Raw genomic sequence first — 68752 nt, 5'->3', positions numbered from 1 at the left:
CTCTGGGGGTTTGGTGCCCGGCTGCTGCCGAGCACATCTGGGTGCCAGAACCTCCCGTGGGAGCCTGGCCTGAGCAGCGGTTTGACTTATTGCCTGGGAATTGATCGGGTTACGGGTGAGAATTTTTTATTAGTTAATTTTAATAGCTAGGTCAGAACAGTTTCTCTGTGGGAAGCTGTTCTCTCAGCAATAAAAGCATCTTCAGCTGATGGTGCTGACCCTAAATTTCCGGGTGCGGTGCTGCCGAGCACCCTGCAAGGGCTGCGGCTTCACCTGCTGTCGCTTCAGCAAAACCACGGCAGCGGCTCGTGCTGAGCTGATGCAAGCAAAGGAGAAAAGCGGTGCCGTGGGGAGGCCGCGCTGCGCTCCCCGGCCGCTGCCAGGCTGGGCGCTGGAGCCAGTGAGAGGTGATGCCGCACTGTGCCACGAGTGGGGTCCTGGGCTGGGGACAAGGACCCTCGCTGCCCTGAAATGCTGCGCAGAAGTGAGGTCCTTCACGTCCCGCTGCTCCCTCTGAAGCACGGCCTCCCCATCCCACACCCTCCTGGGCTCTTGTGACCAGAACTTGTGGTGCTGCCTGTGCTGGAAAAGAGAAAAAGCAAGCAAAAATAATAATAATAAAGGGTTTAAATATTGTGCAGCTGAACAGGGCCGGGGCTCCCCACCAAACTCTGCAAATAGAGCAAAATACGAAGGAGCTCTTAATTAGTTGACCAGCATCCAAATTGTGAGCAGAAAGAGGCAGGAGGGGGCTGGGGGGGTGCTGTCGGCAGGCAGGCAATTACAGGCACGTTGGGCTGAGTGTGGGAGGGGTGGGGGGCACAGCTGGGATGGGGCTGGATCGGGTCCGGGCTGGTGCTGGGGGAGATGGCCCCTTCTGGGGTGTCTTTGCTGGTGCAAAAAGATGCAGCCGTGGGGATGGGGAATCTCTTGGGATGCCACTGCCCAGTGCAGCATCCATCCCACCTCTTCCCAAGCCCTTTTATGCCTCTTCCGAAAGCCACTTTCTTGCATAGGGGACACACACCGATACCGGCCGGGGGGCCCTTCCTGGCACAGCCCCTCTCATTGCAGCAGCTGACCGATGAAGAACATAATTACTCTTGCAAAGGCAAATCCGTGCCGGCCTTGACTGCTTGGTCGTGTTCCAAGGAAGGCAGTGTTTCCTTGCAAAGTATGAGGCCATGAATATTTTATGCCCGAGGAGGATATTTCTTTCAGGAGGTTGTTGCATGAATTATGGAAAAGTTGGAAGGAGAAGACGGGTGTTATTTCAACGGGGTCGGCTCCGTGGTGGAGGCTGCCCTGGCGCCACGGGGCTTTGCTTGCCCGGGGTCCCTTTCCCTGGGTGGGGGGCACGGTCTGTCCCTCGCCCCCCATGCAGCAGCAGGCAGGGGGTGCTGGAGGAGCCCTCAGTGCAAATCCATCCCAATTTGGGGCAGTTTGCTTTCCAGCAGAGCAGGTTGGTGCATGCACAGTGAACGGGACAATTTTTGCACGGGGTCAGATGTGGAAGGAGTGCCTTAACTGCCGGCTTCGAGGCCTTGGAGAGGGGTACAGCAGCTTCCCTGGGTGCTTGGAGGGGAGAAGCAAGGCGGTGACAGCCTCGCTGGCACACTTCATGCTCTCCCCCTTGCTTTCCCCTGTCTCCTGCGTATCCTCGTGCCTGGCTGGGGGCTCGAGATGCCGATGCTTGGTGGTGGGCCGCTCCAGCATCCCGCGGCTTTCCAGCACTGGTCCCTCCCTGACGGCTCAGGGGTTGTTTCTGGCTGGGAGCTGGCAATACGCTGCTCTCGGTCAGCCCTGTCCTGCATCCTGGGCGCTGCTGCCACTCTGCTCCGGCACAGCCAGTCGGGAAGGACGAGGGGATTAACTCTCTGCACCATCAGTGGCTTTTGCATTAGTTAATATGTAAAGATTTTCCTCTAATTGTCCTGTTGGTGCAGAGGGAGTATGTGCTGTCTGGCCATCACAGTTAATTTTACCACCAAATGTGCTCTCTCCTTCCTTTTTCTTCTTTTTTTTTTCTTTAAAGAAAGCATTTCCAGCTGCCCGTGATCCCTGTGGGTGGAAAAACCCTTCTGGCATCCAAATGGAAACCCAGCTGGAGCTGTCTGCCCACCTCTCCCTGGGAACCCGCCCCATGCCGGGGTTGGGGGACAGGGCCATGTCCCTGGGATGGGGGGGGCAGGGGGACAGAGGGGACAGGGGGACATCTCTGGCTTTAAAGAGAAAACTGTGGGGGGAAGAAAAGGAAGGTTGGTCCAGGGGAGCTGGGCAGCATCGCTGGGACCTCCGGCACCTCCAAGGCTACGTGTGGGGGGGTGACTTCTGCGCTGTGCCAGGCTCTTGCTGCAAGATGAGGCTTTAAAAATAGGATGGGAATAAAAGCCCCCAGCCCTGTTTCAAATGCAGGTGGAAGTGGCTTCTGCTTGGCGCAATATTTAGCCTAAATTACATGGCTGTGCTAATGACACTAGCGTGGCCAGCACTGCCGGCTTGTTTAGGCAGCTCCATGTCTCGGGTCCTGCCCTGCAGCCCTCCAGGGCTTAACAACCCTCGTTGGCCGTGCATCTTTGCCGGGCAGCAGGACAGCAGCTTTGGCCAAAGCTGCATCACCAGCATCCCCAAACCTGTGCTCCTGCAGGAATGTGGGGTGATCTGAGCACAGGTGTGATGAGTTTGAGCTGTCTCTGCACCGGTTCAGGCGTAGGTCCTGTGCTTTCCAGAGCACCAGCAAAAAAAGGTGCTGAAGGTGCACAATGAGAGATTTCCAAAGTAACATTGTGCCTTGGCTCTTCACATTTCTGTATTGTTTAGACCCAAAATCCGGAGTAATCGCTTGCCCAAAATAGCCTCTGACTGCTCAGTCGCATCCCTGGGCCAGCGCCACGTGAGCCCGCGCTCTCCAACACAGAGCAACTCCTCCGAAACCATTAAATCTCTCACCGCTATTTCATTTTTAAGGACTGTTTAAAGGGTTTTAGCATTGAGGAGGGACGGCTGGATGTCAGCGGGAGGTGAGAGCAGGAAGGTGCTGCGGGGCATTTGCTGCCGCTCAGCGTTAGCTGGCAAAGCATTGACGACACTTTGTGCCGGGGCTGGATCCTGCCCCAGAGAGCTGCTCGTGGGACAGGAAACCTGTCTTCTCCCTTTTCCTTTCTTTTCCGCATCAGCTTTCTCAGGAGTGGGAGCAACTTGGGAGGGGAGGAGGGTTGGATCCGGTTTCCAGTGTTCTTTGCCTCCGGGTGAGGTCTGGCATCTCGCTCAGCCGCGGATCCCAGCAGGGAGGGGGAAAAAATTAAATCAATGTGTTTTGTCAAAGCGCTTGTGTGCGTGCCCATGGACAACTCTGACACTTTCTGTCTGGAGATGTCCCGGCCTGTCCCATGCTCGTAGCGGGTAAAATAACTTGGTGCTTTTTCTGCCACCAGCTCGGCTGCTGAGCACTCGGGTTGGCAGCTCAGATTCGGGGGAGCCCCGGTGAATTAGGCAACGTCTCCTTTTCATCCTCATTTATAAACAACAGCTTCTAACTGGGATGGGACCAATTCACCAGTTACATTGAGTGGGTCAAACTGGAGAGCGCGGCCGACGGCAGCCCTCGTGCTCTCCAGCAAGCAGCAAAGCGGGGTCCAAGCCTGGGGTGCAAGGCTCCCAAATCCCCTCTCCCTTCTCGGCACGGCCGTGCCGGAGCAGCAGCCACAAGAGGGAGGCAGGACATCGCCCAGAGGATGGAGCCGGCTGAGGGCCAAAGCAGCGGGGTGGAAAAACCCCATTTGTGCAGGTTATGGCTTTGCTGCGGCTCCCCGGGGAAGGGCTGCGAGTGCAGGGCTTGGGCCCAGATGGGTATAACATGGGGACACAAGTTAGGGGTTGTGAGGGGAATAAATGCAGCCCAGGTGATGCTGGGAGTGCCAAATGGTTGCAAAGCGTGTGGTGAAGTGTCCCGGCATCCAGGCAACGTGTGCCGGATTAGTGCATTTCTATCACAAAACTGGCTTGCTTATTTAATGGAGCAAAACCCTCCCTGTCGCTGGAGCCTCCGGTACCTGCTCACAAGGTCGGTCCTGGGGGCAAAGCCGGCAGCTTTTCCTTGACTGAGGTCTGAGCCCAGCCGGATCCACCAGTGCACTGAGCTGTGCCAGCCTCTGCTGAGTGCCTGGGGGTGCGATGTGGGTACCGTGGGGTGGGTGGCTCTGGTGCCGAGAGCCGTCTCCTTGCCGGTACTCTTGCCATTAGGTGGAAGTGTTGCAGAGGAGAAGAGCGCTGGTGCTGCTCAACTCCGGGCTCAGAGAGCAGCGAAAGCCAGGCACGGGTCCTTTGTCCTCCTGAAATACGGAGGCAGTGAGGTACAAAGGGGAATTTCGGATACATTCAGGAGAGAGGAATAAATCCCCGACAAGAGACTCTAACATTGCGGCTGGAGGAGGTTTGGCCGGGGATGGGTATCGCCACGAAGCAGCGGTGCCTGCTGCTGCCCTCGGCCGCTCACAGAGGAGCGGGACGGGATCCCAGCACTTGCTCCATCCCCTTGGTGCTGGCATGGGTTTTTTTTGGGAAAAGCCCACAAGCCCAGGGAAAATCACTCTTTGGTGGCTTCCAGCAAAAAGGCAGGTTGGGATCTGGCTACTTGACCTCCAACAGGGTTTTGCCGGGGGTCCTGCATCAGCTGGGTGGGATGCAGGCACCGGGCAGGACCCCGAGCTGCAGGAAAGCTGCTGGTGGGGGCTTGGCAGCCCCCAGTGTGGGGAAGGGGCAGCCGGAGGGGCTGCCAGGGGGCTGGCACGGCCGCAGCAGCCTTCCTCGTGAGGAAGAGGAGCTGTCGCTCACAGCCTGCAGCCGAATCATCCCTCTTTCATTGCTAATTCCTCCCCGCAAGCCCGGATGGGCTTTTTTTTCCTCCCCGTTTCTTTAAAATGCAACTATTTCCATCGAAATCTGGTTAGTCATGAAGCGTATAATGAGTTTTATATATATTTAAAATGGTCTGACATTCGGCATCCCATTATCCTTACTCCTCAAGAGAAACATGGACTCGATGTGTGAATGTTGATCCAATAAGAGCGCAGTCAGTACCATTTTCGCTCTCTGAAATATCCATATCTATTACCCATATTCATGTGCTGTTTGTGTGTAGGAGTCTCTTTCTTGTGGAAAGAAATCCAAGGCTATTTTTTTTTTCTTGGGCCTGTTATTTAGGTATTTTTGGGGGGCAAGCCGAATTATTTTGTCGCTTGGTTTTATTTTGCAATTTTGTTTATTCCTTCTTCCTTCAGTAAATCCCATCTCCAGCTCTCATTGCCCAATGCAGGAAAGCTCGGTGGCTTTTTGCAAGCAGCTCGTGTGATTCTGCTGGCGAACAGCTGCGGGGGGCTGAGCCCAGGTCACCCCGCTCAATACCCAGCCCGAAACACCCTACAAACTCCCAGCAGAGACTTTTCCCATTCCCCGTCCTCTCGCTGAGGCTCTTCTCCGCCTGACATCAGTGAAAACTTCCCCTTGGCTGCAAACCTCCCCCCAGGGAGGAGGGCAAAAGTGTCGACGTGTTCTTCTTTCTTTCTTTTTCCCTCTTAAATCCTTCTCCTTCTCTTTTCTTTTCTTGCAAACCAGCCTTTTGCTTCCTCCTGCGTCACCAGCACCGAGCAGGAGCCCTTGACCTGCCGGAGCCTGTGTCCCTTCGCTGCTGCTCCTCCCAGCCACGTTTCTCCCCCAGACAAGTGGGACACCAGAAAAACATCTTCAGCTCCCCCCAGTTACCCTGCAAACATATTTTTCTTTAAATACACATGAAAATAGCTCTTGCTGTGACTCCTGCTTTTTAATTGTGTAGATATTACAGCTAATTACAGTTCTATTAATATTTCACTTTGAATTAAAGATTTATTTTCCCCACCCTTCTATCCAGGAGGGAATTAATCCACACTCAAGGCAGTTGCAGGTGCTGGAAATGCAACCCACAGATAAAAAGGACCATGCGTGGTTCCTGCGCCTGTGTCTCTTTGACGTGAGTGACCCGTGAAGAGGAAGGAGGTGGTGGTGGCTTGACCATAAATTATTCAAAGCCCTTCTGCACAGCCGAGCCGGAGAGTCCAGTCCATAAGATGTGGTTTCATGTTTTCCTATATTAAAAAAAAAATTAAAAATTGCAAGCAGCATGTCTCCCTGGTGGTGCTCGGTGGCTTTAGCAGTGGACACGGTGACCTTCCTCCCTGGAGAGGGGCCAGGGCATTGGGAGGCTGGATGCTACGCGGCCGGAGCTGTGCCCGGCTGGGGGACAGCCATGGGCTGAGCAGGCCTGGGGCATGGCAGAGCCTTGTGCCTGGGGATCTGCAGGTCCTGGAGGTTCAGGGAAAGTCTGCCAGTGGCCCTGGAGATGCTGGAGTACCCTGCAATCCCTGGACGAACATGAACACGGAGCTGGGAATTGGCTCGGGGTGTACCCCTCCGACACTGCCTCCAGGACGGGAGCGGCAGCGACTTGTTTAGTTCATCTTGTTTTGAGCCTGATGAAGCTGTATTGATCCTGCGGAGGATGGTACTGCATCCATTTGCTGACGGTATCGAACTCTCCCAGAGTGTTTGATCGTGTTTTGACCCACACGCCAAGGAGGAGCCCTGGCTGCAGCAGCAGCGATCTTTGCAGGATTTGCTGAAACGCTCTTGGGGTAACCCCGTGCATGGGCTGCTTCCCTGCTATCGCTGGGGCATCTCCTGCCCCTTCCCGTGCCCTCCTACCCGTCCCCATCAGCCGCCACATCATGACCTTTCCCGTTGTGCCGGGCAAAGCTCGGCAGCATCGGCCTGAGCCGGGTTTCCAAATGTTAATTGTGTTTTGACATTCTCGATGGTGACACGAGTACTGATGATGTTTTGGCTTCTGGCTAATGGCAGGGAGAGGCGTGTGAGAAGGGGAGACGTGTGGTCCATGAGCCTCGGAGAAAGGAGGCAAGATGCTGCCAGCTGCAGCCACGGCAGCAAGAGCATCCCCCCAAACCTCAGGACTCTTCTCCCTTCTCCTCAAGGCTGGGTGGGGGGGCTGGATGACGATTATTTTCCATCAGAGCCAGGGGAGCAGGTTGCTGGAGCAGTTCAGGGGATGCTTCAGCCCAAACTTCTGCATAATTTAGCCCAGACACCTTCCCCCAGCGATTCCTTGGGACCTGGGCAAAGCAGAGCAGGCTGGCCTGGTGTCCTCGTGCTCAGCGGCACAGCCCTGCCCCGGTGCTGCGAGACCCCAGGCTGTGAGCGGGATGCCCTCATTTCTCCTTGAAGGCAGAGCATATGTCTTAGAAATCCCCTGGGAGCTGAGGGCTTCACCCACCCCGAAGCAGAGAGCTTGACCTCAGGGTGCCTCTGAGAGCTGCTTTTGGCAAAGGAATTTGTGCCTGGATTATCCCACAGTGGCCGGAGCCCCCTCGGCCCTGGCTCCTGTGTGACCCATGAGTGTGAGCCACTGGCTGGTGCCTCTGGTGTGCCCCAAGGCTCTTCGGGGCTTGGGGCAGGCAAGGGGCTCCTCTCCTCCCAGGGGCCTGGTGGCCCTGGGCACTGACGGCCACAGACGCCCCTCCTGCCCGTGAATCTCTGCCCTCCATCACGCCGGTTCAAATAGCCCGCACGGGTCTCCAGGTGATCCCAGATGTGGGTCCTTGGTTGGGTCCCGGGGGGCTCTCCCAACCCACTGCAGTGTTTCAGCTGCTGCCCGTGGTGGGGACAATGTGGCTTCTCGACGTTCGGACCCTCCACCGGCTGCTCTCCGCCCCGCACAGAAGGGCCTGGGCCAGTCCTCGCCCCTCTGAGAGCCTTTTGGAAATAAGTCTTGGACCCCCAAGACAGGCAGATACTGGGTGAAAGCCGCTGCCCTGAAGCCCTGCTCCGGGACGGGAGGTTGCTCCTGGTGGGGCAGATCGCAGCTAAGAGCTGGGCTGTCACCATCATCCATCCCTGTGTCCCCTCCCCATCAGCCACAGTGCAGAGGTCCTTTCACTTTGATTCCTGGCATCGGTGCTGGCGTGGATGAGGGTTGCACACTGTGTATGCATGCGGGGGGGGCTGGATGGGGCTGTCCCCCTCCCGGGGCTGCCCTCCTTGCATCAGAGCAGAATAACGACGAGAACTGCTCCGGCTCTCACTGTAAACGAAATCACTGCAACAGCCTGCTCTCTCCGCAGGAGACAGCGCTCTGGGCATGATCCCGTGAGCATCTGAATCCATGGGAATATCGCCACTTATTTTAATGGCAGGAGGGCGGCTGGCCAGCTCTTCAGGCGAGTGCATCTCGCTGGAGAGCACGTAGCTCCTTCAAAGGCCTGGCCGGGGCGTTGCGCTGGGAGCCGGGCTGCCCTGAGTGCTTCTGAAAAATCAGCTCGTCTCCAGCCTCCTAAACAGGATCTGGGCGACAGGGCTGCGATCGCCAGCGCCGAGCCATTTGCAGCGGCACCTTTCCTGCCTGGGACCTGGCTGACCCCGCATCAGGGCTGGTATTTTGCTATTCCAAGCAAGCAACACAAATCAACCCTTAGGGAAGATGAGGCTGGAAACGCGTGTTGGAAGGGCTGTGCTTTGCTTTTTGGTGCTCGGAAGGGCAGGTGGAGCTGCAGAGAGCCCTCCCCGCAGCCAGACCCCCATTTCGTGTGCAGGGACTGGGGTCCCCACATGGGCTGGGTGCTCTCGCAGCCCCGGTGTGCAGGCAGGTGTGCTCCCTCGTCGCTCCGGTGACCGATTATCTCGCAGTCATTACCATGATGGATTGGAGCAGTTAATGTGTCGATGGCCATTACTAGGGGGCTGTGTTTTCTCTGGATTAATGAATTGACACACCATGACGGGCTCCTCGGAGCTGCCGGGGCCTGGGGGGTGGTTTAATAGCAAAAGGAGGCGATGCACGAGCTGTGCGCCGTGGGCATATGTGCGGAGTGGGGTGTTTGCGTCGTTTTGTGGAAGGCTGAAGAAATGGGCAACGGCTTGGGGCGACGAGCCTCATCGCTGCCCTGGGGAGCTGCTTCCACCATGGGGAGGGGAAATTTGGGGATGGCTGTTAGAGCACACAGCGGGAGCCGGAGCCTCTCAGCAGCCTGGCACGGGGGACCCTTCCTGTGCTCACACCATGCACCGCGCTCCTTGCAGGGTCTTGCAGGGCTTGGCAAAGGCTGGTGCGTTTGCACCCGTGGGAGCTGTCGTGGGCCTTCGCTTCTGCAAACGCTGAAATTAGAGGATGTGACCTGTGGGAAGCTCTTTGGCACCGTGGGGTCTGGATGCCCGGACGCCTGTCAGTCCTGCTGCTGCGTTCATGGCCGCGATGATGGCTGTAGGTGAGGGGCAGGGATAGAAGGAAAGGACAAGTACAAGCAAAATACTTCTCCGTGCTGAGGACCAGGAGGGGAGAGGTTCTGGGGAGAGCAGGGCATGAGAGGGGCCAGGTCCATCCCTCCTCCCGCCGGCCGGGGCTTTCGCAGCCCTTCGTGCCCGGTGCTGCTCGGCGGAGGGGGCTTGCGGGGCTGCTGCCGTTTTCCCCCCGCCGGGAGCCGGGGGGCAGCGGGGGGGGGGGTGCGGGGGTCCCCCGCCACCTCCCCGCCGCGGTGCGCTAGTGCTTTAAAAGGCTGTCAAAGCCGGCGGCGGGCTTCCCAGCGCCTCTTCATGCAAAACTTCCCCGGTCCCGGCCCTCCTCCTCCTCCTCTTCCTCCTCCTTCTCCTCCTCCTCCTCCTCCTCCTCGTCGCGGCTGCGGTGCGCGGAGCGCGGCGGGTCCCGCCCGGCTGCGGCTCGCTCGGCTCCCCGGGCCGGGGCCGGGGCTGGGGGGGCCGCGGGCCGCCCCCGCCGCATGCCGCAGGGCCCCCCCGGGCTGCCCGCGCCCCGCCGGGGCCGGAGCCGGATCCGGATCGCGGCACCGGGCAGCGCCCGCGGGCGGAGACGGGGTCGGCGGCGCCGGCAACTTCGCGCTGCCCGCGGGTAAGTGCGGGGCGGCGCGGGAGGGGCGCGGAGCATCCCCGGGACGCCCGGTCCCCCCAAACCTTCCCGGAGGGGCTGGGGTGCCCCCTCGTCCCCCTCCCTGCAGCCCCGCTGCTCCCCCCCGCCCCCCTCCCGCAACGCTCCAGCAAATTTTCCGCTTTTCCTTCTTATTTTTTTTTTGTTGGGGGGGGGGAGGGCTGCGACAGCGGGGGCTGCAGCAGGGTCCCCCCCCGAGCCCCAGCCCGTCCCCCCCCGGTTGCCCCCCCCTCCCGCGGCAGCTCCTCGGCTCCCCCCTCTCCCGCTCATTGCACTGGGGGGCCGCGGAGCGCTGCCCCTCGCCTCCCCGCAGCCCCGCTGCATCCCGCCGTGGGGGGCGTGGGGGGCACGGGGGGGACCCCCCCCGCCTCAGCCCCCAACCTTTGTCCCCAGAGGTGTGCCCGTGGCCCCGGCGTGGGCTGCGGGAGGGGAGCTGGGGGGCTCGTCCGGCTGGAGGGGGCTGGGAAGGGGCGTGGGGCAGGAGGCAGCGGGCAGGGGCTGGCGGCTGGGGCCGAGCCGCAGGCGGGTGGCTGCCCTCGCCTCGCCTCGCCGCAGCGGGCAGGGCCCGCAGAGCCCGCCGCAGGGCAGGGCAGGGGGAGAGACAGCCGATGCTTTGCCCAGGTCAGCGGGGAAGGGGCTGCCCCTTCGAGCCTGGAGGGGCTTTGGGGGGTAAGACCCTTCCCCGGAGCTGTGGAGGCATCCCCGGTTCGGGGCAGGGAGCCCCAGACACACGCTCCCCGGGTTGTTTTCCTCTCCGGAGTGCGCTCCCGCTCCTCTGCGCTTTTTGGGAGAGCGGATCTGCGTGGCTTCGGGAGCTGCTGGGGAAGTTGGCAGCCGTGGGAAAAAAACGGAGAACTCTCCCACCGCCTGCCTGGGTGCAGCCCCGCCGCCCTCCTCCTCCTCCTCCTCCTCCTCCTCCTCCTCCTCCTCCTTGTGTGATGAGTTTGCCGTGCTCTGCCAGCCGGGTTATTTTTCTGTGGACTGCTTCGGGTTTTGGGGGGATGCCCGCTGCCTTCAGCGGCGGCTGTGACAGAGAGGCTGCGGAGTGAGTCATTGCCATCGCTGCGCTGGGTGACCTGTGGACCGAGGCTTGACAGGGGAATGGCACAAAGCAGGGCTGGGGTGACCGGAGAAGCTCACCGGCTCTGGCCGCTCGCCCGAGGCAGGGCCCGGGGAGGGAGGGAACTGAGCCGATCTGTTGAATGCAGCGAGGAGCTCGGGAAAATGCCAAGAGAAGTGCCAAAAGAAAAAAAGCTCATTTCCTTCCCTGCCTTTGCTCTCTGTAAGCAGGGATTTATCCGCACCAGGGCAGCGGGTGGAGGGTGCGGGGGGACGTGCTGGGCAAGGGTCCGGCCGGGACGAGAGCCGGGGCGAGACCCTCCTCCCTGTGACTTGCTGCCTCCGTGCTGAGAGCCGCGGTCCGATGGGATGTGCAGAGATCCCGGCTGCTTTTGGCCAGCCTGGCTGAGCCGGGGGGATGCAGCAGCGGGGGCCGCAGCGAGGGTGGTCCATCTTTGCGAGGGTGGTGGGTCCCCACGTGCAGCAGCGGGCTCCAGCTGCCCCAGGCTGGGGGGGCACAGGCAAGCCCATTCTGGGGAGGCAGCAGGTGCTGGGCTGGTGGTGCTGAGCTGCACCTCGGGGTGTCGGGGCAGCGGAGGGGGAGCTTCAAGGGGATTTTACAGCAGGAACCGAAGCTTGGGTGCAGCCGTGGTCCGGTCCCGCATCTCGGGGGCCAGCATCGCCCTGCGGAGGAGCCTGCCGGCTCCCCAAAAAAGGGTGTCATGTGCTTCAACTTTGGCATCAGGCAGGAGGAGGATGGATTTGTCAGCTCAGCCACCCCCTTCCAGCTCTTCCCAGAAAGGCAACGGCTTGAAGATGTGGCAGGTCCTAATTATAACATACGCGAACCCGCTCCCGCCGCCCTCCCCGGTTTCGCGCCCGCTGCGGGCACCGTCTCTTCTTGGGCTTCGCGTCTAATGGAGAGGTTTCCTCTGCGAGGTGGTCGGGTTCCCTGTGCTCCTGTGCTGTGGATGGCCCTGCGCAAAGCCCGGCTCAGGACAGGGGTCTCTGCCCCCACTGGGGCTTTCCCAGGCTGGGTACGGACAGGGGCTCATGCTGCCCGACCGCGGTCTTGGGGCATAGGCGTGATGGGGAGCAGAAACGCCAGGCAGTGCCGCGGGCACCGCTGGGGACCGGCAGTCAGGCTGTGCTCTTGCTCCGAGCCAGCACTGTCCCAATTTGCAGAAGGTGATCAAAAATTAATTGCTGGATTTTGCTGCACATGGCAGGAGCAGGGATGAGCGCCAGCTCCTTCCCTCCCTCCAGCCTCTCCCGGCTGGAGCTCTGTGCGTTGGCTGCCGGCAGAGACCCCGCGCCGCCTCCCGCAAGGTGAGCCGCTGCGATCTCTGCTTGCTCCGCGGCCGGATCCTGCTCGCCTTCCCCTCGCCGCGCCATCCGATCCTTCAAAGTGAGGGATTAGCCCTGGCCTGCTTGGCAGTGGGGAGGGAGGCGGAAGGAGAGAGCTTGCCTGTAGTTAAGGAGATATAAATATATATATATAACACACGATAAATATTCCCTGGGTCTGATCCGCGCCCAGTGTGAGCCTTTTTCTTCGGGCTTCAGCATCTTTCAGGGGATGCTCCGGGGCAGCGAGGAAGGTGGCGATACCTGGCTTTTCCCCCCGTGGGGTTCTGAGCTGGGCGCTGGCAGGACCCGGTTGCAGAGGGGTCGAGTCGGCACCCTGGCGATGGGCTTGGGCTTATGCAAGTGTTGCGATACCGGTTTGTGCGTCGATTGAGGGATTGCTGGTGGGGGGCTGCATCTTGGAGCGTGTCGGGTGGGTTTTGATGGTAAAATCTGGGGTCTCTGCTCGCCGCTGCCTGCTGAGCCGTGGCCTTGCTTTTCCTCCAAGCAAACGCTGGGGTACTTGACCTGAATACTTAAGGTTTTGCCTGTCAAGAGAGAACTTAACCTGGCATCCCCTCCCTCCATGTCTAAATTCTGCTGTACTTCACGGAGCTTTTGCAATTAAAAAAACCAGGAGCCAAAGCAAAGTTCCCTGTAATCGCTTGCAAGCGGGGAAGAGCGAGTGTGCGCTAATTGGGATATTGTGCTGCGTGCCGGCTGGCCCTGCTTGCCGAAGGAATAGCAGGTGGGGAAAGAAACGGCCTTGATTTTCAAAAAGATGCCGGCGAGCTTGCGGCAGTCAGTGCGGCAGAAGCCGTCACAGCCCTCCCAGTGCCAGGGCTGGGCCGGGCTGGGGAGGTCTTCTTGGTGGTGGGCTGATGAGCGGTCGGCTCCTTGGCAGCCGGGGATGGGGTCGTGCAGGTGAGTGTTGGACATGGCCTCTTGGCTGCTTATTCCTGCACCTCCTGGACCACGTCACCGGCTCAGCCTTTGCCTGGTTTAACAAGCCCCGATGCGACTGGGTGGGCTCAGTGCAAAACCAGTAAGTGCCTTGGCTCTGAACTGGAAGCCAACAAGTCCTGCACAGCCAAAGGAGCCCAGTCCTGCTGCAGGCGGAGCTCTGCGGTCCGTGGGAGCGGGGTCTGCTCAGAGAGGGGTGGGATGCTCGGGCTGCCCTGCCATAAGCCCTGGCTGCGATCCGAATAACTCGCCTCTCAGCTTTGTCCGCTGCTGGCAGCGATAAAGCTGCGGTGATTAGTGCTTAGCCGGCGCTTGGGTTGATGGCACATGAGACATGAACTCGCCTGCCTGCAGCGGCATGGGCTCCACGGAGCTAATGGCAGTAAAATGACTTGGTTTTGACTGGGAGTCCCACAGGGAGAGGAGCGAGGGAGAGAAATGGGCCGTTTCCTTCCTTATTTATCTATTTCCCGCCCAAAGGAGGTTTTTCATTGCTGCAAAATCCCTGTGTTGAGGGGCAGGTCTGAGGGGCTCCACCAAAGAGCCCCCTGTGCTGCGCAGTCGCCATGGGCCAGGTCTCCTCTGGCCCCAGGGCTTGGGGGTCAGGCTGGGAGGCCGCTCCCTCAGGAGCGGTCGGTGCGATTTGGGGGTCCCTCTGGGCTGTTTGTTCCCGGGGCCGCGGCAGCACCAGGCTGGGGAAGGGAAATTTTGCAAACAAAATCCAGGCGATGCGTCCAGGGGCGGCTCCAGCTGCCTCTCCTGGAGATGCACCAGCCCCGGGGAGCGACCACGAGCACTTGCCTTGGCTTTTGGAGCCAAGGGGTGCAGACCCCCGTGGCAGGACAGGCTGCCCGGCTCCGGGGCCACGTGCCTGGGGGCAACCGGTGGCGGTGCAGCCAGGGGATGTGTCCCAGCACCTGCGAGCACCCCCTGGCTCTGTGGGACGTGGCAAGCCTGGATTATGTCTTGCTGCAGCCCCGTGGGCGCTGGTGCAGCCCCGGCCGGTGCGATGCTTGCAGGGATGCATGGAAGGAGGTGGGGAAGGAGCTGCAGAGGTGAAGCCCGGGACGGTGGGTCCCTGCCTCTGGGACATGCTCCCTCCTCCGAGCACCGGAGACGGTTTTGCAGCCGGAGCTCTGCGTGGCGCGGGGGAATTTTTAATCGGCGTTGGATTTCTCCTGCCCCGCACAGGGGCCTTCGCAGGTGGCGAGGACGGTGACAGCCGGTGGCTCGGTGGCACGGCTACCGCTAGAGGGGGGCAGGATGCCACCGTTCCGGACTGGCCCCGTGTCCTGGGGTGCTGGGGACCCGCAGGGCAGGGGCACAGCCCGGGAGCCCAGCGCTGCCCATGGCCCCCTTGGCTCTCCCCGTCCCAGGGCGGCAGCAGCCCCGGCACCTGCTCCTGCAGTTCCTGACCCTCGTTAGATCAGCCTGGCTCAGGCCGGGCAACGGCCTGTGCCTGGGGTTTGGAAATCCGCTCGGTTTGATTAGTCCTTGCACCGCTTTCCAGATCATGGATCCTGGCCGTTGCATGGCCGGGATGAGGGCGATGGAAAGCCTTGTTCCTCCCTGATGATGTGCTTGTTGGAAGCGGGAGGAAGCAGCATTGCTCCTTCCTTTGGCGCTGTGATAAATGCCACGCTGGGCATTTATTCCCATCCCATTTATTCCCACCCTCGGGGGTGCGTACCTGCACCTGACTTGTTGCAAATCTGCAAATATTTCTTCCCCCAGGGCGGTGCTGACCCTGCAGAGCTGTGCAGATGGGGCAGGAGGGTGGCTCCGTCCCCTTGCTGCCCATAGCATGTGGGTAGGGCTGTTCCCTGCTCCGTGAGCATGTGCTGTAGGCAGGCATCTTCCTCCAGATGTGTGTCCCCCTCCAGATGTGTGTCCCCCTCCAGATGTGCAGGACCACCCTCATCGTGGAAGGGCTGCTTTGGGGAGGTACAGGAGCCTCTGGGGATGCAGAGGCTGGTCCCACACCTTGGAGGAAGGATGGGTTTCCCTCCTTCTTGCCCTTGAGCTTTAAGGCCTGGGCTCCTGCCTGCTCGCCCCTCCGGGCAGCACCCCGGGGCTGGGTGCATCCCTGGCACGCATGGGACCGAGGTTTGGGCTGTGCGGGGAGCAGTGGCTTGTGTGTGGCTGTGGGGATGCTCGGGGCAGCTGGAGGGTGACGAGGGGAAGGGGATGCTCATCTCCTGCCCCTTCTTGATCAGCGTTCAGGCCATTTGCAGCACAGGCTCATCGGGTAATTCAGGCTGCATGTCCCCTAATGATTCAGCGAGGGATTCAAACCAGCTCCCCCCTCCCCTCCCCACTATTTGCGCTTTCTTCTTGCCTGCCGCGATATTTTTACCTTCAGTTCGTTCAGATTATATGATCAAAGGAGGCACAAAGGGGAGAGAACAGAGAGGAAAAAGCTTAAAAGAAGAAAGGGAGAGGCTGTGGGCTCTGGGGGCACTGCCAGCTCCGCGGGAGCTGCCGTGGGCTCGGAGGATTTTCCTGGGAGCAGGTCCACGTGGTGACCCATCGCACCTTCCCCGACAGGCAGAAATGTCACGGCTCCTGGGGTAGGATGCAAGAAATGACCTAATTTCAGCTGGCGTGGGGCTGCATGGGGGGGGCTGTGGTGTTTGAGCATCTCTGGGTCTCCCCATCATCTGCCTCCTCGCCATGGGCAGAGCCTGACCCGCTTCCAGGCTGTAGCAGGAGCTGCTTTCCCCTGCTCTGCTCCCAGTGCCCATGCATGGGATGGTTCTTGCAAAGGAGATGGGACCATGCGGAGGGTTGATCCCCGTCCTTGATCCCCATCCGAGCGGGGCTGCGCTCGCCGGGGCTCTCCCGGCAGCGGGGCAGGCTGGGGTGGGCGGGTGTCGTGCCGCAGCGCTCCCAAGCTCCTGCCTTTTGAAGCAAAGAGCTCGGCACTGGGTAATTCTGGTTGCTTAAAAGCCCCGGCTGTCAGAAACGCTTTGGAGATGGGCCTTCAAGTGGCTCCGACGGGCAGGGATGTGCATAATTTATGGAGGTGAGTCGAGGCAAGGGCCCTCCTGGCTGGGGCGGCTGCGGAGCTGGGAACCTCCTCCGTGGTGTAAAGGGGCTCGGCATGGCCGGCTCTGGCGGGCAGCACCCCTTGGGGCCGGCTGAGGATCCAGCCCGGCAGGCGTGGGCTCGGATGCCGGGCTCTGCGCTTGAGCTGAGATTAATTTAAGCTGTTTCTTCGGTCTTGCTGTTGCAGCCCGTCCTGCTTGGGGAATGCATTTGCCTGCTCAGCTCTCCTCTGCTTTTTGGTGCCTTGCATTAATCATGCGCTGGCCTCACAGCATCCATCAGCGGCTGCTTGGAGACAGCAGGGACGGGCTGCAGGGGAGAGCCTTCCCCCAAAGGGGAAACTGAGGCAGGGGGCCGTGCTGCTTGGGCAGGGGCAACTCTGGGGTGCAAGGAGGGGGATGAAGGGCTGTCCTGCAGCCATCTCGGAGCCAAGACCATGGCAGCACCCTGTGCCCACTCGAGGGGCTCTGTGGTGAAAGCAAAAGAGACAAGGTGAGAGCACGGGGGGTGGCGGGAGGATGGTGAGAGGTCAGACCCCCCGGGCTCCCCTCGGCTGCGAGCAGGAGGCTCCCACAAGGGTGTGGGGCCAGGATGAAGGTGCTGGGATGGGCTGAGCCCTCTGCCAGCTCCAGCGCTGGCTCTGGAGGAGCCGGCACCTCCGAGATAGGGTGCGGACACCGGTGTGCTGGGGCAGCAAGGCAGGGCGGCACTTAGCAAGAGTGGGTGGGTTTTTTCCAAAAAAACCAAATCTCATTCCATGCTGTTCAATGGTTAATCGGGACCCAAGGGTGCCTCCCCGCCGCGCCGTGCTGCAGGACAGGGCTGCTCTTTGATTGCTGGCGATGCCGAAATGCTCCCCGCGGGCCGTGCTTGGTGCCGGGGCTGCCATGCCCCGTGGCCCTCGGGGAGGTGTTGGGATGCGGGTCGGGATGCAGCACGTGTGCTTGGCACAGCCTGCGGGCATCACCCAGGCACCGCTCCCAGTGCCTTCACCACCAGTTTTTCCCCCAGTTTCCCAGGGACCATTCGCTCCCTCCTTCCGCCATGGGCACCCAGCTGGGGGTCCGAGGGCCTTTGCAGCCCGATGCTCTCGGCAGGCAGCTGACCATCCTTGCCACTTTTAATTTGAGCGGACCCTCGGGTTGCTTGCTTGGGGCAGCCAGAAAGCCAAACTCCCCCTGCGGCTTGGGCGAGCCCTCGGTGCTGTTGATATTTGCTGCTGGCAGCTGTCGATAACGGATGCTTGCAAGGAAGCAGCTGCTGGTTCAGAAACCAGTGGCCCGAAGGAAGAGCGGCAGGAGCGGCAATGCTTCGGGTAGCGATTCAGATCCATAACAGTGGGTTTCGTCAGTGCCTGGCCACGTTGGCATTTGCTTAAGACACAGATCAGCTCCCAGCGCACTCGGTTTGTAGCTCGGCGCTTGAGATGTGGGGACTCGTAGCAGGCGATTGAAAAACCCGTCGGGAAACAGCCCCCAGCTCTTTCGGCACTTCCCTTGCTTGAGCTTGGTGGTGCAGGGGACGGGGGCTGGCTCGTGTCCCTGACCCCCGCCGGGTGCCTGGCAGATGTGGGAGGAGGCTTGGGAAGATCTTCAGCCTCAGCTTGCTTTGCTGGGGACAGGAGCTTGTGTTTGGCTGGGCCATCGATGGGGACAAGGAAAGGGCAGGTGGGTGCAGCAGGGGATGCTCAGGAGAGGAGGGGACTTGCCACTCGGTAGAGTGGCTCTTTAAAGAGCAGGTTTCTCCCCAGATCAGCTCAGGGTTTAGATCAAGCTCAGCTTTAAGGCAGCTGCTTGGTTCCTGTGCCTGGCTGTGCCCTGGGGCAGGAGGGATGCTCTGGGGTGGGCAGAGACCAGGGTTGTGGGTGCATGTGGGGTTTGACCCCCTCCAAGCACTGTCTCAGGGTCTGTCCTACCCCAGCAGCTCCCTGAAGAGGGGACGGGATGGGACGGGTCCTGGGGCCTCCCTCCAGCCTTGGTCCTGCTCCTCAGGGCAGGGTGAGCCGGGCACCCCTGCACCGGCCCCTCCGCCTGGATGCGGTTTGGGCTGAGCCAAAGCTGCCGGTGTGAATCAAAAATCAAGTGAATCCCAAATCTTTTTTTTGCAATAACCCCCAGTGCTAATTTCTGCCGGGCTCCCTGATGAAAGCTCGGAAGAGCTGATGTCCTCTTCATCCTCCTGCTTAATTTTCTCTCTCTCTCTCTCCTTCCCCCCTGTTCTCCCCCCTGTTCTCCCCCCTCCAAGGGCTCCGGACGAAGGACCCGAAGCTTTGCTTGGGCTCACGTCTCTGCCACCGCCTCTTCTCCCCGGTGTAACCATGCAGACCCCGGCACCCTCCTGCAGCCTGGCTGCCTGCTGCTCCCCGGGGACCGGCATCACCGACGGGAGCCGCTGACGGTGCTGCGAGCAGGAGCCCGCTGGGAGCCATGCCGCCCGCCCGCACCAGCCTCGCTCCCTGACCGCTGCCGGGTTTCAGGCCGCGAGCTCTGCCCCAGCACGGCTTTGGCGATGAGCGGGGGTTATTTTTGCATGGAGCGTCTCTCCTTCTGCCTCCTCCTGAGTGCCTGGAGCTGGGGGTGGGCGCCCGGGGGTGCCGCCAAGCCCAAAGGCCAGGGCTACCCGCACATGAACTCCATCCGCATCGACGGGGACATCACACTCGGGGGGCTCTTCCCTGTGCACGGCCGGGGCACGGAGGGCAAAGCCTGTGGGGAGCTGAAGAAGGAGAAGGGCATCCATCGCCTGGAGGCCATGCTCTTCGCTCTGGACCGCATCAACAACGACCCCGACCTGCTCCCCAACATCACCCTGGGCGCCCGCATCCTGGACACGTGCTCGCGGGACACGCACGCCCTGGAGCAGTCACTGACCTTCGTGCAAGCCCTCATCGAGAAGGACAGCACCGAGGTGCGCTGTGTCAACGGCGGTCCCCCCATCATCACCAAACCGGAGCGGGTGGTCGGTGTCATTGGCGCCTCGGGCAGCTCCGTCTCCATCATGGTGGCCAACATCCTGCGGCTCTTCAAGGTAGGGCTTGGCGAGGGTAAAAATAACCACTCGGCAAAACCACCGTGGGCGTTTTTGCAGTGTTTCTCCACGTGTGCCTCTTCCTCCACGGCTGGGGGTAGGCAGGAGCCGGTGTCTTTAAAACCCTTCTCCTGCCTCCCCCGGGCTCCCCAGGGATCCCTTCCTCCATCCCCCTCCAGTCATGACACTTTTAGGAGGAGGATTTTTACCTCTTCTCCCCGGCTTCGTGGTGAGGGGGGATGCTGGTGCTCCTGGCATCAGCGGGGCTGCGGGAGGGTGGTCACCTTGCAGGGGACGGATGGGTTGAGGATGGGTGTGAGGTGGGATAACTCGGGATGGAAGGGACCGTGGGGGGCTCAGCCCACCTCCCCTGCCCACCGGGGCTGTCTCTGGGGTCAGACCGGGTTGCTTAGGGCTTGGTTGTGGTGGATCTTGACAACCTCCAAGGCTGGAGAGGGTCCAGCCTCCCTGGGAGCTCCCTGAGGGTTTCTGGGGTGCAGCCCTCACCCCACTCCTCGGCTGTTACTTGAGGGGGCTTGGCCAGTCTGTGGGAGCGGTGTCACCCGGGGGGGTCAGCCCGGGGGGACCCTGACCATTCCACTCAAGCACCCTGGGTGTAAGATTCCCTTTGCCATCATATAAGACACGCCAGGCAACCCCCTGCCTGTGGCTGTCACCTATAGACTAATGCTCTCGACTTGCCTGCCTGCAAGCAGCTGATAGCTGGGAGCATTTCAGTATGGACCACCCTGACACTGGCGGTGGGGGATGGCTCGATAAGGGGGTGTGGATTGCACCCCCAAAATGTAAGGTCACACCTGAGCCAAATGGCTGGGGAGCCGCAGGGTAGCTGCGTTCGCTGCTGGGATGGAGGCAGCTATCGCCGATGGGCTGCAAGGACGGCTGTGACCGCGCTGTGCCCAGGGGACACCAGCCAGGCTGGGGACACTTGTCCTGTGGGCGCCCAGGGCTGCAGTGGGACGACGGCTGGCTCTCCCTCCCGCTCTCCGTGCTAGCTGCAGGAAAGCCAAGGAGTTTATAATTACTTTTCCCCTCGCTGTGCATTTATTTATCCGCAGCAACGTCCCTGGGCTAGAGAGAGTGTTTGAACAAGAGCCCCCTCCGCAGCAAATGGCAGGGAGAAATGTAAATACTCCGCACACCAGCAGCGGTGGGAGCCCCGTGCTGCCCCCGGAGTGGGGTCCCAGCTCTGCCTCCCCCCCCCCCCGAAACCCCTCGGTTCTGCAGGGCTGATGCTGTTTTCCTTTTTCTCTTTCCCCCCTCCTCTTCTTCCACCGGCCCGGCGTGCTGAGAGCGCCGGGTGCCCTCCTGGGAGGGCTGGAAGCTGTTAGCAAAGACGGAAAAAACAGATCGCTGATGGAGTTTGATTTTTCTGGGTCCCTTTTTTTAAAACATGTTAATGTTCCAGGCGATGAGTGAGAGGACTATTCAATAATTAAAATAATATAAATTAGGGGGAGCGGGAGGAACTTAAAAGCTATTTGCCGAGACAAAAAAGATTGAATGCTTGCCTCAGAGAGGAGGAGGGAGGCAGGCAGCGGGAAAGGAGGCAGGAGAGTGACAGTCGGAGGAGTGGAGGGTACCTACATCCTTTCTACGTTATTTTTTCTCCCCCTTCTCCTCCGATTTTGATCCTTGGGCAAAGCAGCTGTGACCCGTGCAGGAAGGATGTCACTGAGCCCAGATGCACCCCTGCCCCAGCCTTGCACCCGGGCAGTGGTGCTGCCGGTGGCCTGGTTGGGGGCACGCCTGAAGCCCTGGGTGTTCCCGGCAATTTTAAAATCCAGAGTTGATCTCAGCCCAGTGTGACAGTGAGGAGGCAGGCAGAGGATGGAGACCTCAAAATCCCTGGGAGGGGATGATGCAGGATGAGCTCAACCCTTCCTAGACAGCAGGGAATCCCTGCGTGTGGGTGACAGGGTGTGCATGCGGGTGGGTGCAGAGTGGGTGCTCTCCCCGGCGGTCCCCAGCACGGGGACATCGTTCCCAGGGGACGTGGGGTCTCACCCCACCTCGCTGGGCACAGCCGTGTTCCTGCAGCGGTGGGGGCTCGGGGGGCTCGAGGAGGCTCTTCCCCGACCTGAGAGCTGCTGCCGCTCTTTGTTATTCAAATAGTGGGTTTATGGCAGGGACATGCTTAAAATGAAAATAAGGCAACTTCCATTTCACGCTGCTGCTGACCTTTAAGCGCGGGTGACTCTGCTCTGAGGTTCAGCAAAGCGTTTGCCTTCCCGGGCGCCGCTGCGCAGGCGGTTGCCTTTGCCCATTCCCTCGGGAGTGACACTTGCCGGAGCTCTGGCTCCTGCCACGGCGTCATGGCACGAGGCAAGTACTACTCACGTCCCCTCAGCGCCCGCGCCAGGAGCCCTCGGTGTTCCCCCAGCAAGGGGATGCTGGTGTAAAGCGCTGGGAGCCGAAACAGGGGCACCCGCTCCCGATGCGGGGGGAAGGACCGGGGATGCCTGTCCTGGATGGGGCTTGGTGCCCCCTCCCCGCAGGCAGCTGCTGCAGGGGGAAATGCGGGGGCATTTCAGGTGCCCTCTGAGTACTTTGATTTTTAAATCGCTGAAGTGGTTGTCCGGGAGGGTTGTAGCACATCCAGCGAGCGGCACAGGCACAAAATCGATTAGAAAGAACACCAAGGTGAGGAGCAAACAGCTTCCCCCCTGCCCGCCCCAGCGCTCACACCCGTGCACCCATCGATTGCAGGCAGGAGCCCCTCCCTTCGCTGAGCCCCATTTCAACCCCGGCTCCCCTCGCCCTGCTGCCGGCAGCGGTGGGTGGGTCGCAGCAGCTCTGCATCCCACCGTGCAAGTGCTGCAGAGCCCTCACTGGGAGGGGGTCACAGCAGCCCCCCTCCCACTTTATCCCCGGGAGCTTGGAGCAGCCCCATCCCTACCTCTGCCCATATGCAGGGGTTCCTGCCCCGGGGCGAGGCTGTCCCCCTCCATGGGGCTTCGCCCCATCCCACGCTCCCTGCCTGTGCATCCCGCCCTGCTCCGTCCCTGCTCCCCTCCCGCACAGCCCGCCGGCCCTCCCTCACTGGTGGGGAGGGGTTTTGTCACACGCTACATAAATAAGTAACGTGTCCTTCGTTAGATGCCGCTGCCTAATTAAAGCTGTACATCAGTGGAACAACTTGCAGATGCGGCATCCTCTGTCCAAGCTGGTTTCATCACTCCTCGTAGCTCTGCCTGCAGAAAAACCTTCCCCCAAATCCCTGGTCTCGCCTCCTTGCGATAGCATCTCTCTGGCGTCACTGCAAGAGCTTTCTGGCACGCTCCAACTCCTTCCCACCCCTTTGCGCTGGCTTTCCAGCCTCAGCTCTACCCAATTTCTCCTGAACCACCACAGCAATGATGGTGTCAAAGGAACCAGGTCCGTCCCCTGCAAATGCGATCCCTGAAAAGCTGTGCCAGGGTCTGGGGTGCATTTTTCAATCCCATCCAGAAAGAGCTGGGACATGATGGAGCCTGAGTGCTCAGCCGGGGTGAGGAGCATCCCCGGTGAGAGGATGGACTCGACACGTGCCGGACGCTTTGAGGCGCTTGTTTTCTTCGTGGCAGAGAGTGCAGCAGCTCTTTTTAGCGCAGGGGTGTTGAACAGCATGAATAATTCACCTAATGGAGGACGCTGCCCGTCGTGTGCGTGGCAGGAGCCGGGTGTGCTCTGCACCTGCAGGCACACCAGGTTTTGCTGCCTGGGGCTGGGTTGGTACAGCTGGGGGTGCGGAGCTGGATCAGGCCCCTGGTACTGAGCCCCCCAGGCTTGTGTCTGCTCCCTGCCACGGGGATGCCGCGAGGCTTTGGGGGCAGTGGGACGGGAGGGACGCTGCATTTGGCACCACGCTTCCCCACTTAGCGGGTAAATAACCTTCATGAAGCTGGGAAGGTGGAAATCGGCCGGGGGACGCTCTGATTAATCACCCACTCTGCTCTGCCACTTCATTTCCTTGCTCTTCACTGGGTTTATTAAAACAAATTGCAGCTGTCTGGCTGCCCCGGTCCTGCAGCCCCCAGCCGCAGCCCCAGGCACGGCATGGCTCTGCGAGGAGGAGTGGGAGGCTGAAGGCAGAGGAGATGGCAGGTCCGGCAAGGAAAACACCAAAGGGCAGCGGCCGTGGCTCTCTGCTTTGCTCTCAGCTGGGATGGGAGCTTGTTTTTCTTTTTTTTTTTTTTTAAAAAGGGATGTAACTGCCCTCTGGCAGCACCGGGGTTTTCTGCTGGAGCTGCCCCCCCAGCGCGGGATGCTGGGTCCGCAGGCAATTAAGAAAAAGTTTTCTTTCTCATCGATGGTTTTATGTCTGCCTCCGGCACCCCTGGATGAGCCGTCTCCTTTCGGCGTAAACCCGTGCCAGGGCTGGCCGGGAGATCCTCCTGCAGCTGCTGCGCTTCCCGGTGCTTTATTTCTTGACAAGAGCCAGATTTATTGAAGGGACCGATCAGCCCATGGCCGGCTGGCGTCAGCCCCGGCGTTGGAGCTGCCTGATTTACACGCTCAGTTTAACAGGTTGCGGCAAAGGAGCGGGCAGGCTGGGGAGTCCATTGCTCCCTGCCCCAAGCTGTGTCCCCTCGAGCGTGTCCCCTGTTGTGTGTCACCCCGGAGCGGCTGCCTTTTGGTGGCACCAGGGCTGGGAAATGGAGGAATTTGTTATCGGCTGCGCGTCGTGTGGGTGCATTGCGATGCCTGAGCGATTTGCTTGCCCTGCCCCCATTTTCAGTTGGGGAAACTGAGGCACGGAGACCTGGTGAGCAGCCCAGGGTCTGCGGGATCTTTATCACTCTCCAAGGAGATGCCGAGGGCTGGATCCTGTCTTGGCACTGGGCCTGATCCTGTGGCCCTGGGGAAGGGGCAGCGGGCCGGGGCCTGCAGCCTGCCCTGCTCCGATGACAAGGTCTGACCATCCCCGCTCAGCCCCTTGCTCCTCCAGCCTCTGCGGTGCTTTACACTCTCCCTAATTAAAAGCTGCTGTCCAAATGGCTCGATGATGGAAATTCTAATTAAATCAATTCCATCTTGTCGGTGAACCAGAGGTTTGCATAAGATATGCATGAAATTAATAATTATGGTTAGGGAATTAGCTGCTCCCGACCCTGTCTCTGGCGTGGGGGGGCTGGTGCCAGGAGCAGCGGGGCGGGCGCAGGAGCCCCTTCTCGTGGGGATGCTCCTGACCGCTGTGCATGGCTCTGGCTGTGCAATGCCCCGTTTGTTTTTTGGCTCCTTCCCTCCTGGCTGCTCAGGCTGATGTTCAGATTGATGGTTTACGTTGGAGCATTGCAGCCCCCTAAGCCTTGGCTGGTGCCGGGCTGGAATTGCCACCTTTGCCTAATTCTCCCTGATCTGAAGGGGATTCTGTCTGCCGCCGGTAGAGGAAATGCCGCATCAGCTCGTAAGCTGGCAGTAATGAAATGGGTACGATATCAAGGTGTGTTTGCGGTGCGTTTGAGGTTGATCACCCCAGTCCATTGACCCAGGGGCTGGGGGGAGCAGGATGACACCCCCAAGCCCGGCTCCTGCCTGCTCTCTTACCCCGAGGGACATTTCTCCAGGTTGGGGGTGCTTCTAGATGATGCTGACTCCTGTTTTCAGTTCAAAATAAGGGAAGAAGGAGGTTTTTTCCCCTGCCCCGGGGTTACTCCTGGATCTTGATGGGACAAGGGAGCCTTGGGGTGCAGGAGAGCTGGTCCCACTGATTCCCCCCCCCCCCCCCGTCGTATTTATCCCAGGCTGGCAATGAGCCAGGCAAGGTACCACCGGTGCCCAAATATGCAGCTGAGGTACGTTTCCAGCTCCCCCTCCCCACCGCATCCTTCTTCTTTCTAAGAACCTTGAATTCCCTGCTTGCATTTTGCTTTTATGGACCTAAAAGGACTTTTGTCTTTTATCTGAGAAAATAGCTGGTGCCGGGAGTTGGTCTATTGTAGACCAGGAGATCAAAAAGGCAGAGGGGGAAAAAGGCAGAAGTCGTCTATGAAACGGTCATTTGGGAACTGGTATTTTATTTTCACTTCCATCCAAGGCAGAGGAATGAGAGAGAAAAGCTCTTTCCATTTGTTTATTAAAATACAGCTTCCAGTTTGTAGCCCGTAGATCAACAGGTATTTTCTAGGCTTCGTTTTCCAGCAGGGCTTCGAGCAGGAGGGGCACCCCGGGGGTTAAACCCAGGCGCACCCTGGGCATCTGGGCTTGGATGGGATGCGTGGTGTCACGGGGGAATAGCTGGGAAGTCTCCATTGCCAGTGCCCTGCTGAGGAGGCAGGGATCTATTTAAACTAAACCACTGTGCAGAGAAAAAAATTGTCGGGAAAGGATCCTCTGGAAAGGCAGGGTTGCAGTCCTGCCCCTGACTCTCCTTTGATGCGGGCACCGCTGCTTTCCATGCCCACTTGCCCTCGTTGCGTGGGCACGCTGCATGCATCGCCTCCACCCCAAGGCCCCCGTGTCCGTCCTTCGGCCAGCACCGCTGCAGGCAAGGCAGGGAGGAGGCAAGGGGAGCGGGCGTGGAGCAGCCCCTGCCCCCCCATCCCCTCTCCGGGATGAATGATTGCCAGACGAGCGCCTCGTCTGCTGAGCAGAATTTTAATCGAGTCTCATGCACCGGCTCCCGGTCGCAGATACCCAACGAGCAGATCACAGCCCCTCGGAAAGGAGCACAAAACAGATTGTCACAGAGAGTAATCCTATTTGTGCCTTGATAAAGGTTCCTTCCTTTCCCTCTCCCACTCCTTCTCCATCTCTCCCTTTTTCCATCTTGTATTTTGCAGGTAGGTAGAAGGGTGGCTGCTTCTTTCCAGGGAGCATCTTTTAGCATTCAGGTGGAGTCGTGGGTTTATAACACCAGTATCGCATTTAATAGAGAGAGAGAGAGGGGAGTGGAAGAGGGGATAATAATGGAGAAACAAAGGAGAAACTGTGCGATGCAGCCTGGGAGCAGGAGCGGAGGAGGATGGGGTGGGTTGTGGGGGCTGGGAGACCCGGGTGGCTCCAGTGCAAGTCCCCCCATCCTTGGTCTGCCACCACCCAGCCGGTGCTGTGCCCGCCAGGACGGGGGCTTCTCCCAGGGACGGGTCGGATGAGGTGTTGGGATGGGGCGATAGTGACATTTAACCAGGGAGCTGTGGTGGTGAAGCACCATCATTAAGAGACAGGTACCAAAATTTCGGGCTCCCAGTAGGGTGGCTTGATCTTATAACATGAACTAGGATCCCTACAGACCCCAAACCTCTCCCCATCCCCTCCAAGCCCACCCAGGTGTCTCTGCTGCTGGGAACTGGCTAACGGGGAGTGGTGATGGGTGAGGCCAAAGGCAGCCTGAGCTGATTTGGGCATCTGGCACAACCCAGGTGCTTGCTGAGCCCGGTGAGATTGCTGGGATCCATTGCAGTCCCCAGTGGCTCCAGCAGCATTTGTGCTCCCGCAAGCGGCAATTACTGAATTATTTCTAAACTGGATTAGAGGGAGCAGGAGAGGGGGAAAGTCCTCTAAGAGCTGGGGATTGCTGCTCCAAGGCCTGGGGTGGTTTGGGATCGGCGATGCCCTGGGCTGTTCCTCCTCCGTTTGCTCTGTCCTGGCAGTAAAACAGCATCTGCGGGGAGGCGAGAGGGCAGCGGCTGGCTGGACCCTTCCCTGGGCTGTGCCGGCTCTGGGTAGGGCTGTTGCCATCTCTGCAGCCCTGTAGCCACGGTGAGGCTGTACCGTGGCAGCTGGCTGAGCTCCAGCCCCTGCGATTATATCGCTGCTGAATTTAAAACCTCACCCAGGCTTTGGGCAGGGCTCTGCCAGCTCTTGCAATGTGCCAGGGAGAGGTGTGTGGTACCCGCCTGGGTGTGGGACGAGGGGACGATGGATGGGGCTGTCTGGGTATTTGGTACGTCTTTGGTAGGGAGCTGCATGCTAGTGGGGAGAACCTGGGCTTGGCAATTTAATAAGCCTTTTCCATCTTTAAGATAAATTAACATCTGTGGTGTGTTTTGGAGATGTCAAGTGCCGTGTAAGTGTTAAGCATCGCATGATCCTCCAGTGCTAAATCATTCTAATGTACTGCGCGAGGTGCGGCAGCTCTGGTTAATTTAAAGGGCTTATTTATGGCTTGGGTGGACAGGACCTGGTCGGGTGGGGTCAGGTCGAATCTGTCCTTCCTGGGGCAGGAAGCCAAAGGGAGACCTTAGCAGTGCTGTCCGGGGCAGGAGCAAGGTTTTCTCTTTGGCTTCTCCCATTCTGGGTGCATGTGATGCTCGGGAAACCCTTCTGGGGTCCTGCTGGGTGCCCCTGAGCTTCAGGTGGTCCTCGAGCCCCAACATCTCCAGGGGCCAGGCCAGCCTGCGTGGCCAAGGCTTGGTACCTGCTTTCCCGCATGGTGCTGGTCCCCTTCACCCAGGCAGCACCAGAGGCACCCACAGCTCTCGTTCTGGCCAGCACCCGGGGAGCACAGAGGGGAGATCAAAGTAGGCAGACAGGCATGTTACATGCAGAAATGAGAGCCTCGGATGCTCCGAGCCTCTCCCTGCAAAGCCCAGAGCTGCCCGGCTCCTTGGTGGACCTCGAAGGGACTTACTGGTGGCTGCTCTGCCCTGGGGCTGGTTTCTGTTCTTCTTCAGGAGATCCTGGAGTCCTTCTGACCTGCTGGGCTCTGCCCACACAGAAATGTGTGTCCCGGCATGGGTTGGGGTGGTTTTGTGTGTCCCGTGCCCAATTATGGATGGAAATCACCAGATCAAAGCCTTTGGGTTGCCATCAAGACCCAGTAGAGCTGATCATCCTCTGCTTCGTGGTCTCCCCTCCATGAGTTGCTGGTCCTGGGTGCTCTGGAGCATCCCATGTCTGTCTGGTGGCACGTGCTCCCACCTGACCCATAGTCTTCCTTGATTTCCACCTCCCTCTCCTCCAGAGTAGGGCTTTGGGAGCTTGGCCAAGGTGAGGGCATCGCAGTGGGGTGGAGATCACCTCTTTCTCCTGACGCTTTGTCTTTCTCCATCCCAGATCCCCCAGATCAGCTATGCCTCCACTGCGCCGGACCTGAGTGACAACAGTCGCTACGACTTCTTCTCCCGCGTTGTCCCATCCGACACCTACCAGGCCCAAGCCATGGTGGACATCGTCAAAGCCCTCAAGTGGAACTACGTCTCCACCTTGGCCTCCGAGGGCAGCTATGGCGAAAGTGGCGTGGAGGCCTTCATCCAGAAGTCCAGGGAGGATGGTGAGTGCGTTTCCCCCGGGATGGGGGCTTGGCGTGGGCTTTGGAGCAGCCGGGGCCGGAGGAGAAAAGGCGATGGATGGGAATAGAGAGATGTATCTGGTTGGGCTTCTTGGCCTGAGCTGGGATGGGGTTGTGGTGCATGAGCAGGGGTGGATGGCACTGTGTGGGGAACGACCCCAGGGTGGTGCGGGTTTTGGGGCTGCCCTGCTGATGGCGAGGACAACATGGTGTCCAGCAAGGATCCAAGCTCTCCAGCAAGGATTGGGACAAGCTGCCTCCGCTCTGCAGGACAGGCTGCTTTATTGCTGCCAGCTCCTTTCAGAAAGCATCTCGAGATCCCGTTCCCTGCTCACCAGGACACCTCAGATCCGCTGAGCCGGTGGCCGCTGAGCCGGTCTAACCCCCTCCTTCCATGGCTGAGCCACAGCGCTGGGCATGTTCCAGAAGAAAAGACTTTTACAAATACTCCCAGGTTTTAACAGAAAATAAAGTTGGCAGCAACATGCGCTTCACCCAATTTTAGTGGAATTATCCCCGAGGGCAGGTGCTTTAACTTGTCTATAGGCTTTGGACAGGCGGAAAGTCCGTGCTCAGCAAAACTCTTTGGGAGGATTTGTCTGGAGCCAGAAAGCGTTTTGCTGACGGGAGCGCTGGGATGCTTAGGGGGAATTAGCAGCCTCGGGAGCGGCAGAGGAGCTCGTGGGTACCCACTGGTGGCCAAGCGTCAATCCCAGGACCAGCCGGGATGGTGAGGACCCCCGGGTGTTGCTGTCGTGGGTGCTATTTCCATGAGCCCGAAGCCGTCCTGAGACCCCGTGGAGGGACCGGCACAGCACCGGGGTCCCTCCTTGCTCCAGCATTGCTTCGCCTCCGCAGCATCGTGTGCACGGGGCGAGACGGGAGCTAAAGAGTGTTTTCTGAGGCAGTTAAAACCCTGCAGCGCACAGGCTGCTGCCTATTACTGGCTTAACTGTATCTGAATGGCATATTAAGTTCTGGCAAAATCGGTGGGACACCAACCTATCTGGAGCTAGTCAAACTGTGTTATGGCCTTATAAATGGATAAAGGGAATAAAAACTTCTAGGTGACGAGCTCCTAATCAAAGCCCTATAAATAGGAACAGCGTTAATTCTGTCTCGCGCGCGCGCCCTGGCACTGGGAACTGGCTGTGCTTTTAATATGCAGTGAAACCCATCTGGGGATTCAACCTGGAATCTGCTCTTCAGGATTTTAACTTGAAAAGCAGAATATTTTCATGGGGCTGCTGTTTTGCAAGGAGGAGTGCATGGGGATACTTTGGAGTAGGCGGGTGCAATGCCTGTTGTACGGCTGGGCACGGGGCATGCTGCTGCATGCCCTGTGATGGGGATGAGGGTGCGAGCGGTGCCGGGGTGCCCGCGTTGAGCTGGGGTTGTGTCTGCACGCAGCCGGGTGTGACGGTTTGTTGCTGCAGGGGATACACGGGGCTGCAGATGGGAAGGTGCCATCGGGCACACGCGGTGCCCGGCAGGCCTTGGGGGAGCTGGATGGGGTGCCCCGTGGGATGGGGTGTCCCAGGGAAGGGCTGCAGGGCTGCGAGCAAAGGGCTGCGTTTATGGCTCTGTTAACAGCTTCGCCGCTGACCCTACCGGGGTTTGTAAATAAATGCTAACAGCAGCCCCATCTGGCTCATGATGATGATAAGGTGCTCATCTGACTACAGGAGGAATAGGGGAAAGCAGCCTTTTTTGGGGGTATGTGTGTGCGTGGGGGCATTTTGCATTATCGTAAGCATTTTTCCACCCAAAAAGGAGTTTCCTGGCCTCCCTTGGGCCATGAGGTCCTGCCCTGTGGGGTGCCCGGTGCAGGGCTGATGGGACCGCTGGGTGACACAGGGAGGTGACAGTAATACTGAGTTAAGCAGCTTCATTAGCCCATGCCGGGCCCTGTTGCGCCCGTATCCTGCAGCAGGCACAGCTGGAGGATGCTCTCCCACCCCATCCGTGGCTGCCCCTCCCTGGGGGTCCAGGTGCTGGGCTGCACGTGGCCGGAGGAGCAGGTTGATGCACAGGCATGATTCGAACCCGTGCTCCTCCTCCATTAAGCACCAGTAAGGAGCGATTGTCACGACTGGTGGTCCCACTGCAGCACGAGCACTTCTTCTTTGAGATACCTGTGGTTACCACAAATTCCTATAACCAGATGGTTAATGATATGACGGCGTAATTGCAGAGTAAACGAGTGTACATGGAGTCGAAATGCACGCGTATTAATCTGGGGCTGAGGCAGTCCTGTAATTTGTGTATCCACATAACCCAACGATTATGTGCATTAGTGATAATTTAGTTATCAAAAAGCATAATTCCACTGTAATTGTGGTATAACAGCAGTGTAAGTGCAGCCTGTGCGTTATCAGCAGTAACGCTGCTTCCCTGCTCGCGCTGCAGGCACACGTTTATTTATAAGAGCAGTCATATATCAGCCTGAGCGCGGGGCCCGGGGAAGCGGCTCTCCCTTGGGTGCCTGGGTGGGCTCCGAGCTGCTCCCTAAAGCATCTCCCCTGGGAGCGAGCGCTGGGGGTCGGCCTCACTGCTTTGCCCATGGAAGGTAGCTCCGCAGCCGTGAATAACGGTGCAGTTGGACCAAGAACGTGCTTTTTCTTTTTTTTTTTCTTTTCTTTTTTTTTTTTTTTAATTTGAAAATCCCCCAGCCTTGCCTCCTGCGGTGGCAACTGCAAGGTTGGAGGAAGAGCTGGGTTGTGCCTGCTTCGCCTTTCTATCCTCCCCCATAAATAGGGACGGCTCTGCTGACACCGAAAGGCTTTACACCAGCGCAGAGCTGCTGGGAATGGGTGAAGGATCCGTCCCCTTCTTTTACAGCCTGTTTGTATACGCCTGGCTCTCATTTGCACTTCTCCGGCAGCGTAAAGGGTCCTGCGATTTATTGCTGCTTCAAGGTGCCTCAGCCTGTCAAAGCGATGTAAAAGGGATGGGTCTGGATCCACTCGGGATCTGGCCTCTGCCTCGGGCTTGCCAGCAGTCTGTGAAGCGGTGGAGTTTACCCATGCCAGGGTATTTATGCCAGGGGAAAGAGCCAGCTGACCCCGGGATCAGGGTGAGCATCTCCCCACACTCCTCCTGAACAGCGCTCCGCTTCATTTTTCATGCCAAGCCTGAGTCTTCAGAGTTGGTTTTTATTTCCATCAGGCAATAACGCTCATTGCTGTAGTTAGCAGTTAGCATTCAAGCTGTTTGCTTTCTGATGCATTATCAACTTGACCTTCAGTTTCAATTTTTAGCAAAGCCTCACGTTAAAGCCTTCGCCGTTGCAGTGGAAAGCGTTTCTGCTCAAGGCAGAAACCAACACCCTCCGCCGGCGGCGGGAGAAGAAACTCGCCCCGGGGACAAGTTATTCTTGGCTGGCCCTGGGCTACCGAGACAGACTGACCTGGGAGGGCCATTATATCTTATATATTGCAATTACTCTGGCCATTATGCTGTTGGCCCCGGCGATTGCTGGTGGTTGCACCAATGGCCGGACAGTCCTTATTCACTAGAGTGAAGGTTTTTTGGGTGCAAAGATGTTATGTCTGCAAAGGATGACTTTTCTTTGGCCATATTTAAGTGTTTTAAGTGCTCCCCCAAAGCATCCTGCGAAGGCAGTGGGTGCCGGCTGTATTTACACCTTGAGACCAAGGTGCAAGGCAGGGCCAGCAGCGGGGTGTCCCCAGTGTCTCCACCTTAATCCTCCTCTTGTACAGCGTCTCCCCATGACCCGGGTCCGTGGCATCGTTCAGTGGACAGACAGACCCATCTGCAGCTCTTTGCCTCTGCGTGCATTGACATCTCTGCTGTCGCCGAGCTCTCGGAGATGAAATATTAGATTTATGTTTATGTAATTTAGCTGGCGAGCGCGGCATGTTATGCCATGCGTCGTAATGCGCAGCGCTCGGTTTTGTGAAGAGGGTAATATTTCCAGCCAAACGCGAGACCCCTTCGTCATGTGTCTGGATCAATTTTACACTGTCTTTCCCCCCCTCTATTGTTTTATCCTTCACTGAGTTTTCTATATTTTTAGTTAAGAGGCTGATATATATTTGTGATGCATTCGTTCACCCCCATGTGACATTCATGGCTGTCATTTTCTGGTTTTAACCAGGTTCATTACTTTTGGTTGATGCATCAGGATGTCACCCCCAAAAAGCCGCTCCCAAGTCTTAAAGCATAAACAAGCATCGAATACGACTTTACAGCAGATTTGTACATGCAATCCTGGAGGTTGCTAATCCTGGTTATTTGATGGCCTTGGGGATCATCCCATCCTGTGCCCTGCGGATGCCGTACCCGTGGGACAGCTGGGATGGGTGGGAGGATGATGCTGGTGGGCACCTGCCCCTGGAGTTTCTCCCCACCCCAGCGACGCGTGCAGGATTTAAAGCAAGTGACCTTCAGCCCCGTGACAGCGAGGTGCGATGAGCGGTAGGGCAGAGCAGGGCTGGCAATCCAGCTCCCTTTCACCCCCGAGGACGGCTGTTCTTGTGCAGTCAGCACTCAATTACCGCGGCTCACCGGAGGGCTGTTATTTGCTGCCGGCGTCTTGGCTCCCCAGCCAAATCCTCCCAGCTGGCACAGAGCTGGACGTTTTTTCACGGCACGATGCCGAGAGCCCAAAGGGTCCCTGCTCCGGGGTTTGGGTGAACCTTTTCCTGTAGGTGTTTTCTGGCTGATAACACCGAGGGTGGTGGCATCTCCGTCCCCTGCGGGCTTGAATGGAGCGTCTCTGACAGGTCCTTTCACAGCGTGGCTCAGGAAGGGACCCTGGAACCCACGGGTTGAAATCATGGTTATACCCGTCCCCTGAGTTTCTGTGCTGGCCTCTGTCATCCCACTCCCTGCCCAAAAATTAGCTCCAGCTCTTGCTGGCTGCGGCACCTCTTTGTGCTGGATGGGGCAGCCGGAGGGACAGGTCTGGTCACCAAGGCTCTGCTGCCATCGCCACTTCGGGTCCTGAAACTCTTTCAGGCTCCTTGGAGGCAGAAACCACATTTCCTGGGTTATTTTCCTATTTCTTTCCCCCCCACTGCTTCTTTTCTTTTTGTTACTGTCAACACTGTGTACCCCAATACAGCCTGAAGGGAGGTGTGCCTCAGTTTCCCCACCTAAAAAAAATCCCTTTCCTGCCCTTGAGCTGTTTGCTGGTGGATGCAAAGTGTCCTGTGGGCTGGGACTGGGGAGAGCCAGAGCTGAACTGGGGAGAGCCAGAGCCGGACTGGGGCTGCTGGGCTGGGAAAACGCTCTCTCCAGCCCCGGGGCTCACTCTGTTTGCTGGCTGCAATCTGCCTGTAAATAACGCTGCCCTCGCCTCTTAACTCTGCTCCTTGTTTTCACGTCTCGCAGCGCTCCCTTTGTGCGGTGGAAGCAGGGAAGGAGGCGAGCGGGGCCGAACAAAGAGGAGCTGTGGTCTCCTATTAGCTGTGGTCGAGGCTGGCGTGCGGGCTCTGGCTCACAGCCTAAACCCGGGCTTTGGAGGCAGCCCGAGTCAATATCTTGCTCTTTAATATTTTCGGTGTGTGTTGGGGGGTGCCTGCGGGCTTGTGACCCGGGCTGGCTGTGCCAGGCAAATGCCGGCAGCTCTGTGGAGCTCCCGGTGAGGTCCGGTCTGAGACGGGGTGAGATGGGAGCCGCAGCCCCGGGGGACTGTCGAAGCGGAGAGCGTGTGTGTTTTCCGTGATGTGGGCTTGGGTTAGGACAGATGAGATAAATGATTATGATAAATGAGATAAATGCAGGAAAAAGCCGTCTTTGCCTTCAGGACTCAGCTGGCACTTCAAGCCCCAGCTCCTGGAGTCATGTGATGGGTGGGGGTCTCTGCTGCAGAGAATAAACTCAAGCCTCTGACTGCAGAGCAATGCTCCCTTTGCAGAGCAGTGGATGGGAGAAAGACTGCAAAATCTTGCTATAAAACTCCCTCAAAATCCCAGAGTCTCCTGATTCTTCCCAGTTCAGGGCTGGAGCAGGGCGAGGGGGAAGGAGATGCAGCCCAAGGGGCAGCTTGCCTGCAGAGGGGCTGCGGGAGCTGGGGAGCTTGAGTCTCCCGCGTCCCTCATTAGGTCTTTAGCAGAAGATCCTTCTCGTGGACACAGTCTGTGGTGTTATTACCCAAGTGAGAAACTTGAATTTTCTGTTCCCTGCTGTCCCACCCAAGGCCCTGGGTTTGAGCTGAAGACTTGCTTCTTTTCCTTTCTTTTCCCCATTGCAAATTCATTAATTACTGATTTAGCCTGGCAATGCAGGCAGTTGAAAAGCAGGCGCAAATTGCTCAGATTCATAATGTCTGCTGAGATTTCAAAACACTGAAGAGCAGCATTTGAGCCGGTTCCAGGGATGAGGGAGCTGGTTGATGAGGCAGGCGGCAAGTGCCAGGAGCCTCCGGTGATGGGGACACATGGTGCAGAGCCCAGGGCACACAAGGAGGGACCTGCCATCCCCGAAGTGGGACCAGGCTGCAAACACGCGGGGGTCAGGGAGCTGCCATCGCTCCCCGCTTTGTATTCCTAGGAGGGAAGGGGCGAGATGCCCACCTTGCAGTGAAGGGCAGCAGTCTACGAGCTGAGATCTGGCTGCACCAGGGGATGCGCTGGGGCCGGTTTTGGGTGACAAATGCAGGGTGGTGTCCCCGAGCACACCCAAGCCGGTAGCACAGGCTCTTTGCCAGCAGCAGGACTGGGGCTCGTGCGATATTGCAGCCTTTGCGCCAGGTAATCCGGCTATCGCTCTCATTAGGGCTCTGCCGCAACAAAGGAGGGATTAGAGCCACGTGTGATGGGACCTGGGCGGCTTGCCGGCACTGCCGTTCTCCCTCGGCTCGTGCCGTGGCGCGGGGCCGTTTCCCCATCACAGTGCTCTCCCCAGCCTGGCTTGTGTGCGGGTACCCGTAGGACGTAGGGAGCCTCTCCCAAATTGCAAAGCCGCTTGTTGCGGCAGTGTTGCGGATGGACAGACAGACGGACGGATGGGTGGGTGGACGGATGGATGGACAGACAGTGCAAACCCTTGCCCTGTGAAGGACATCCCATGCTCTGTGATCAGACCAAAGCACACCGGTCCTGCGATGGCACAGGAGCTTTGCCTCTGCAAGGCCACAGAGCCATGTCCCTAATGACTTCTCCTCTAATGAGTCCATTCCTGGAGGCTTTGAAGTGACATGAATAATGAATCCCGGGGCAGGGGAGCAGCCAGCCGCTCGCCAATTAAGACTCTGGGCTTGGGAATCTCATTTAAAGGCTGGGGTTAGGAAGGGAAGGCCAGGAGCACGCAGGGGAGCCGTGCAGGTGCTGCTTGCAGAAGCCGAGCTGTGCAGAGCCTGATCCTCTCCTCAGGGTGCCCAGGGCTGCCCGGGGAGCACGTCGCGGCGGAGGGGACGTGCACGTCGCTGTTCCCAGCACGGTTGAGCCAGGCCCCCCTTCTCCAACGTGCCGGGCCCATGCTCACCCAGTGCTTCGCAGCCGCCAGCTCTGCGGGGAGCCCCAGCAGAGCGCTCCCTGATTGATGGCGTACGTTAGCGACAGCAAAAGCTTATTATCTACCTGCAATCAAGAGGGCACTTCAGCATCGCGCTTCCCGGAGCAGCTGCGCTCCCACTGAGCCCATAATGGTGGAGATTAAACCCTGACCTGTGTTTGACAACACGCGTTAACCCCACCTTAATGAGGAGAGTCCCTGAGGCCCCCGGCAAGCGGCTGGCAGAGCTGCGGGGATGCCGGGGAAGGCTGAGATCCCGCCGGGCTGGGGGTGATGCCGGTGGGAGGGATGTGGCCATGAGCTTGAGGATGGTGCAGGCAGCAGTTTGCTCCCGGAGGGCTTTGCCCTGCCCGGGGCGGGGGTGATACGCTCACAGGCAAGCTTTGCACGGCTGGGATGGGTGCATGGGGCTGTTGGGTGGCACTGGGCACAGATCCTTGTGGTTTTGCCCCTGGGGCCAAGGTGGGACTCGGGTGGAGACACGTCCCCACTGGCCCTGGCTCTCCTGGCAGGAGGGTGGGTTGTTTGCTGGAGGATGAGCCCCGTGGCAAACCCTTTCCCTCTTGCTGCACAGCGTGGTTTTGCACGGGAGATTTTTCCTCTTGCCCTGACGGGTGTCTGTGCCGAGACCTGCCTGGGTGGGACGGGACGGCCGCTGCTTATGAACCGGGGTGGGCTCATTAAGGTGAGCTCTGGCAGGTGGCAGAGAAAGGGCTGCAAGCGGCAGCGCCGGGCAGGTTTGGCCACCTCCTGTAATTACATCCCCACCATTTCACTCTCCCTGTCGGTCTCTGCTTCCCTGGATGCAGGCTGCTGAATATTTCATCCTTGGCTCTGCCCAGCAGCCTCCCTGCGAAGCTGCTGGCTCTGCCACCGTGGGACCGGGATGCCACTGCTGCGGGGGCTCGGGCCAGGAGCCAAAAGCAGCTCCAGACCCTGGGACTGCAGCTCCAGGTACTTGGTTGCTGCCCCAGCCCGTGGGAGGTTTGGGAATGGGTCCAAGCTGGGTTTTTCGAGGCTGTTTCTTGCTATAAGCACCCTGCATCCCATGCTGCTGTCCATCAGTGATGGCATGCATGGGATCTTGGGTCTGAGCATCCTTAAATTGGGTGCCTGTCTCCAAGCAGTCTCTGGCAGCTGGCTGTGGGATGCTGCCCTGGTCCTGGAGGCTTTCCCCACTATTCCTGCTCCTCTTTCATCCTTTTCCAAAGCAGGGGGAGGAAAGGGGTCCTCGTTCCTCACCTCCTGCCTCCTCCCAGGGTCAGACCTTGGCTCGAGTCAGGGAGCGATGCTGCGCCGTCCCGCCGGAGGAGGGAGAGCGGCTGCCTCCTCCCCATTGCCGCCGCCTCCTCGCTTTAATTTCTTGCTTTAAAGGAGCGTTTTGACTAAATGGATTTTTGTGCAAAGACAGCAGGAGCATCGCTTGGCAAATCCCCTGCCCGCCGCGGCGCCCGGGGGCCATGAATAATGCAGGCGCTGAGAGCCCGGGCTGCTGGAGGTGAGCTGGGCTGCCCTGAAACGCACAGCTCTGCCCCCCCCAGCCACCTCCCCCTGACCCCCCGACCTCTTTTTTTTCATTATTAAGAAGATTTCATTAATTAAGAAGATAAAAACGTTAAGCAGTGTTGCCAGCATCAGTGCACGGGCTGGAGGAGGGTGCTGCGGGAATGTGGGGCTCCCAGACGCTCCGAGGGCTTTTAGCTGGGTGAGGTTTATGTTATTTTTAAGCCTGGAGAGCCCCGATGAGCTGTAGTAAACTGCAGGGCACAGGCGGTGCAGCCAGGGGTTGCAGACATCTGTGTCCATCCTCAGGGCAGTTTTCTCCCGGGATCCAGCCACTTTTTTGGGTCCCCATCCCCGCTTTCCCCTCCTGCTGGCCTGGCCGCGTCCCACTCGTGTGCTCCGCACTCCCCAGCCCCTGCGTTAATAAGGTCCTCATTACGTTCTAATTGCCCATATCCCTTTTTTGTTACATTCCTTGTTAGTTTGATTTAACGGAGCTGCCGAGTAACTTGGTCATTTCTGAATTGCCATCGATTTAGTCTCCTTTCTTATTTATTTATGGGCCAGTCTACTCTGCCACCCTCTCTTCCCATACGTACAAGAAGCCGGTCACTGCCACAAGCTCACCTGAGGCCAATTGCTGCCCCTGCAAGTGCCACGGGACCCTGGGGACCCTCAAAGCCGCTGCTCAGGGCGAGGGGCATAAAACTTGTGGAGGACCCCAATGAAAAGCCTTGCTGCTCTCCTAGGAAAGTCTCAAAGCCGGGTTTGCTCTGTCCGTGCTGGGAAGGGGCCGGTGCTGCAGCTGCCACATGCGTGCCAGGAACCCCCGTGTCCCTGTGCCATACGCTCAGGGGCACACGCGTGCGCAGGGGCACACGTCGCGGTGGGACACGCAGCACGGTGCATACCTTCCCACGCTCACAGGAGCCCCGAGCAGAGCATGGACGGCCTGGGAGCCTCGCGGTGTTGGTGCTCGCTGGCACGTGGGTGTGCGCTTGTGCCAGCCCCGAGCCGTCACTTGCGTGTGCATGCACCCGCCCGACTGCGCCGGGGCTTTTGGAAGGCTCTCGTGTTTGCAAACTGCTGCTTTTGTTGGATTTTCTCCTTTTATTGCCATGGAAACTGTAATTAAGCTGCACCGGCTCCTTAGCTGGAGCTGCCGTCTCTGGCGGCACAGCCGGCGCCACCCTGGCCTGGCCGGGGGCTCGGCGGTGACCGGGGCCGAGCACCCCCGGGCAGGGACGTGCCCATCCTGCCGGCACTGCCTGCTGCTGCCCGTCTCGCCTGGCTGATCTGTCTGTCCGGGAGTCTGTTTATCCAACTCCCTCCACTCCATCCATCTGGCTCTCCATATGGGAAACAAACAGCAAATTGGCCCCATTTCTTACCATAGGAGAAAAACCCTGAAAAATCCCACTCTCCGTGGCTGGGCTGCGTGGGGCCGGGGTGGGAGATGCTCCCCCAGCCAGCGGGTATTTGCTGGGAGATGCTGTTATCCCCATCCCCGCCATCCCCCTTGCTGCTTGCTCAGCACCCATGAGATCCCCCCTCGCCTCTTGTTAGGCTACAAGGGTCCAAATTACCCCAATTTTCCCCCAGCCCTGCGGGAGGGAGCGAAGCCTCCCGTCCCAGAGGCCTCCGCCTCAGCGCCTGTCCCAGTCCCGTCCTCCCCCTGCTCCCCTCCAGGGCTGTAAGCTGGGAAATCTCTCCCTGCCACGGTGTGCTAATTACTCTGACCTTTGCTTAAGCTGGGATCTTTTAGTGGCAGGCGAGGTATCAGCCGTGTCATTTACTATGCAAATTGAGACCATCAATTACATCCAGAAGGTCCCGCAATGTTTAATTTTCTCTCCCATCTCTCTTTTTATTGGCATCTGCAAAAATGCAGGAGCAGGAGGGCTCTGGCTTTTCGGAGCTGGAGGCTGGGAGCCCAGCAGCCATACGTGGGGACTCTTCCAATTGCCTGCTTCCCCTTGTCTCTTTTAATTTTAATTAGCTGCTTTTGCAATCGCCCCGTGGAAAGCTGGGCTGGGAGCTCGGCCGGTGCCGCAGGGATGGGAATAAAACGCTTTGCAGGGCCAGGCTGCTGTCTTGGGGGCAAAAGGTTCGTGCCAGGGCTGCAGCCCATCGTCTCCTCTTCCCACGGGCTGGTTTTGCCAGTATTTGACCATTGCGTGTGCAGAGCCCTTTGCAAAACCCAGTCCTGGGCTGGGGAGGGGCTGGTGCTCAGAGACGGCTGGAAAACCCTCTTCGAGGCGCTGGAATGGGACCGTGTGTCTGTCGGGGGGACGGGGCGTGATGCGGTTGTGGCTCGAGATGACAGGTACTAAGAGGAGCGGGTGGAAGGCAGAGATGAGCTACGGAGATGCGGGATGGAAGGGAAGGTGGCGCAGAAGGGCTGAGCTGTGCGGGAGAGGAGCGGTGAAGGCAGTGGCCTGGGAGAGGAGGCGTAAGGGGAAGGCGTGGGTACCTGTCTCGGGGGGCTGGGTGGTGGCAGGGGGCTCTGGGGGCGGTGGGCTGCAGAGATGGTGCGGTGCCGTGGGAGACGGTGCAGGGCTGAGCCCCTCACTGGGGTGGGAGTGCAGGTGAGCTGGGGAGACCCCCGTTTGCCTCTTGTGGGGCCGAGGAGCCCTCGGAGACGGGCCGTCCCCGGAGGATGGGGACTGGCGGGGGTGTCTCAGTGCCAGGGCTCTCTCTGCCGCAGGGGGGGTGTGCGTGGCCCAGTCCGTCAAGATCCCACGGGAGCCCAAGCCGGGAGAGTTCGACAAGATCATCCGCCGCCTCCTGGAGACCTCCCACGCGCGGGCCGTCATCATCTTCGCCAACGAAGACGATATCAGGTGCGGAGGGGCTGGCCTGGCTGGGAGGGGAGGCTGGGTGGGGGGGAATGCACTTCAGGGCACTCGCACCGAGTCCGACGTGCTCTACGCGTGCTGCTGGCCGGGGCGTGGGCTGCGGGATGCTGATGGCAGGAGCCGGGCACTGCAAGAGGAGCCAACCATGCCTGCAGTGTGCAGATGTGTCTGCACCGTGGTGTAGATGTGTCTGCAACGTGGTGTAGATGTGTCTGCAAGGCGGAGCAGATGTGCCTGCCTAGCTGCCTTTGCAGCGTGGCACGGATGTGTCTGCAACGGGGAGAGGATGCACCTTGCAGCGTTGCACGGACACGTCTGCAGCAGGGACCCACCACAGCTGACTCCAGAGTGGCCGCCTGGCATGTTGCTGCCATCAAACCGCAGCAACGCAGAGCTTAAAGGAGGAAAAAATCCGCTTTCTGTTGGCTTTGGAAACCCCTGCTGTCATGACCCAGCTGCTTCACGCCGCTCACAGGCTGGGTCAGAGCTGGCACGGGGCCTCGCTGAGCACCGGCCATGGCAGGATCCAGGTGCCGGTTCTGCTTTGCTGTGCAGCCTCAGCCCCCAGCGTGAAAGAAAAATGGGTCCGGAGGGGCCTTTCGGGCCCCCCCTTGCCACCTTGCCTGCCCAGCAGGGCTGGGGACGCAGCCACGCTTCGAGGTGATGAGCTGCTCTGCAAGCGAAGTGACGTCTTGCAGCTCCCGTTGTTTATGGAGCAGAATGATTCACATGGAACTACCCCTGATTTCCTAAGTATCTAATTTATTAATCAGCAAACATTATGTAAATGTGGGTAAACTGCGATTTTAAATCAGTTTACATCAGATGTGCAAACGCTCCGAGTTTCTTTTTTCCTTCCTTAATAGAAATGTCTGCAAACCTGACATTTATGCGGGTGTGTGGTGAGAAATGGGGGATTTACCTCCCTGTGTAAATGGCAAAGCCCATTAACTGGGGTTTGTAAACATTTACCCATCCAAATAGGATCACAGTGGTTTCACAGTGGTTTCACGGTGGTTTACAGTGGTTACAGTGGTTGACACATGAACAGCGGTTTACGCACACCCACCTCACGCCGGGTAAGCATGGGTTTAGCCTGGGCATGGAGGCTGCCACGATCCCGACCCTCATGGCAGCTTGGGCTGCAGAGCCTGGACGATGGTGTGCTGCCTCTCCTGAAACACGCAGGGCCTTGCTGCCGAGCAAGACGGTCCGGGGATGGTTGTTGCTCGAATTTCTGCCTGGCTCCGATCAGGTGTAAATCACTGATCTCACGGGAACGTCCTCGATTTCCCCCGGGGAGATCCTGCCCCGCACGAGGACCGCAGGCAGCTGGATGCTGCTTGTGCTCGGAGCGGGACGTGGGCTTTGCTGACCTCCCCGTGACGGGATGCACCCGGAGCTCGGGGCAACCCGGGATGAGCACGGAGCAGCCGCCACGGCTCCCCGGCTGCTTGCTGGCCCCGCGGCTCCCAGAGCACGCCTGCCTCATCCCGTCTTGTCTCCACTCTCTGCTCGATTTGTATGGGTTTTTTTTTTTTCTTATCACGCATTTCAAACACCATCTGGACTTGAAATGATCAGCTCCCGACGGCGGGGGGTGAGTCACAAACCTGCCTCCTCGCTGCACGGGGAGACGGGGAGATGAAGCTGCCCTGGGCCCCGCTCCCACGGGGCTGGGGACTCACACAAGCCCCCGAGGGGACAGCGAGCCCTGGGAAAAAAGAGCCCGGAGGGTCGGATCCAGGAAAACTCCATCCACCTACTAAGATTTTCTGAACTGGCTGGCGCTGGTGGAGCGTGCAAGCGTGTGCGGCTGAGTGTCTGGCCACGATGAGGGATGCTTGGCAGGATGGATGGCATCTCCAGCTCTCCACTGCTGCTCAGCTGCCCAGTTGAGCCCAGCAGAGCCCAGTTTAGCTCTAGCCTGGGCACTGGCAGCACTGGCTGGCTCTCTCCCACGCCTTGCAATGCTGATCGGAGCTGGGAGCACACGCGCGCTCTCCGGTGCTGCTGCTTTTCCTGCCTGCTGCGGCGTAACCTGATTTTTTTTCTTTTTCCTGATGTTGGGTGATTAAGGGGGCCATATGCATATGCCCAGTGCCAGCATCCCCGCTTCCGTGGGGCTGGACACGAAGTCGGTGCCCTGGCCCCGCGGTGCCGGCGAGCTCCAGCGCCTGTTGCTTCTCTCCGCAGAAGGGTGCTGGAGGCGGCCAAGAGGGCGAACCAGACGGGACACTTCATCTGGATGGGCTCGGACAGCTGGGGCTCCAAAATCTCCCCGGTCCTGCACCTGGAGGAGGTGGCCGAGGGCTCCGTCACCATCCTGCCCAAGCGGGTCTCCGTCAAAGGTAAGGGGCTGCGCTCGGTGGGTTCCCTCAGCTCTCCCCTGGGTCGGCTGTCCCCCCGCAACGGCATCCTGAGTGGGTTTTCCAGCCTGCAGCTTTGCCCAAGTGAGCGGACACAAACCCACCGCACTCTTACATGTCCCTGGACCCCATCGCTCACAAGACCCTCCTTCCTCTCTGCCTGTGGGGAGTTTTGGGCCAAGTTAAACATCTCTCTGCCATCCCGGAGATTTATCCCCTCCGTCCCCTCTTCCCCGGGCAGGTTTCGACCGCTACTTCTCCAGCAGGACGCTGGACAACAACCGCCGAAACATCTGGTTTGCCGAGTTTTGGGAGGAAAATTTCCACTGCAAGCTGAGCCGGCACGCGCTGAAGAAGGGCAGTAGCATCAAGAAGTGCACCAGTAAGAGCTGTGGGGATGCTGCGGGAGAGCGGGGCCTGGTGGGTGTGCATTGCTGTATGGCACGGGGTGCACAGGGACGTGAAGGCGGGGGCAGAGAGCACAAGCCAGGCGTTAGAAAACTTTCGCTTGCTTTCCCCTTATGGCTATTCAGCTCAGCCACGTCCTTGCTGCTTCAGAGCTGCCAGCCCAGCTCAAGGCAGCTACATGGCAATTGATGCTCCATGTGTGTGGCGGTCTCGGTTGTGAGCGTGTTTTTTTGGACTAAGCATCAAAGCTAGGTGGGAATTTGGGGAAGGCTGGAGAAACGCCAGCGCTTCTGCAGCGTGGGGAACGTAGGCGATGCAGAGCTGCTCGCCTGCGCGGGCACTCGGGTGTCCGCTGGGCTCGTGACGGCGGTGGCTCGCTTTTAAAAGTAGACAGGAATGTTGCACAAAAATGCTTTTGTGCACCCCGATGTGGTGTGTGTGACCCAGGAAGCCTGTGGAGCCTGCTTGGTTTGTGCGTGCACGAAGGCAAGGTCCCCATGCAAAGCTCCCAGGGCTGCTCCCTCTCATGCACGCTTCTTGCACATCTCCCTTCCCTTGGCCCCGTCTTCAGCACGTACAAAACCACCCACATTTGGGGGATTTGGGACTGAATTCTGCATTGTTTCTCAGCATTTGGACAACTGCCTCTTTCTCATCGCGTGCTTGGCAGAAGCACCGTTGTCCCGTGTAAGGCATGAAGCCACCGGTGCATCCTTGCTCCCTTGCAAGCAGCTCCTATCTCACCTGAGCAGGCTAAAAGCTGGGGTGCTCGCAGAGAAATGAGGCCAATGGATAGCGCAGGGTCAGGCTCCGGCTCTTGCTTAGCCAGCAGTGAGGCTGCAGCCGCAGCGTGCCCGTGCCTGTGCCCGCAGGGAGGGTGCTGCCGGGTGCCCCACAGGAGGGTGCAGGGGTGCCCGGAGAGGAGGTGATCGCCCCGGGGCACGTGCTGGAGCGGTGTTTGCCCGCGTCTCGTTGCAAACAGCTTTGCTGATGTGCCCCTTGGCCGCTCCAGGCAGGGAACCTCGTCCTGGCAGAGCCTGATCCCAGGCCCCCCTCCTCGCCCCGCACCGTGCATTTCCAGCTAAAAGAGGCTTGTAGGGATTAATGCAGTAAACAAGGCAACCAGGGGATCTGTCTTGCTGACGGTGCTGCCGAGGGGATGGCTGGAGGCTCAAGGAGGTGACATGCTGTCGTGGTTTAACCCCAGCCGGCAACCAAGCCCCCCCACCGCCGCTCGCTCCCTCCCTCCCAGTGGGACGGGGGAGAGAATTGGAAGAGTAGAAGTGAGAAAACTCGTGGGTTGAGGTAAAGGCAGTTTAATAGGGAAAGCAAAAGCCACGCACACAAGCAAAGCAAAGCAAGGAATTCCTTCACTGCTTCCCATGGGCAGGCAGGGGTTCAGCCATCTCCAGGAAAGCAGGGCTCCATCACGCGTAACAGTGACTTGGGAAGACAAACGCCATCACTCCAAACATTCCCCCCTTTCCTCCTTCTTCCCCAGCTTTATACGCTGAGCGTGAGGCCATACGGTCTGGAATGTCCCTTTGGTCACTGGGGTCAGCTGTCCCGGCTGTGTCCCCTCCCAGCTCCTTGTGCCCCCCAGCCCACTCGCTGGCGGGGTGGGGTGAGGAGCAGCAAAGGCCTTGACTGTGTGTAAGCCCTGCTCAGCAGCGACGACAACATCCCGGTGTTACCGACACTGTTTCCAGCACAAATCCAAACCACAGCCCCATGCTAGCTACTATGAAGAAAATTAACTCTACCCCAGCCCAAACCAGCACACGTTTACTGAGAGATGGGAGAGGTTTCCTGCCTGCCTGGCACTGGCTGACGACATATAACGACACGGCGGCTCGCAGGCTGCGACATGGCAGGACTTGGGGACATTTGCGCATCCCCCCCGTCCCCTTGGGAGGGGTGTCTGTGGACGCCGTGGCGTGCCGGCGGGCGGATGGAGCTGGCCGTGCCTGGAAAGTTTGATCATTAAGGGTTTTTTTTTTCCCCTGCTTTCACTGCTGAGGATGAGGGATGGTGCTTCCACATCCTCTCCCTTGCAGGCATTCCCCAAATGTTCAGCTGATGATTTGGGGACACCTCTCTGTCCCCACAAGGGCTTTCCAGTGCTGCAGCTTCCCCAGGTAGTCTTGTGGCTAATGCGTAGGTGTGAGCTTGGTAAGCAGCAAGGGCATGCAAGAAAACTTGCCCATGGCCATGGCCTTGGGTAGCCCAGAGCTCCTCATCTTTCCCGATTGCATCAAGAAATCCCCAGCACCAGGAAATGCATGAGCAGGTCCTGCAAACCGCTGATCTCTTCATCTTCATAGTAATGTAGCACTTAAACAAGCAATATTTCAGGGCCAAGGTATTAGTGGAGGCAGCTGAAACCACGACATGGCAAATGTCCTAGGAACTGTCTTTAATTTATCTGAATTTGTAAGCAAATAAATTATCTCCTGAACATTTGCTTGGCAGATAAATGGAGAGGGGAAATAATGCACGATGAAGCGAATAACCTGCCTGTGCAGTTCCATGGGCTCCTGTGCTTTGCACGGCTTATGCAAACGTCCCATTTGGGGATGTTTTCTAGAGGGGATTGTATTGACTTTCCCCATGAGCTTCAAGTTTGGGTAGAGCCCAACATGCACAGAGAAATGCCGGCTTTGCTTGCTTTTGCATCCCAAAAACCAAACCAAAGGGTCCCACCACCGAGCTCATGGCTCTCGTTCACGTATGGGAGAGCTGGGAGGAAGGTGAGGGGCCAGGGCTGGGGTGGGCACCAGGTTTTGGGGCGATTCCTGCTGGCAGCTGCTTGTGTTATCCCCGAGACCAGCCCTAGCACCCATCCGGACCTGTGCGCTCCATCCCCAGGCTGTCCTGCTGGGACCAGGATCAGGCCAGGACCTGTCTCCCAGCTGCTTTTGCAGGAGGATCTCCTCAGTATCCTTCCCCACCTCCAAGCTCCCTCCGCCGGGCTGTGTCCCCGACCCTCCCGGGTTGGGCAGGCTCCCGCAGCGGAGCCAGCCCCTGCTCGCGCCCGGCCGGCGGGGCTGGAAAGGATCCTGCCAGCCGCCGCTTCGTTAATACTTCACACACGTGCGGATGCAGACGGGGAGGTGCTGGGGTGCTGCGAGCAGAGACGGAGGAGCCGATGGCAGCCATGGGGTGGCAAGGGCAGGAGGACGGGGCACGGCTCGGGGCTGTGTCCCCCCACCTGCCACCCACACAGGGACCGCAGGATGCTCCCAGGCCCTCTGGGCTACTCTTTTTCCAGGAGAGCTAATTAATGGCCTTCGTTTAGCAGGGCCGGATGGTAACTCTGCTTTGAAGCAGGGCTGGGGATTTCTCTGCACGCTCACCTCCACCCGACCAGGCTGCAGATAGATGCAGAGCAGCAACGTGGGCGGGGGGGAGAGGAGCTTTGATTTGATTTTCCTTCTTTATTTGTGATTCTTCATATTCTTTTCCCTTTCTGTTTCGCTTCTCTCCAGTCTGTTCTTAATACGGGGCTGGTTTTTTGTGGCACTGGCTGTTTTCCAGCACAGCGTGCCCCAGCCGGGCCGACGGGGGAGGATTTGCACTGCTTGCCTGGTAGTTAAGATGATAAAAGGCTCCTGTTGACCGAGGCCGGGTCTGAGCGGGCAGTAGCGTCCCAGCAGTGCCTCTGCTCGGCTTTCCTTCAGATCCACCGGCTGTCCAAACGGGCACTGCCGCCTCGCTGTGAGGGCAGCTCAAGCCCTCGTTGCAGAGAGATATCTGCAGCGAGCATCCCTTGGGGGGAACAGTCACTGCTCCCCAGATGGGCTCACCCAGCCCGAAAACGCAGCGATGGTGCTGGGTGCTGCCGCCAGCACCCATGAGATACGGAGATTCAGAGGCGTCACCGTCCCCCAGCTCTCCGGAGCAGCGCTGTGAGCGATTTTGATTAACTCCTGCCGAAAGCCGGCGCCGGCGATGTGATGGGAATTGATGCTAATCCCGTCTCATCCACCGCTCGAGAAGATAGCTGCGTCCGTCCTCTGAGGGGTGCCCGCAGAGGCTCGTCACGCACTTGAAAATTAATTATCAGCCCTGTAGAACAATGCATGACCCTGCTATTATAATCAGCGGGGTCACATCCCTTTTGCGGCCCTAATCTACTGCGAGTTAGGCGGAGATTTATCGTCTCCATGTCGGGAATGAGCCTCAGCTTTCTGCTCCATGTTGCCCCCTCTGTGCACCAGCCTACAGCCCCGGAGACGCCTGCTTATCTGCAGCGGCTCAGCTTTGGCACCGGAGCTGGCTTCTCCCACCGCACCGGGCTGATGCTGCTCGCTGCAAGGCAGAGAGATGTTTGGGAGGGAAACCCAGCCACCGCAGCCTGTGTTATTACAGCGGGCTGTATTTTACTTGCTGGGACCTGTGTGGGATTGGAGGTGCCTGCTAGGAAGCGGAGGAGCCGGGAAGGGATGAGTCCTGGGTCCCGTGTGTCCCCTGGGCGCATAGGGTGGCAGGACGGTGTGGAGGTGGCATCTGGGCTGGGACATCCCTGCGGGCTCAGCTCCCCTGGACAGTCTATTACACCCTTTTTTTAAATGGGTAATTATCTTGACAAGATAGAGTGGCTTGTCTGCGCCTTGAGAGATGAATGCGGGGAAAGGCCCGAAGCTGAGGGAGAAGATTAATAGCCCTTGTCAATAATGTGGAAGAAAGGATAACTTGACGGGTTTTGCATGAGTAATCTTCACGTAGTCCAAAAGCATTTTTATAACTTTGAAGGATGGGCTATAAATTCACCTCCTTGATATCATCTGTTCTTGTGGTCAGCTCGCTATCGGTTTGCTTTAGTGCCTTGTCAGCGGCACGTTTCACTCTCTGTCCCGGCACAGGGACCTCCGGGCGCGTGGCCCTCGGGGACATCCCCGCTCGGCAGAGATCTGCTCCGTGTCCGGCACTGGCTTCGTCCCACCTTCCCGCAGCGGGGAGAGAGGGGATCAGCAACCCCAGCTTGCTTGTGCCTTTCTGTCCCCATCTGCACAGGCTGGGTGTCCCGGTCCCCTGCAGTCGCCCTAAATCCCCACCTGGCATCAGGGAGCATCCTTGCACGGAGGAGCCAGAATTAATTTTGGCCACCCTTGGATGGCTTTCTAGAATGCCTCTGCCTCTCCAGAGGATGAAGGCTGTGCCTTCGGCTCCCTGAGAAATCCTCCTTCCCTTTCGCTGTTGCCGAAGGAGCTGTGGCCTGGCGGGGTGCCCGGCCGTGCCGCAGAGGCGGTGATGGAGGTGCAGAGGCCGTGGCTCTCTGACGTGGCGTTGCCCCATGGGAGACGCTTTCTTAGCTGTAATTAACAGCGTGCTACATTAATCGGTGTCTTTTGCTAAATGATTAACATGTTTCTAGTCCCATTAAGGGCGGTTATGACAGGAGAGGCAGGCAGCTGTCGCCGGTAATTACCAGATCCTTGCAGGATCCCGCAAGCCGGGATGGCCGGGGAGGCTGCAAAGGGCTGCAGGGTCAGCGGGGTGGGAGGGAGGCAGGGGGTGACGAGGGGAGCGGGGTGACAGGAGGCTTCAGGAATGTGATGGAGGACATGCAGCCAGTGTTGGATACTGCCTGGGTGGCCCCTTGACACTGCTGATAGAGACTGAGCCGGTGGGAGCTCCTGGCAAGATGAAGGAGGTCAGCCCACGGGGTGAGGATGGGACATCGACCGAGCCCAGCCCATGTCCCGCTGGGGACCTGGGAGTGCGGGGATGTCCCATGGCACTGGGACGTGACACCCCGAGGGCTCTCGGAAGTGGACCCACATTTTCAGAAAGGCATTACAGGAAGGTTGGTTAGATATTTCCCCAGTTAATATGTTTTTTTGGCTGCATGTCACCCTCCTCCTGCCCACAGAGGCCACCTCACCTACCCCAAACCTTCCTGGCGTGCTGCTCAGAGGGGCTGGGGTGAGAGCCACAGCGTCCCCCCGGGCTGTCCCTCCTGACCCCTCCGGACAAGGGACACGCAGGTGATGGGAGGACTTTCAGCTGGCGGAGAGGCTCGAGTCCTGAGCCCTGGCAGTGCAGACACAGCCGATGCCTTGGGCTGGCGCTGCGAAACACATCTGCAGTGTGGGTTTTGTTTTGGGAGGAGTTTGGTGGTGTTTGAGAGGCATTTCTGCTCCTTCCTGGGGCACGCCTAGGTAGCAGAAGCTTCCCGATGGGAAAGAGGCACTCCGGCTGACGGATGGGTTTGTATTTTTGGGAACGGGTTGGACTTTCTGGCTGCTTCAGTCCTGGGGATGAATGGGTTGGTTTGCAAGGGTTTGGCTGCAGCAGCAATATCCCTGTGGGGCACGGCTGGGATGGCAGGGAGATGGCAGCCCCGCTTTACGTGTATCCGCAGACCGAGAGCGGATCGGCCAGGACTCCTCGTACGAGCAGGAGGGCAAGGTTCAGTTTGTCATCGATGCCGTCTACGCCATGGGGCACGCTCTGCACAACATGCACAAGAACCTCTGCCCCGGCAAGGTGGGGCTGTGCCCCAGGATGGACCCGGTGGACGGCATGGAGCTGCTCAAGTACATCCGCAACGTCAACTTCTCAGGTCTGTCCATCCCCGGGGCGGTGGGGAGGAACGGCCCCGTGGGGCTGGGTGTCTCAGGTTGTCCCCCGTTATGGGTCACACGGCAGCACCCACAATTTATTCGCGTTACCATCTGGCACCCGCCACACTGCAAAAGCAGGGTGCAAAGACGGGGTGGTTTTGCAGCAGATCAACAGACGAGGAGGTCTGAGCTTCCACATCTCCGGGGAGCCTTTGGAGAGTAACCCGGCAGCAACTCTGCCCTCACCCTGCCGTCCTGCCTGCCCCGCGCTGCCCGGCCTCTCCCCTCGCCCGCTCCCCCCTGCCACCTTCTCGTGTCACGGCTGGCAGAGGTCCCACGGAATCACGCTGCTGTGTCCTTGGCTTCAGATCTCCTCTGGAAACGCATCTTTTCCTCTGCTCTATCTCCTTAATAAACATTTTCTGTCTTGTCCTCCTTATTACTTCTATTTATCTCCACTCTGTGATCTCCTCTGTAGTGTCTCTTTTATTTATTTTTCCCTCTTGCTTGATTTTTCTCTTCCTTCCTTTCATTAGTGTTTATCTGCACAGTTCACTTGATTTAACTTTAAAGCTGCTTTTTCCCCCTTTTTTAAAAGAAGCAGTAAACTGGCTGGTGTAACAGCGCTCGGTGCCTGGCATCGCTCAGTAAGCTCCGGCTCTGGGGCGGGTCGGTGGGTTGGTACCATAAGGTCCCCACACCAGCTTGGGTTTGGGGTTGGTTTTCTTTTCCCCAATTGCTTCCTCCACCCTGTGCCCGCATTGGCATCGTCCTGGCAGCTTGCGGCACTCTCAGCAGTGAGAAACCCCACGCCGAGGGCGAAGCATCAAAGCAGAGCCCCCTTCGACGCCGTCACCCAGGGCACCCCGTGCTGCTGGGTGCTGCGGGTGCTGAGCCCTCCCTCTCTTGCAGGCATTGCCGGGACTCCCGTGACGTTCAACGAGAACGGAGATGCGCCGGGGCGTTATGACATCTACCAGTACCAGATCAGGAACTCCACTCCCGAGTACAAAGTCATCGGGCAATGGACCGACCACCTCCACCTAAAAGTAAGGCTGGGGGCTGGCTGGTGCCTGTGGCATGGCCATGCATGGTCCGTGCCAAGGGGAAGGTCCTGCAGATTTCTCCTGCACCCATTGAAGCCACACAGGGTGTAGCAAACCTGGCTGGGAGGCAGGGAGCCCATGGGTGCAAAGTTAGGCAGCAAAACTTGGGGGGGGTCAAAGGGGAGGGTGTCCCCCGAGTACACACTTGAGGTTCAGCCATGGTGACCCACCATCAGCATGTGTGACCGTATCCCACAGGCTCTCGGCATCCGACTTTGCAGCTCTGATAAGGGAAGGAGAAGCCAGAACAGAGCAGAGGGGGTTTTCCCAGGGAACGAGGGACTTTGTTTTGGGTTTCTGGTGTTGAATCTTCCCAAAAGGCCAATGGAGAGCTTCACCTTCTCCCTGTCCCCATGCTGGGTAGGGCTGGGGTCCTTCACGGGAGGTACTGATGGGGCGAGGGGCCGGATGCGAGCAACACTGTCGTGAGCAGAGGGGGGGATCCCCCCGTGCCCCAGGGATGCTCGGCAGATGCCCAGCTTGAGCATCAGTGGGGCTGTTGTGGTCTTGCCCCGCAGGTGGAGAGCATGCTGTGGCCGGGGGGCGGGAGCCAGCTCCCCAGCTCCATCTGCAGCCTGCCCTGCAAGCCGGGCGAGCGGAAGAAGTTGGTGAAGGGCATTCCCTGCTGCTGGCACTGCGAGCGCTGCGACGGCTACCAGTACCAGCTGGACGAGTTCCACTGCAAGCGGTGCCACTTCAACGAGCGGCCCAACGAGAACCACACCAGCTGCACCCCCATCCCCATCATCAAGCTGGAGTGGAGCTCACCCTGGGCAGTGGTGCCCGTCTTCATCGCCATCGTGGGCATCATCGCCACCCTCTTCGTGGTGGTCACCTTCGTGCGCTACAATGATACGCCCATCGTCAAGGCGTCGGGGCGGGAGCTGAGCTACGTCCTGCTGACGGGCATCTTCCTCTGCTACGCCACCACCTTCCTCATGATCGCCGAGCCCGACTTGAGCACGTGCTCCTTGCGACGCATCTTCCTTGGGCTCGGCATGAGCATCAGCTACGCTGCCCTGCTCACCAAGACCAACCGCATCTACCGCATCTTCGAGCAGGGCAAGAAGTCGGTGAGTGCCCCCCGGTTCATCAGCCCTGCTTCCCAGCTGGTCATCACCTTCAGCCTCATCTCGCTGCAGCTCGTGGGCGTCTGCATCTGGTTCATCGTGGACCCGTCCCACTCTGTCATTGACTACGAGGACCAGCGGACTACAAACCCCCACTTTGCCCGGGGCATCCTCAAATGTGACATTTCGGACCTCTCCCTCATCTGTTTGCTTGGGTACAGCATGCTTCTCATGGTCACCTGCACTGTGTATGCTATTAAGACCCGCGGGGTCCCGGAGACCTTTAACGAAGCCAAACCCATCGGGTTCACCATGTACACTACTTGCATTGTGTGGTTAGCCTTCATCCCTATATTTTTTGGGACGTCGCAGTCAGCGGAAAAGGTAAGGGAGGAGGGGAGAGGTCTGGCTGGTGACCACGTGGGCTGCGAGGAAGGGGGCTGAGAGAGGCTGACGTGTCCTAAGCAAGGAAGGGTGCTTCTCTGCGGTCCTGCCAGCTTGGGAATCGTGGTGGGAAGTGTTGGTTTGCAAACCTCCTGCTCTACCGGGGAGCAGAGACCACTGCCTCCAACCCCATTCTCCTTTTCCCATTTTTTGTGGTTTTCCTTACTCTTCCCTTCCTGGCTTTCCTGTTTCATTTCTTCCCTCTCCCTCTGGTTTTCTGGCCCCGCTGCCCCTCTCCGGACAGGGTAGCCGTGGGCAGCACAGGCGGCTGCCGCGTGGGCTGGGGGAGGACGAGTGCCCAGGGCAGATCCAGGCCCCCAGTGTCATGAGCACCGTTTCTGCATGGAAAAGGGACCGAGCGCTGCCCAGCTGGCTCCTTTTCCCAGTGCTGGGTCAGTGATGGAGGCTGGAGAGACGGACGGGCCCTCCAAAACCCCCGAGATCTGGAACTAGCAGAGGGCAAGGGCAAAGGAGAGGGAGCAGAGCAACCCCTTGGCACACCCCCTCCCTCGCCGGGGCGTGCGGCAGCTTGCGGCTTCTCACTCGATTACCGTTTCGCTGTGATTTTAATTAACACCTATGCGTTTGGTAACACAGCACGAACGACAAATTGCTCGGCTGAGCAGCGGCGGGCAGGGGGGCACAGAGCTGCGGGGGGAGCAGAGCGGCTCTGTCTCACGGAGGGGCCTGGGGAGCGAGCATCCCCTGCGACTCCAAATGTGACTTTGCACACAGTGTAGATGAGGCCAGGCCAGATAATCCCAGAGGTGGATTTGTGCTGTGAAACAACCTGTCTGTCCTCCTCCCCGTCCTTGGCTCCTGGAGGGTGGTCCCGGTGCCGGTACCCACGGGACCGAGGCCAGCCCAGATGAAGCTCTGTGCTCAAGTGAGAGGGAGTGAGAACAAAGAAGAAAAAAAATCTCATGAATGAGACCCAAATCCCCTTTGCCTGCCAGCCAAAACACGAACTGCATTTATGTTAAATGCAAACTGCTTGCCAGCCCGGAGCTGCCTGTGACAAATAAACCTCAGTGTTGCTATTCCCTGGAAATCCCCGGGGTGACCCAGCGCCCGGATTCCCTCTCTGGACCCATCACGACTGGGATAATTTCCCCCGAACGTGTCCCCCATGATGCTGAGCCGCTGAAGCCATGTGTTTTGGAAACACCTATTGCAAAAGGGCCGGGGATGGTTTGCTGGGAAAGACCAGGAGATCTTTTGCTGTGGACACCAGAGTTTCACACGTGTCCTGGAGAGCTGTCTCTGCTCAGAGCATGAAACCCCGGAGCCCGAGGAGGCTGGGTCTGCACAGGCACCTTTAACCTTGGCTCAACCAAAAAATCTCAACCAAGCCAGCCCGTGCTGGCTAGAAGTGTGAAGGAGAATTAAAGGAAATAAACGGAGCCTTCTGCAGCATTTCCATTTTGATGAGATGGCAGGGGAGATACTAACAAGAAAGCAGGTTTTTTAAGAAATTATTGCAAAACAAAAGCTCCCTTAAAGCCTCCTTAATGTGCTCGGCATACTGTGGGTAATAAAGATGGAAATGATAATGATTGTAGATTATGCGCAAGGTTGCTCACCTCTTCACTGCAGCTTGTCATGGGATAATTTAGGGCTGCCGAAAGCTGGCTGTCAAGCAGCAATTCGACAATAGGCTGTGCCTCACTTCGGGGGCTTGTAATGTGCAGGGCTTCTCTGTTATTAGGCTGCTAACAAGCTGATTAGAGGTGGAAAAAGTGATGTTCCCAATTCCCCTTGGACACAGCTCTCTTTCTCAAAGCCTGCTGCTGCCGTGGCGTCCGCTGAGCAATCCCAGGAGGGGTTTGTGGTGTTTTGGCTCAGCCGTGCCGCCGTGGGATGTGAGCTCTGAGAGTCTCCAGGCCGTGGCTGAAGGGCAATGGATGGGCTCAAAGGGGTGGCCGGAGGAATCGGGTGCTTGGTACTGCCTCGATGCTTTAGCTGCTGGTTTGCGGTCTTGGGGAGAAAAAGGTCAAAAAGGTGTAATTACACAACCCACCCAGAGGATCTGGCTCTGAGCACGTCCTTGGGATGAAAACGCGGGGTATTGGCATTGGTGGCACCCCACGGTGGTGCTGGTGCTGCCCGGGATGCTCAGTGGGGCAGAGATCCCCTCGCCTTTACCCCGTTGCTGCCAGGGCCGAGGCCCCGCTGGGCTCCGTGGAGGGTCAGCGCACCCGGGAAAAGAAAAACCAGGAGCGTCGGCCAGGCCATTGCTCTCCCCATAGAGCATGGCTGGAGTTTTGCTCGAGTCCCGAGGATGCCATGGGGCAGACCCACATCTCCAAACGCCGCCCGGCACCTCTGCCCCAACCCCATCTGAGCCTGCGACCAAGGCTGCCTCGTGGTCCGGAGGAGCTGGATAAAAATCTCCATTTTTATTTTATTTTGCTTACCTCGTGCCTACAACTTTGCATGGAGGTGGCATCTTATTATAACAAGTCCCCCAAGCCTTTTCTCAAAAGAACTTCTTATCCCTGCCGATCCCAGCGGATTACAGAAATAGCAATAACAGAGGATCTAAAGAAAGAGACAATTTCCTGCGCTGATAAGGCGGCAGCTGAACAGCGGTGTCATTGTCTGGTTCTCTGTTTATCACATTTGCTTTCAGCGAGGGAAAAGAGGGAGAGAGGAAGGAATGGGGACTGTCCAGTGGTTTGTTTAGCAGCGCTGGATGAGGGCTGAGTGGGTTTTCCCTTCCCCGGCACCCGTGGCGGTGCAAAATCTCTCACAGCTGGGTCAGGCCTGGATTTAGACGGGGGCTTGCCAATTAATGGCGGAGATTTGCCCTGGGACAAACACAACCTGTGCAGGGCTGTGCCTTGAGCCTGGGCTGCTCTCTGCAGGGCAGGACGGGCTCATTCAGCCCTGGGGCAAGTCTGGGCACAGCGGTGGGTTTGGGGACTTGTGCTGGGTCATTTAGGGTTGCTGCGGTCCCTCGGTGCAGCGTCATCACCCTGAGTCAGAGACAGGCTGTGTTCTTTGATCCTATCCACGAAGCAGCAGATGCTGCCGAACCGGGAGCTGTAACTTCTTTTAAAACTGCAGTGCACACCTCAAAGGGCTCTGGAGAAGTGTTATTAACAGAGGGGCAAAGTGGGGTCCTGGGTTGGAAAGCAATTAAGAGAGTAGGAACCAAAATCATGAGAAATGGTCATTTTTTGATGTGGCAAAAGGTTAACTGTGCAGTGCTTCGTGGCCGTGTTTAGACTCCAGGCTAAAAATATTTCTCTCTGAGCTGCAAAGGGGCTTGCTGCGGCGTGATGCGAAGCTGTGGAGGTTAGCGCGGGCTGCAGGAAATGGGGCTGTTTCTGGCAAATGCATCATTAGGGTGAAGGTAGCCACGGTGGCCCTGTGAGACCCCAAAAGTGCTGCAGGGGTTTGAGGAGGGCTAAGAGGTTTGGGGAGCGTGGGGAGCCTGGAGCTGCTGCCACTGGGGCTGCCCGGGCTCTTGGCGGAGGGGAGTCCCCGGCGGCACCGGGGGCTGGAGCCCCGACCCAGGCACGCAGGGGGAAGGATGCACGGAGACGTCTTGTCTGAGCTCAAGCTCAGCTGCTCTCTCCCTCTTCGCCGAAACGCCTCTGAGTCCCGGGTGGGAGTCGCTGCAGAGGCAGGAAATATGGAAATTGCTGGATTGAAAAGTGAGGCTCCTCCAAAAGGCATCTGCTGAGGACCAGGGGGGCGGGCAGGCGGGGGAGCCGGGGACGTGAAGGGCTGCTGAGCCTCAGCTGTGTCCCACGGGGTGTCACGCTGGAGCTGAGCCGAGTTGTGCCGGTCCTCGGGACAGGGGTTGGGGTGCCTGGAGTTGGCATCCCAGTGCTGCCCTCATTCCCAGCAAGTCTGGTCCTTGCAGTCCAGGACACCTGCGGCAACGTCTGGAGAGTTTCAGTGGGAGAAAATAAAAAAAAAAAAGAAGGAAAAAAAAGGAAAAATAGAACAAGAGCAGATATTCTGGCACAGAGATATGTTTTGACTTTCCTTGATGAAATGACATTTTTATTTCCAAAAACTGCCTAGATTGACTCGGCGTGCATATAGAGAGAAGGTGGAACAAACAAACCAGCACATGTGACAGCAATAGGTTTTATTCTGGGGACAAACAAAACTTTTTGGTTGACTCAGAACAAGCTTTGTTGCTTTCTTCCTTTTGGCTTGAGTTGAAACCCTTTTGGACCTGTGCATTTGTTTCTGAAGCAGGAGAAGAGAGTGAAATGTTTCTTTGCATGGTCACACCTGGGACCCGCAGGTCCTGGGGTGGGATGACAGCCCCGGCCGGGAGCTGTAGCCTCCCGCTGGCCCTTGCTCATGGGTCGGAGCTGCCTCTATGCACCTTGTCCCAAGGGAGCCGTGTAGAGCCTCTGTGCTCAGCTTCTGTCCTTGGTCACCTTTTTGCTCTATTGACTCCAGAAAGTGAGCCCCCAGGCTAAGCATGTGCAGCCGGGGAGGTGGGGACCCCCTGCCCTCGCTGATGCTGCAGCCCCCAGGCTTCCCCTGGCTCCTCCAAGTCCTGCCACCTTGCCCGGCACTAAATCCCATGCATGAAACAACTGCAGAAGAAACTCCGGACACCACGCTGTGACTGAGCCATGGGATAACGTTCAGAAACTGCCTCAAGCCTCCTTCTAAAACCTTGTTAGCAACGTGCAAAACAGCCCCGGTGTCTGAGCACAGCTAGAGAATACAAAAAGGTGCGTGCAAAGGCACCCGAAAACCCAGAGCCCTCTCCCTGCTCAGCCTGGAGAGACCCAACAAGTGAGCTATGCGGTAGAGGAGAGGATGCTGGAGAGGACGGAGCCCTGTGCCGGGAGCAGGGATGCTGACGGAGCAGGGATGCTCACGGAGGGGCTTGCCCGCCCGGCCTCCCGTGCTGCTCGGGGGGACGAGAGGAGGGGATGGGCGGAGGGAGGGGGTCTCTTCGCCTCCCGTTGCCGCCTGCTTCAGATGCCCCCGGCTTGTGAGGAGCCTGCCAAACGCTTTCCATAGAAAAATGGATTATTCTACAGTCAGATTAATGGGCTTTCATTTTGCAAAACATCTGTCACTGTTAGTCCTGGACAGTGAGCGTGAAATTAGTTTTGACTGCAGAAAGGCAACGTCAGTGTGTAATATGTGACTTACATGACAACGGCCCAGGGAGCCAGCTGGGGAATGGGAATTACCTGTTGAAGGGAGATGGGGGAGCCGGGGGTGCCCCCGGCCGGGCCCTGGGAGTGGGTGTCCTTGCCGTGCCCATCACCGCAGCATCAGAGCTCCCGCCCTGAGGCTGGTGGAGCGTGCTGCGAGTACTGGGGAGGAGGAGAGAGGGGTGGTCAAGAGGGCGTGGGGGCTCTGTCTCTGGTGGTGTTTTTGAGTTGGGGTGCTGGCAGGTTGCTGCCGGAGCATGCGTGAGTGCTGGGAGGGCTTGGCACAGCCTCCCTGTGTTTGCAGGTGGGGAAACAGCAAAAGTGAGCCGAAGGCCTCTCCAGGTGCACCTTGGCCCATGCCACAAGTCGAGTGTGATGTTTAATATCCAGTACTGCCAACATTTCCAACCCTGGCTCTCCACCCCTTCATTTATTTAATCCAAACATTTCCATGTTCCCCTGTTTCCCCTCCTCCTTTCCCAGCTGACCCTTTCTGGATCCGACAGAGCTCGTGCCCTTGTGTCTTGCAGATGTACATCCAGACCACGACGCTCACCATCTCGGTGAGTCTGAGTGCCTCGGTGTCCCTGGGCATGCTCTACATGCCCAAGGTGTACATCATCCTCTTCCACCCGGAGCAGAACGTCCCCAAGCGCAAGCGGAGCCTCAAGGCGGTGGTGACGGCGGCCACCATGTCCAACAAGTTCTCTCAGAAGGGAGGTTTCCGTCCCAATGGAGAGGCCAAATCAGAGCTCTGCGAAAATCTGGAAACACAAGGTAACGTGGCTCGCCACGAGGTTGGGGAGCTGGTCCTGCCGGGGACCGACATGGTGCTGGGAAGCCCAAAGCCCTGGCTAGCTGGTGGGCTGTAGCCGCGTCAACCTCCATGGGCACAAACAACGCCAGCAGTGCTGCTCCTTGGCAAAGGGACATCTCAGCTCCCTCCTACCCCATGGCTTGGCCCACCATCCCCCTGGAGCGAGGGCAGCGTGGGAAGGGATGCATCTTGTGGGCTGGGGGCCGCTCTGCTCCCTGCCGTGCCCCAAGCCACCCCAAGGAGGGAGGTGTGCTCCGGTTATCTGCGCTCCAGCCAGGGCACGAGCAGGGATTCCTGGCTCTCAGTAAGGGGACAGCATCATCTCCTGTCTGTGGGCAGGGGAGATTCCCCCTTCGTTAATTTATTCCCACCCAAGAAACGCCGTTTTCCATCACCGCAGCCACATAGCTGAGACGGGACGTGTCTTGCCTCCCTCTGATCGGGATCGCTCCTGGTGCTCCCATCCCTCCACAGGCCTGTTGGCATTGTCCCATGGGAAATGCTGCTGGGTGGGTGACAGGGGAAAAAACGCTGGAGACACGCTCATGCCGCTGCTGGCTGAGATGCCGGCTGGGGCACATGGAAATCTGCTCGAACACCCGGAGAAGGATCCGAATGGCAGCCCAGCTTGGGTGCCCGGAGCTGCTAGCGGGAAGGCTCTGGTGTGGCTGACGGGGAAAGGTGTTCGCGTCTGCCTGCGGCTGTTCCTGGGGGCCAGGCTGGAGCTAAGGCTGCCCCAGGGACAGAGCCACCGGGCTGCCCTGGGAAGAGAGGCTGGGGCATCGGGAAGCCCTGGGAAAGTGGGTGTGTGCCTGTTCTGCGTTTGGGTTTCCAAAAACAGAGCCTTGCAGGAGGAAGAAATGGTTGGAGCCAATGCTGCTGGGGTCCTTTGAGAAGGGAAATCCCATTTGGGCTAAATCTGAAGAAAACCCCATGGAAATACAAATGTTCCTCATGTACCAGCAGAGTTTCTGGGTTCCAGCGTCAGTGGGATGGAGACCAAACAGCATTTCCATGCAAAGCCGTGATTGTCTTTGTAATTCCACGCTTGCTCTCTTTCCAGCCTGAGCTATTTAATATCCCTTGGCATCTCTGTATAACCTCCGTATCCACATCGCTCTGTGTAACGGCTCTCGCTGGTGGTAGCTCTGCACGCAGTGCCTCTCCGTAGGCAGTCTCTCTGCACAGACTTTTTCATCTACGTATCTGCACTGTGAAGGGCAACTACACGGTCAGACCCCCCCTCGCCGCCCACGCTGGAGGGGGCTTTTGTCAGCTGCTGTCACAGATCTGAGTGGTCTGTGGTCCTATCCCAATGCGGCAGTCGGTAGGGGTCCCTCTGTCACCCCCATTTTGTCTGCGCAAGAGATGCTCTGTGCAAGGCCGGGGGTATCTGGGGGCTCCCCATGGTAAGGGCTCGCCGGAAGCACGCCAGCCCTGTCCTGGGGAGCCACCTGCTGCCAGACTCCCCACAGCATCAGTGTCACAGGCTGTGATGCTGTGCATGTGTGACCTTGTCTCCCTCCAGCCACACTCGGCTCCTGGCCAGGGCTCTGCCAGCACTAAAGCCCGATACTCGCTTTGCAGCAGGGCTTGGAAGCCCAGATGCAGCGAGCACCTTGTCTGGGACCTGAACCCAAACATTCCCATATGCTCTCCGCTGCGCTGAGCATCCTTCTCCCCCGCGGGACTCGCAGCAGGAGCCTCTGAGGATCGTACGTGCCAGGAGCAGGGAGAGCTGAGCCTCCCGTCTGCTGCATCTCCGGCTCCGATGTGTCTCGCATGGGGAATATGGGAGCTCAGCGCAAACGGGGCTGGCAGCACGCTCCTGAGGTGGGCCAAGGCAGGGAGCCGGGCATGGCATCAACGCTGGGGGCAGGAGGCATGGTCGGGTTGTCAGCGCAGGACCGAGGGGCCGTTTTTCACTCTGTCACTGGCAGGTCACGTATCCTTAAAGAAACAACAGAATAAATAATTCACAGGGCTTTGATGTGGGCAGATCGGCTATGAAAACATTGCAGCTAACAAATAGCTCTGTCAGCTCTAATTTCTTATGGCCTATCTAATTGTTATCTGGGAATACCAGTCCGAAATCTGCAGCAAGGTTCATTTGTCAGCGAGGCAGCGAGACAGAGGGAGAGCTGCTGGGCGTCCCCTCTGTGCGGTGCCGTGGGAATGGTCTCTGCAGAGGACACGTTTGTGCAGCTCATGGTGTCTTGGGCTTTGCCATCTGTCCCAGCGCTCGTCCGTGTCCTTGGCTGGAGGGTGTCCGTGTGTCTGCTGAGCCCCATGGCACCTGGGAACCTCATGGTGGGATCTCCGCAGAGCATCATGCCCGGCCGAAGCGCTGAGACAAGCCGAGGCATTGCAAGCTGCCGCTTCCACCTCTCCCTGAACTGTGGCAGCTGCTAAAAGCAAGTGATGTGCTGCAGCCTCCGAGCCCAAAGGCAGCGGTGCAGCCCTGCGGGGAGCACAAGGATTTATTGCTATCTGGCGTTTTCCTGGCTCTGGGCCTTGCTGTGGCTCCCCTGGTGTCAGTCTGGGACGTGTGGTGGCTTTGTAGCCATTGCTGCCTCCTCTCCTTGTGTGTCCAACCCCGTCCCTAGGGCTGGTGCGTCTGGGGAAGCTGGAAGGTGGCAGCAGCGTACGTGCTCTGCTCCTCCAGCACCCGAGCACAGGCACAGGGATCCTTGGTGAGGGACGCAGCCGGCCTGGCTGGCTTTGTGCCACCTGGGGCCGGCGCTGGCAGTGCCCATCTGCTATGCAGCGGCATGCACGGTGTGAGGTGCCCAGCTTGGACCCCAAATGGTGCTCTTGCAGGGCTGGGGCAAGCTGAGCTTTCGGGAGCGTGGAGCACCTGTGGGTTTGTCTGTAGGAAGTCGCTGAGGGAAGTGAACAGGAGCCTGAGAACACATCCCCCATGGCTCATGTCACATCCCGGGGCCTCTCTTTGCGATGAACTGTCTTTAGAGAGCCCTCAAGGGCTGCTGTGGGGCTCAGCCCCTCTGCCACAGCTCAGTGCCCTCGTGGGGAACGACCCTGAGTGCTGGCACTGGCCGGATCCGTGAGCGAACCCCATGTCACGTCCCCGCCAGGATCTCCTGGCACGACAGTCAGGTCAGGGTAACGGGACAGGAGCCAGAAAGGGAGGGTGGACTTCGTTAATGATACATGTGAGGTTTGTCTCTCTTTCCAGCACTGGCTACCAAACAGACCTACGTCAGCTATAGCAACCACGCGATTTAGCTCCAGCGATCGCAACTGCCTGGCATAGAGGGAGGCTGCGGATGCCACGACGCGGGAGGGAGCTGAGTCGCATCGCTCGTCGCAGGACGCTGGAGGGGGAGCCGGACGGGATGGGGAGGTGACAGCAGGGGACACACACGCTCCTGGTGGGGCCGCTGGGCAGAGCTCCCGGGGAAGATGGTGATCAACAGCAGCAAAAAAAAGAATAAAGAAACAATAAAAATAAACCACCGACCACCGTGACAATGCATGCCTCCCCACGGAGGAAGAGGAACAGTTGAGCAGGGGGGACGTAGCGCGGGGAAGAGGTGACGGACTTCGGCAAGTCTTTGGGGTTTTTTTTTCTGTATCTTGGCAAAAAAAAAAAAGAGACCCAACATTTTCCCTTTTCTGGATTTTGTGAGATTGTTTGTGGTTGTGCAGAACCTTCTGTTTTCTCTTTCTTTCTTTTTAATCCTCCATTTTCTTTTGTTCCTGTCTTCCTCCGTCCCTCTTCACTCTCTCTCCCCTATCCTACCAAATTCTATATGTTGCAAAAAGGAAAAATAAATATTAATACGTAAAATTTAAATAAAAAACAGACAACAAAATAAAATAAAACCTAGACTGTGTTCAAAGTGCTGATTTCTATAGGTGGTTAATTAATGTATGTGATGACCATATGGATTGAAATATGTCTGCTTTATGTACTGACCAGTCAAAAAACAAAAACACAGAAAAAAAACAAAGTTCAGTGCCTGGATGTTTATGAATTATTCGATGACTGTGTAGAGCATGATCATTTTTATACAAGGAGATTTCTAATAAAAGACCATGGTTTTGCACTCAGCGTTTGCTGCCTCTTGGTGACTGTTCGTTCCAGGCTCCAGGACGTGACTTGGTTTCGGCTGATGGGGAAGGTTTTGGGCGGCCAAGGGCTCCAGGATGGGATGGGGCTTGGTGTCCTTCCTCTCCAGGCCATCCTGCTGCAAATGAGGTCCTTGTGAGGGGATGGGACAGGGAGAGGAGAGCTCAGCATCACCCTGGCACAGTGCATTTGGGCATACGCTGTAGCCTGTAATGCCCCAGGGCTCAGGGGCTGGGGCAGGATCTGGGACAGGAAGGGCCAATTCCTCCTCGTTTGCTCTTCCCCAAGGTGTGGGCTGAGGCTGGAGGGATGGAGTAGAGAGGAAGGGATTTTCCAGGGTTGGTTTTTTTCACCTGTCAGGGGCAGGGCCAGCTCCACCCCCCCCATCAGGACCAACCTGGGGTAATTAGGGAGTTAGCAGGTAGCAAAAGCAGCTCTGCCCTTCCTGCAGGGAGGGTTCCTCTTCCTGGCTTCAGCCTGCTCCTTGGGATAGCACACCCTGGTGTGCGAGGTATGTGGCTGTTCAAAGAGTCTTGGTTTTGCCTGTTTTGGGGAGGTCTGGTGTGTTTGCTGCTGGTGTCTCTGACCCTGTGCTCTGGGAAAGGCTCTTGGAAAAGAGGGTGGCTGTGCTTGTTTACTGCTGGGTAAGGAGAGGATGGTCCAAGCTTGTCTTTCTTCTGGAGAGCAGATGGGAGGTGGGGAAAGGAGGCAGGGGAAGGTGCTGCTGCCTGCCCCAGAGAGGTGGGCTGCCTCTAGGTTTTGGGCAAGTTGTTGCTTTAGGTGCCCAGCAAAAGCACTGGAGCTGGCGGCGGTGTCCTGACCTTGCAGAGGCAACGAGGGTGCTGGGATGTCTCCCCATCCCTTTGCATGTGTTCCTCCTGGCCCAAAGGTGCCTGTATATTCCCTTCTCTGAGCATGAGTGAAGTCACCCTTGTGTTTTGCACATTTTTAGACCTATTTGTGTGTTAATCGTAGCCCTGCTCTCGCTCTGGTGGGTCACCCAGGCTGCGTGTCCTGGGGAGGGGAGGCCTCAGTGCTGCTCTGCGCCGCGGGGAGCTTCAGCCATTGATCGGTGCCAGAAGGGAAATACGACTGTTCCCTGCCAGCCGGAGAGGACAGAGCATGGCTTGAAGGCAGGAGTTAAAAAAAGAAGAAAGAAACATAATGAAAAGCTTGAAACTTTGATAAGATCATAGTTGTCAAAAGAGCTTCTCAGGAGAAAAAAAAAAAAAGCTCCGTTCCCACTGCATCCATCACTGTCGGATCGGATGTGAAATGCCGCCTGGTTCAGAGGGCTCCCAGAAAACCCGACTTGATGTCTCTGGTGCTGTTTCTAGCTCTGAGATACTGCTCTGCTGTTTTTACAAGCAGCTTTCCACCCCAAACTGTGCCTGATAATGACTGGAAGGGCTGATTCTACCTTAATTGCAGCATCTGCATCCCCCCCCTCCCCTTGCAGTGTCCGTGAGGAGGGATGCTCTGAGTCCCCTGGAGAGGTTGTGGCTGGGGACTGCGTGCTGCCACCAAGCAGATCTTCCAGGCTCATCTGTCCTCTGATGGTCCGGGGAGTTCTGCATGGCACGGTGCAGATACCAGAGCGGGATGGGGTGCGGGAAAGAGACCTGCGGTAGCAAGGTGATCTACCTGGGCTGATACGTTCTACCCAGGCAGGATGCAGAGAGCTGCGCTGATCTAACTGCTCTGCTTCAGTAGCTGAATGAACTGTTTTTTCACGTGCAAATACTACTTCAAGGTGTAGCTCTGCGTCTCTTGCTCTCAAACATTTCTGACTTCAAACTGCTTCCCTAGAAACGCAGCCAGCCCTGGAGCGCGTCCTGCCAGCCGCTCAGGCTGACAAAAGGTGTGCAGGAGCGAGAGCTGTGCTAATGCTGTTGGCAGCCAGCAACGCGCAGCGGCTCCAAAAGCTGCTGCTGGGTGGGAGGAACGGCGGGGTCTGGGCTTCGCTGGCCAGGATGGCACATCCTAAAGGGATGCCTTCGATGCTTGCTTGGGGAAGAAGTCACTTAACTAAACTTCGAACGTGGTTTCAAGTAGATTCATGTTCCCCTCTTGCATCAGGTCCTATTTAAACACAATAGCTACCCTGATTCCTTGATGGGTCTGGTGGAGTGTTAAATCAAAAGAGTCCTCATGTGGGTACTTATTTTGGTGTAAGTGTGCTTTACAGTGATTCAGTCTTATGCCTTGCAGACTTTAGCTTAAATGGTATAAAGATGCTCCTAAACAGATAGGCAAAATATTTGCACAAATCCAACCTCACCGGTCTCGAAACAGAATTTTAATTGGCCCAATTTTTTCTCGGCTAAAACCTACACTTACTGGCACTGTTCCTGTGCGCTGCTAAATAGACCTGTATCCCTCCCAGCGCTGGGTGCGTTTCAGCAGCAGATGCAGTGACCTCCGAACGTGGCTGGTTAATTTTATACGGCATTTCATGATACAGTGCTGTTTAATTCTAGACGCTTATTTGATTATGAAAGCTAATTAAAAGGGAGCAGTCTATAAGCAGTTGAGATGGATGTAGAGCGACGCGGGTCTAGGCAGGGCCTGGTGCCGATATCTGCAGAGAGGTGATAGCTGCTGCTGGGGCAGTTTTGGGAGCTAGCTGGTGTCTATTACGATCAGGTTTCTGCTTTGCTTGGTATTTTTGAGGGCAGTTCTACTGCCTGTGGCTGAGCAGAAGAGCAGAGTAGATACTGTGTGATCTGCTGAGGGAATTCCTATTTTTTTGTACTTTGTGTATGTTTGTTTTTTAAATAAGGCGCCTGTCCTGAAATCAGTACTGTTGTTTCTCTTCCTCACCTCCCATACAGCTTAAAAGCGCTTCTCTGATTTTTCCCCTTATTTCTGTGAAGAGTTGTTGAATTTAAATAGCAATAATTGCCTGAGTTCCCTGAGTGGTTGACCTGCATATTTTTCACTTTTTCTGGGAATCTGAGAAGTGGGGGGCAGAAACCCGGGCTGGTGCCGTCTCCCTCCATCGCCTGCTCGTATCTGCCCCCTCCTCGAACTTCGTTGGCCTTAGCTGCTGTTCCCAATCCCCAGCTCCCCTCCTGAGCTCCCTTCTCCAGGGACAAGCAGAAGCTTTTGGGGTCCCACTGCCTTTTCCGCAGCATGGCTGGGGGCTGGAGGGGGGGCTGTGTGCGGGCTCATCTCCCCAGCCCCATGCAGAGCAGCAGCAGCATGGAGCTTGTCATTAACTCTCTTCTGTGAGAGGCAAATTACAGACTTTAGTGACACAATTAGGTCAGCTCGATAGGAAATGGAAAAACAAAATAATTTCTCTGTGAATTTCTCAGTCTGCCCGCTACTTTGTCCCTTGCTCCTCTGTAGCATTGACTCGAGGGGGGAAAAAACACTCCCCCACTGGAGACCTCCTGTTGAAGCCATGGCAAAGCTCCTTAGTAAGCAAATCTGGAGGAAGAGGATGGAAAGAGCAGGACTGGAGTAGAAAGTGGCTTGTTCCTTGCTCTGAGACAGGTCTCCATCCAGCTCCTCTCCCACAGGGAGAGCCACAGAGACCCGTTTTGGCCCCAGGAGAGCCGAGTGCTGCTCAGAGCAAGGTGCAACTTGCATTTAAAGCAGAAGGCAGCAAAGCCTGTGACAGATGTTGTGGTTCATTACGCTGTGGGGGACCAGCTCTGCAGCGAGCAAGTTGAGCTAATCTCCGCAATAGGAAGCGTTTCTCCCAGCGAGACCCGCTGCCAGCCAAAATCTTTGGCCTGGAGCATCAGGACCTTGAACTTAATTTTCCTGGGCTGTGGGAAGCCAGCAAGAAGGATGGAGAGCTGTGATGAGCACATCAGTGCTGCTGAGGAGATGGGTGATGCCTCTGAGTGGTCTCGGGGGGCAGTGGGTGCCCCAGAGGGAGGTGGAAGCACCCCAGCCCTGCGGCTGGGGAAGGACCAGTGGCAGAGCGGAGCTGGAGCTGCCGACTGCCCGGTTTCCCGTCGGCGAAGCAGTCCCCGCGGCTGGAGCCCGCAGCCGGGGATGGAGGGGGTGTGTGGTGTGCATGTGAGGGTCTCTTCCCCAGCATCAATGTTCTCTTGTATGGCCGAGCGAGTCAATGCAGATTGTGTTGAAATCTCACTTCAGCGGCGAAAGCTGCAATTAGCATTTAATGAAGCTTCTTGCTTTTATTTTTAGGTAACCTCCGATTCCCTGACTGTGTAATTTAGTCCTCCATTGCTTGGAGATAATTAAAGTATGTCACTATAATTTGCTTTTTTTAAAAGCCTGTAATTATGTTTTTATTGAGAATAAAAAAGGGGGGGAGGGGGAAATGAAAACAATGTTAGGGGAGGAGAAGTCTTTGGATGGGCAAGGGAGATTTCTTCCAGCTTGAACGCTTAGGAGATCTTTCCAGGATGCTGGGTGGACTGGGGACAGAGGAAGGGCTCCTTCTGTATTAGCATGGGCTATAGCGAGGTGCAGTGTTTCAAGTGGAGGTGTGAGAGCTTCGGGTGTCCGCAAGTCCTGATCGCGCCTGCACGTGGTTTAGCTGCAGCATAACCATGGTGTGTGCATGGGCTGCGTGAAGTACCAGCACTGCTTCCTCTGCTGCCTTGTTTGTGGTGTTCGGCATCGGTATCCTTGCAGCGCCCTGGGATGGGGAGAGAGCCCTGCTCCGTCTGCACCCCAACCTGCAGGCTCCGGGGCAGCCCAGGACGGGCTTAGCCTGGAGCGGAACGGCTGAGGTCTCATCCCTGCAGCCTCTCACTCCCAAGACCGCCCTGCCAAGCCTAGCAAACATCTGCGTGCACGCTGGGTCTTCGTGTTTCAATTGCAAGCATCTGGTCTCCGCAACAAAACATGCTTTGCTGATGCAGGGCTACGTAGCTCATGCTATATGTCCTCCCTGCACAATAACAAATTAATGGGGAGGAATTAAATGTATCTTCCCAGGCCTGGCAGGACTCCTCAGCCTTTGGAGGATGCTCCTTGCAGCTCGGGCTGTGTTTGCATCTGTAAATGCTGCTGCTGGACGTCCAACGACCTATGTCCCTCCAAATCCCCCAGCACCGTCTAACGCTGAACGTGCCGGCTAGAGCGTCCTGCCTTCCTCCAGAGCGTGGAACGCTGTGCATGGCCCTGGGCCAAGCGTTGCTCCTGGGCAGCCCAGTGGAGCTGCTTCCCTGCAAGCTGGTCTGAAATGAGAGTGTGGCTGTCGCAGGAGGAACCGCTCACCTACAATTCACAGCCTGGAAATTGGCTGTTGGAGGGAAGTTGAATAACGAATAAATTCGAGATAATTGATTGGCCCTTGGCCAGTTCACAGCCAGAGAGAGCTGGAATGACTGGATTGTTGGCTTTTTCTTTAAGTTATTCTTGCTCAAATTTTTGAGCGCTAAGAGGTTACATTTAGTTTAGAATACATTTAATTCATTAAAACGTTGATCTTCTCTGCTGCAGAGTTCAGATCTGATCCCAGGCTTTATTCCTTATCTAAATGCAAAGGTTTCTCGTCAGAAATACAAAGCAGAAAAAAAATCTCGGTGCTTAGGAAAAGTGACATGATGAAGGGAGCATGGGCTGGACTGCGTTCCAGCGCTGGGAATCCACTGCCACTTGAGCTGACAACCTCACTGGCATGGGCCCAGTTTTCTTCGTGCCCATCCTGGGATGCAGTCTTTAGGGGCTCTCGCCTGGTCTCACCGTGTTCAACGTGTCCTAGTGCTGCAAGCAGCACCTCGAGGCCCCTGCAGCCAGCCCCTAACGCAGGGTGCTCGTATACTAGGGTGCTGTGAAATTTGGTGCGATCCCCTGCAAAGCTTCTCTCTGGAGCTGTCTGCTCCTTATGGAGATGGGGCCAAAGTGACTCAGGAAAGGCTCTTTGATAGAGTAGTATCGGGATGGGGATTTATGTTCCAGTGTGTTCTCGGGCTGTGCATCCACCCCCAAGATACCTGCTCTCCAGGTGTCTTGGAATTGAATGGCACCGTGAGTAGGATCAGTCTCCCGTTACGCTTGCAGCACGCTCACGTTCCTCCTCGCTGTGCAGAAATCCCCCTCCCGAGCCGTGCCGGGTGTCACACCACCTTCCTTGCAGACCCTTTGTTATCTGCTGGGGATAACAAAGGGAAGGAACAGCACTTAAAACCCAATAAAACCCACACACCATCATCAGCTTTTGTACTGGTTGCTATGGGAACCCCATACATGCACCGGAAACGCTGGAGTATGCAAATGAGCTTCTTAATTAGTTCT

The 68752-nt window shown here is 58.0% G+C and overlaps 1 protein-coding gene across 3 annotated transcripts; it reads left to right on the top strand.

The window, feature by feature from the left end:
- Positions 1-9835: 9835 nt before the first annotated feature.
- On the top strand, positions 9836-62425 carry GRM4 (glutamate metabotropic receptor 4). 3 transcript variants are annotated; one of them, XM_072844820.1, is made up of 11 exons: positions 9836-9946; positions 18644-19426; positions 28427-28643; positions 40354-40489; positions 42701-42855; positions 43115-43255; positions 49649-49849; positions 50763-50899; positions 51475-52410; positions 58145-58391; positions 61628-62425. In XM_072844820.1, the coding sequence occupies exons 2-11, from the start codon at positions 18908-18910 to the stop codon at positions 61675-61677; spliced, it is 2739 nt and encodes a 912-aa protein (XP_072700921.1). In that variant the 5' UTR covers positions 9836-9946; positions 18644-18907; the 3' UTR covers positions 61678-62425. The 3 variants fall into 3 exon arrangements, with proteins under 3 accessions (XP_072700921.1, XP_072700922.1, XP_072700923.1); XM_072844821.1 differs by lacking the exon at positions 49649-49849; XM_072844822.1 differs by lacking the exon at positions 58145-58391.
- Positions 62426-68752: the final 6327 nt, after the last annotated feature.

This window comes from Ciconia boyciana, chromosome 23 (genome assembly GCF_034638445.1).
Source record: "Ciconia boyciana chromosome 23, ASM3463844v1, whole genome shotgun sequence".
In the NCBI taxonomy this organism is placed as follows: Eukaryota; Metazoa; Chordata; class Aves; order Ciconiiformes; family Ciconiidae; genus Ciconia; species Ciconia boyciana.
This window is presented reverse-complemented; position numbering and strand designations above follow the sequence as displayed.

Bases quoted from the DNA above. Each gene is read 5' to 3' on its own strand.
- GRM4 (XM_072844820.1), top strand. From the start codon at position 18,908: ATGAGCGGGGGTTATTTTTGCATGGAGCGTCTCTCCTTCTGCCTCCTC. The intron at 28,644-40,353 runs GTGAGTGCGTTT...TCTCTGCCGCAG, and splicing joins CCAGAAGTCCAGGGAGGATG to GGGGGGTGTGCGTGGCCCAG. The intron at 52,411-58,144 runs GTAAGGGAGGAG...TGTGTCTTGCAG, and splicing joins CGTCGCAGTCAGCGGAAAAG to ATGTACATCCAGACCACGAC.